General features: G+C 33.4%; 4 protein-coding genes and 1 non-coding gene across 9 annotated transcripts in view; 1 reads left to right on the forward strand and 4 right to left on the reverse strand.

Moving 5' to 3' along the window:
* Positions 1 to 5,164: 5,164 nt before the first annotated feature.
* LOC112534504 lies at positions 5,165 to 5,271 on the reverse strand. The gene has a single exon (XR_003078794.1). It is a non-coding gene; the product is annotated as a small nucleolar RNA R71 (small nucleolar RNA).
* A 9,207-nt stretch (positions 5,272 to 14,478) lies between these two features.
* LOC8261447 (SKP1-like protein 1) lies at positions 14,479 to 15,749 on the forward strand. The gene has a single exon (XM_002516712.2). The coding sequence runs from the start codon at positions 14,967 to 14,969 to the stop codon at positions 15,471 to 15,473; it is 507 nt and encodes a 168-aa protein (XP_002516758.2). The 5' UTR covers positions 14,479 to 14,966; the 3' UTR covers positions 15,474 to 15,749.
* Positions 15,750 to 38,729: 22,980 nt separating this feature from the next.
* Positions 38,730 to 44,443, reverse strand: LOC8261445 (chloroplastic group IIA intron splicing facilitator CRS1, chloroplastic). 5 transcript variants are annotated; one of them, XR_007215969.1, is made up of 11 exons: positions 43,594 to 44,443; positions 42,807 to 43,227; positions 42,306 to 42,436; positions 41,473 to 41,823; positions 41,242 to 41,398; positions 40,323 to 40,612; positions 40,088 to 40,147; positions 39,415 to 39,841; positions 39,219 to 39,305; positions 38,996 to 39,100; positions 38,730 to 38,913 (listed from the first exon to the last, which is right to left on the reverse strand). XR_007215969.1 is itself a non-coding variant. In XM_048374505.1 (8 exons), the coding sequence occupies exons 1-8, from the start codon at positions 44,377 to 44,379 to the stop codon at positions 39,809 to 39,811; spliced, it is 2,229 nt and encodes a 742-aa protein (XP_048230462.1). In that variant the 5' UTR covers positions 44,380 to 44,443; the 3' UTR covers positions 39,213 to 39,808. The 5 variants fall into 5 exon arrangements, 2 of the variants coding, with proteins under 2 accessions (XP_048230462.1, XP_048230463.1); XR_007215968.1 differs by having other exon boundaries at positions 39,219 to 39,309; XR_007215967.1 differs by having other exon boundaries at positions 39,219 to 39,841.
* A 17,510-nt stretch (positions 44,444 to 61,953) lies between these two features.
* LOC8261209 (delta(7)-sterol-C5(6)-desaturase) lies at positions 61,954 to 67,276 on the reverse strand. The gene is made up of 3 exons (XM_002516710.4): positions 66,799 to 67,276; positions 65,088 to 65,393; positions 61,954 to 62,585 (listed from the first exon to the last, which is right to left on the reverse strand). The coding sequence occupies exons 1-3, from the start codon at positions 67,025 to 67,027 to the stop codon at positions 62,290 to 62,292; spliced, it is 831 nt and encodes a 276-aa protein (XP_002516756.1). The 5' UTR covers positions 67,028 to 67,276; the 3' UTR covers positions 61,954 to 62,289.
* A 2,382-nt stretch (positions 67,277 to 69,658) lies between these two features.
* The window catches only part of LOC8261208 (glycosyltransferase BC10), a 3,343-nt gene continuing 912 nt past the window's right edge, over positions 69,659 to 72,089 (reverse strand). Inside the window, exons 1-2 of the mRNA XM_002516709.4 lie at positions 71,481 to 72,089; positions 69,659 to 70,529 (exon numbers count right to left, since the gene is read on the reverse strand). The exon at positions 71,481 to 72,089 is cut by the window's right edge and continues 912 nt beyond it. Of these exons, the coding sequence (XP_002516755.4) occupies positions 69,882 to 70,529; positions 71,481 to 72,074 (1,242 nt within the window). The 5' untranslated portion in view covers positions 72,075 to 72,089 and the 3' untranslated portion in view covers positions 69,659 to 69,881. The remainder of the gene's footprint in view (positions 70,530 to 71,480) is intronic.

A 72,089-nucleotide genomic window follows, 5' to 3' on the forward strand; every position in this document is an offset into this window, starting at 1 on the left:
GGCAAATTTTTTATAATATATATATATTTTTTATGAGATTCTATTTAACGATATTTTATAAAATTACATCATATAAAATCTTTAATAAAAAAATTATATTTAATTCTCATTTGAATTATATAAAAATTTATTATGATATTGATTACTAATAATATTAAAAGTATTACGATATTAAATATTAATAAAATAAAATTAATAAAATGATAGCTATATTATAATAAAAAAGTAATGATTATATAGTATCACTAATTTATTACATATCTATACATTATATATTTTTTATTTTATCTTTTGTAACTATAATTTTAAAATTATTAAAGTAGAATAATAGTATTAAGTTCATATTAAAAAAAAATAATAGTTGAATAGAATTATCTTAATAATATATAACATATATATTTATAATCAAAATAATAATATTTTAAGTCAAAAATTTAAATTGTAAAATTATTAATAAGTGTAGATTAACCTAAGCAAATGCTAGTTAAAAAATAGTCTAAAGATGAGCAAATTTGAGTGGCAACAAAATAGGTCACCAGGAAATTTCTGATTTTAGACTATCTCATATATTATTCTCGTCAGTGATAGCAATTTAATTCGTATATAGTGGCTTACTTAGTAATAGTCAATTGAATTTCACCTGCTCCGCAGAAGTAAATGCATCCCGATTTACTTCAACCCACATCCCTTTTTTTCTTTTTTCCGGAAAAAAGAAAGCCTTCTAGAGCAACATCGGCAGCTTGACATTTCCAGTAGAACCTTCTTTGACAATGACCGCTTCTTGACCCATCCGAGTAGAACCTTCTTTGACCAACTCGGCCGTCCCAAAACTCGGTCGATGCAGCTAATTTATAATTGATTTGAAGCTGAAATACCATACATCCGCTTGTGTTTTCTTTGTCGGGACTCCCATCACGTCAATCTACATTTGCATCTTCTTCTGTTATATATCTAAGCTCTTTTCAAACTCTCCTTCTCTTTCTCTCCTTTATCTGATTTATAAAATATAATTCTTTTTTCTTTTTCAGATTTTGTAAGATTCTTTTGTTATTATTTTAATTTCTTTTACTATTTTATTTCATTTCTTCTATTTAAATGGGGTGTTAATGAATATCTTCAACCATTAAAGTGTTTTCAATTTAGTAATCATTTTAATACAATTATGGGCATATTATTTTATTTCAAGAATTTAATTTATTATATTTTCTTTAAATTATTTTTATCTTTATTTCACCCCAAATTGATCAATAAATATTATTAATAATGCAACTAAGGTCAAAAGTCTAAGTCAAATAAGAATTCAAGATCCTTTCTGCATTTAATGAGGGCAATCACAAAATTAAATGCCAAGACGGTAAAAGAAATCCTTTTTAGGGTCATAAAAATATTTGGATTCAGGAGTTAATTACAAGTCCAAGACGTATTAGTTTAATCTAATATCAATAGGAATGATTAATGGAATTCTTTCATAAATATCCTAAGAAATGATAAAAATATCATTTTTACTGTTAAATATTTTTTTTAAATATTGTAAATTAAGAAATTATTTTAAAAATATAGTGGTATATATTAAGTATATCTTTTTTATAAAATAATATATATTATTAGCAATTTGATATATATTTTCATAATTTTTATAGTATTTAATTTTTGGTATATATTTAAAATATATTTGAAATATTTAGGTATCCATTCAAAAAATATTAATGTAATTGCAAGTCAATCTATTTGAGAGCCAGGTATATAGATAACTAGTATTTAAAACTATTTTTTGGTATTCATTTCAAATATTTTAGTATAATTTTAGTATATATTTAATATATAACTAGTATTTTAAATAACTTTTTAGTATTTATTTTAGATATTTATATTTTGGTATCTATTTAGTATATTTCTGTTGCATAATAACTGATATCTAACATTATATTTTAGGATCTATTTTATATTTCTTATATTTATTTTATATATTTTAATATATATTTAGTATATAACATACATCAATATTTTGTTCATTTTGTGGTTCCTTTCTTTCCATCTCAGTCATATTTTTCATGGCATCTTCATTAGTATGTGGTTCTCCAACTTCTTTCCTAACTTCTTCCTCAACTTCTTTTATTCCTTCAAACTTATCCTTACTAAAAATATACATCATTTTATAATCCTCCACAGACATTGTCATTCCTAAAGCATCACTATCAGTTTCAAGGCTTCTCAATCCATCATTTATACTCTTCTTAGGATGCTTCCACATAATATATTTTTTTTCAAGTGTTATTTCTAGCTCTCTAGCCATTGAATTTATTTCTAGCCTAGACATCTTATCTAAACTGCAAAAAATCAACAGCTCTCACATCCCATAGCTTAGGCTGACCTCTACTATCAACTCTATAATCATTGCCAATACAAACTAAAATACTCGAAATTAGGCACTAGGAAATACAATTACCCTAAATTAATTAAACATACATTAATTACTTTAACAGAAGCAATATTAATAAACATCATCAATATTCAATCGATAAAAAGAATTTCTTCCTAGTAGCAAGTAATGAGAAAACCCTAGCCCCTGCATTATTAACTTCCAAAGTAATGCAGCATGCAATATGCATACAAGGATGCAAATTTAACATCAAAAGAACTTCAGTTCTTTCAATAACCACAGAAGAACTACAAGTGCATGTACTTACAGTATTTTGGCGGATCTTTGCGTTTCTCCCTTACTCGCCAGTCAAGTGATATTGCTCCCTAATCTCGCAATGTGCAGGTACAGTTGTGTGAAGAAACTATAAAGCGGAAGCTCAGATAGTGTTGACAATGGAGGTGGAAGTAAAACATTTTTCATGGATTTCTAAAGTAAAGCGGTTACTTTTAGGTATAATGGAGACAAAATGGTTAGCTCAAGGTATAATGCCATAATTCTACAATGTTTTAGGGTTATTTATTTGCTGACTAGGATAAAATAAAGGAGTCAGCAACACATGTGGCAACATATATGTGGTTTTTGTAAATCCAGCAACCATATCATCAAATAACTGCTGGAATCCTCATGGGTACTGGCGGAAGTAACAAAAATAATACGAGGGGTACCAAAATAAAATAAATTGAAGGTTTGATACCAAATGGATATAAGTGGCTAAGGTTTGGTACCGGTGAAACATTTTACTCATAATTACGATCACATTTGGTTAGAGTGACTGTAGTTTAGCTTTTTAGAATGGATTGAATGTGCATGGGTCCCTTCTTTCTTTTTGGTCTAGGTGCTTGTATCGACTTCATCATATGCACTTTATGGTTACTCAAATTTATCTAGAGAGAAATGGATTAGCAGATCGTTTAGCTTACACCTTAAGCTTAAGCTTTTAATTATGATAATGATATGTGGTGGTTTAATCCTCTTTTATCCTACTTACACCTTTTGGCTCATAATGCTCAAGGTCCCAAGCATTTCATGTTCACTTAACCTTGTTGCTTAATAGGCATCATACTACACATATTTTCATGCCCAATTGTTTATATTTTTGTGCATGATTAATGCTAGAATCACCTGTCTTTTATTTTCTTTCTCGTTTCAGGTCATTTTCGAAGGACACTATCAACAATCGAGAGAAATACGCGTGATTACAGACTAGAATCCATCAAATTGGACGAGGACTAGCACCCCGAGGGTTGAGCACGGCCTGGACTCCGGCCGTGCTGAATTGCCAACTAGTTGTCTTCCAAGAGTGCCTTTTGGCACGATTTCTGTAGCCACCACGGCCTCCACCACGGTCCGTGGTGGCTCAGCACCGGCTTGGGCACGGCTTGGAAGAGGTCAACACAAAGGAACCCTTAGGTTCAGCATGGCCTGGACTCCGCCCGTGCTGACTAGCACAAGCTTGACCACGGCCGTGCTGAGGAGACTATATAGGCAAAAGTTCGATTTGGTAAGTATAGGCTCGATTTTCTCTGACCTAATTTCGATATACACTCAATTCACTTATTTTCTAGACCTCAATTGTCAACCTTGGGAGATCAAATTCATCAATTGAGGGAGGATTACACTTGTTTTCAACATCGAGTTGAAGATCAAAACAGCATTTGGGAGCATTCAAGAGGCAGAATTTAGGAAGTTGGTAAGCTCGAGAGAGGAACCGAGTTTGATTTAGGATTTAGGCACGGGTAAGCAAGATTGGTAATTTATAAAATCAACCTTTAGAATTCCGTCACTTAGGTCCCTTTTGGGTTTGCTTCTTTTGTTGCGGTTGTCTTTCGATTGTTAGTTGTTGTTTATTCCTTTATTTGCATTCATAATCATTAGTTAATTAATTTAGACTTCTCACACTCTATTTCAGACTAGATAACACAGTGAACAGTAGTAACTCTAGGTTCACCCGATCTCCAGGGATACGACCTTGATACTCACTAGTGCTAGGCCGCATCGATAGGTTCACTGCCTTAGGTGTAGGTTGCTTAAGTAGCCCATCAAGTTTTTGGCGCTGTTGCCAAAGAACAGTAACGGTGAACTAGAGTGAATTATTTTTGTGTTAATTTAGTCATTATTTATTTATTTATTTATTTATTCTCTACTCTTTATTTTTATTATTTTAGTTGATTGGTGGTTGTTTGGATTTTCGATTTCAGGTAGTTTATGACCAGGAGCTCTAACCCTGATCCTATAGAACCCTTATCTGACCCGGAGCTCTCCCTCAGATTATTGAGATGACGTTTGCAGGCAGTTGAGGAGGAGGTCGGAGTTACAGTTCAGGTTCATAGAGCTAACGTGATGGAGAGTCACAACCCCCAGGCCGATGACGATTAGAGGACGATGTACGAGTTTGCTCGACCATCTTTGGATGGGACGAAAACTAGTATAGTCAGACCTACTGTAGCGGCCAACAATTTTGAGATAAAAGCTAACGTTATCCAGATGATCCAGCAGAGCGTGCAGTTTGAAGAATTGCCCAGCGAGGATCCTAATGCACATATCTCCAACTTTTTGAAGATTTGTGATATATTCAAGATAAATGGAACAACCGATGACGCTATTTGGTTGAGATTGTTTCCATTTTTTCTGAGGGACAGAGCAAAGAGATGGTTACAATCTCTTCCACAGCAGACGATTACTACCTGTAAGACGTTGGCCGAAAAATTTCTATATAAATATTTTCCTCTCGCTAAAACTGATAAACTTAGAAATAATATATCTTCTTTTGTGCAGTTTGATGATGAAAGCATGTACGATGCATGGGAGAGGTTTAAGGACCTTTTGAGATGCTGCCCACATCATAGATTGCCAGTGTGGATGCAGGTTCAAACCTTCTACAGCGAGTTGAACCTTGCGATGAGGCAGATGGTGGATGCTGCAGCGGGTGGGGCGCTAAATAGTAAGACGCCCGAGCAGGCTTAAAACCTGATAGAGGAAATGGCCATGAACAATTATCAGTGGCAATCCTCTAGGAGCCGACCAGGAAGACAAGGAGTGGTTAACCAAGTGGATTCTGACCTTGGCGAGCTCGGTGGAGCTTCTAACCAAGAAGATTGACCAACTCAGATCTTGGTTCATGCGTGAGCGTTAGTACGAAGTTTTGTGGTGGCACACGGTCTGCATCATGGAGGTATGTTTGCTTCATCCTCTTCTACTTTTCCATCTATTTCTGCTATGTCTTTTAATGTTGAGCAGGTTGATTATATGAGGAATGCCCCAAGGCAGCATACCAACCCTTACAACAACACTTACAACCCTGGGTGGCGCAATCATCCTAACTTCAGTTGGAGGAACAATAATACCCAAGGTCTACCAATTTTTTAAAATCGTTATGTTATACAAGGAAAAAACTTATTTTTTTGTCTCTTAAATTTAAGTTTAAGTGTTTTCAAAGACTTCATCAGCAGCCGCAACAACAGCCAGTTGGGCCTGCACAAGCTCCCCCTCCACTAGAAAATAAGTAAAATTTTGAGGAGCTTATGATGAAGTTTGTGACATCTACGGAGATGAGGTTTCAGTAAACTGATAGTGCACTTAGGAATCAGTAGGCCTCGATTCATAACTTGAAAACTCATATTGGCCAAATCTCTAAGATGTTGTCTGAGAGGCAACAAGGAGCGCTCCCTAGCACCACCGAGTCTAACCCGAGGGAGCACGTGAACGCCATCACTTTGCGTTCAGGTAAGTTAGTTTCAGCTCCTTCTAAGCCTGTTTTTGACGACTCCACTATTGATGTGCAGGTTGAGGCGAGCAGTAAGGTTAAGGAACCTGAGGGACAAAAGGTGAAACCGATCCCAGTCAAGGAATATCAGCCTAAGATTCCTTATCCTGATAGACTCAAACAAGTAGAAGCGCAAGAGCAATTCAGTAAGTTTTTGGATATTTTTAGACAACTGCATATTAACTTGCCTTTTATTGACGCATTAAAGCAGATGCCAAAGTATGTCAAGTTCTTGAAGGACATACTTAGCAGAAAAAGAAAGTTGGAGGAGGTAGCTTTGTTAAGCTAAACGAAGAGTGCTCAGCAGTGTTTCAGAGCAAGTTGCTAGAGAAACGTCACGATCCAGGGAGTTTCATTACTCCTTATACTTTAGGTAACTTATATGTTGATGATGCATTAGCTGATTTGGGGGCTAGCTTAAATGTCATGCCCACTAGTTTATTTAATAAGCTAGGTATGTGGGAGGCAAAACCCACTAGGATGTGCATTCAATTAGCTAACCGTTCTATTAAGCTTCCTAGGGGGATTGTGGAGAATGTGCTAGTCAAGGTAGATAAGTTCATATTTCCTGTGGACTTTGTGGTTATGGATATGGATAATGAGCATGGTGTACCGTTGATTTTGGGGAGACCTTTCCTTGCCACGGCTAGAGCTAAAATAGACGTATTTGAGGGAAAGTTAGAACTTAATGTAGGGGATGACTGTGTTAGTTTACCCCCATTTAATAGTTCTCTCACCGACCATGTCCATGCCATATGCAATATTGATGGAATTGGTCTTGCATGTGATAAGCAACCACTGGATGTACAATTGGATGATGCTATACATGTCTCGTTCCCTGTTGATATGTTTTATCCATCTGAAGAAAACAACTTGTATCAATTTGAGACTTTGTACTATGATACACCCGAGAAGGATAGTTATAAGTTTGTTTATGACAGGTCACCTAGACAGGATTTGGAGTGGATGAATGGGCATCTCGACTCGGTATGGAGAGCATATCCTTGGTCATCTATTGCATACATTGGACATCCTCCTTGCGCTTATATGCCTCAAACCCCAGCCTACATTTAGCCCACCTTCTCAATTTGCCCGAGATGCAGGAATACTACTGCGGAGTCCAGCTACATGACTCGAACAAAAAGAAGTGCCTTTGGGAGGCTTTCCCGAATCTATTTATGCTTTTTGAGTTCTTGGACATCTTTTATTATTTATTTACTTCTCTAGTTTGATATCTCAATTTAATTCTAGTTTGTTTTATTTTGAGATGATTTTAGTTTATTGAACCTTTTACTAGATGTTGCTTGGAATGTGTTTATTCTTGAGTTTTGTAGGAGTTAACCTACTCGACGCTCATACGCAATTTGGAGGACTAACATATCTTAGAGTGTTAAAGCACACATCAAGGTAGGAAGCTCGGCGACCCGAGATGGCAAAGGAAAGCCCGAAAACCTTCCCTTCACCACGGGTTCCGTGGCCATCACGGGCTACAACACCAGGCCGTGCCCATCAGCACGGCCTGAGTCAAGCCCGTGATGAAAGACATATGAAGACTTGGGGATTTTGGCCATTCAGCACGGCTTCCAAAGGCATCACGGGCGGCAACACTAAGCCGTGCTGATGGGCACGACTGTGCCCCCGCCCGTGCCAAATTAGTGAACCATCGATGCATAAGGGCTCAACACAGTCTGAGTCCAGGCCGTGCTGATCAGCACGGCCATGCCCTCACCCGTGCTGACCCCCGTGCCTATAAAACGAGGCCTTCAAAAATTTTTGCTACCCCTTTTCTAAAGCTCCAAGGTGTGGTTTTCTTCTATTTCTCTCATCCTTCCTACTTTTCTCGACAACTCCAAGTAAGTCTCTTCATTTTTTACTTTTGTTTATTCTTAATTTAGTTTTTCTTTTATGCATATACTTTATTTAGGACATGCTAGTATGTTTTGGTAGTTTTTATGTTGTTGCGCTGCTTTAAGATGACCTCAATTAGATTTAATTTATATTAGTTGTTATGTTTGCTGTGAAGTTGATTATGAAATTGATAAGTGTGGGGTTTGCAGAAATAAAGTTTGTTTATGGCATTCTATTATGAATAAGTGTTTGAATAAAGTTGCGTTAGTTGGTGCATGATAAAGTAGTTTGGAATGTATCGGGTAGTTAGTTTGTGCAGGAGATTGAGGCTTTAGTCTTTCGTTAAGTCTAAAGTTTTCTGTTAGTCGAATCATAGCCATTATGCTGTCCAATTTTTGGTAGGATTTTTTATTAACTTAATTTCTTGTACGAGTAACTAATGATTCATTGCATCAGGTAATATGACGGACCGCAATCAATCTCGTAGGAAGCAACCAAAACGAGTTCCTACCAGCAAGTGATCGCGTGGCGAAAGAACATCTTCCTCCACAAAGACTAGAGCCAAGACCGGATAAGCACGACCAAGACCCAAAGACCGCAACAACAACTAGTCCGAGCTCGAAGAGCACCTGTTGTGAACCCACCCGTACCTAGTCATCATCTACTGTGGACATTCCCTAATGCAGAAAATGAGAGTCGGTTCTAAGTCATGAGATGGAAGCAAGTGATGGCGGGTCGTTACATCGACTTCGCATCCCTGGAAAGGGTGGGATTGGTTCAGGATGTGCGCACTCTGTTTGAGACTCTACCGTATGTGCGATTCTTTGACATCATAGAACAAACCTACCGTGAGCTTACAATTGAGTTCCTCAACACCTTCTTCCTGCAGCAACAGATCACAAACTGGCATCAGCTTGATGCAGTTTATTTCAGACTTGGGGGAAGGGAGTTCTCAATGTCAGTCCCACATTTCGGCATGCATTTGGGATTATGGACTGAACAAGAGATCTTGGAGGAGGAGTATTAGTGATGCCTCTACATCAACCCAATATCCTACGACACTATGTGGGACTCATTGGTACTTAGGCTGAAAACATACTACCTAAGCAGGTCTAAGGCGTCTAGCCTTCCGGATCATCTCCGCTATCTCCATACCTTATTAGCCTACACCATTACAGGCAAAGGAGATATTTTTGGAGCGGTAACACAGATCGATGTCTTCATCTTCTGGGCTATGCAACATCAGAAGAAGTTGGACTTGGGATATATGTTGGCTCGTCAAGCCTGATCATTTATAGTAGACGCCTAGAAAAAGATGCATTATTGTTTTGGCCCGTACCTGACTAGGTTAGCCAAGAGACTGGACGTATTGGACGATTGTCCGTCAGAGCTTTCAATTATTGGTGACATGACACCACTAGGGATCAGATAGATGATCAATATGCAGATGATCACGGCTACTAGACACCCACATGGTATAGAGTACAGGCTTGTGAACACCATAGTCAGGGAGGCTAGAGAGGCAGCGGCTAGAGGAGCCTAAGATCCGTCAGCTGGGATCCCGGATGTTAGGATTCCCAACCTAGCTAGAGTGTTTATGCCTCCATCTGGAGCTTCATCCTTTTATTCTGTAGGGACATCGAATGCTTAGATTAGTGCTTTGGCTGACTGACTAGATCGAGTCTGCGATCTACAACAGCAGCACCATACTCAATTTGTGCAGTTTCAAGAGGAGACTAGGGCACAGCTTGGCGGAATGAACATCATGCTTCAACAACTTATGAACGGATTGAAAAGCAGGCCACCCAGACGGACTTCTTAGTGGAGCAGATGAAAAAGTTGATGGACGCTAGAGCACAAAATCAGCGACTTATCGATGAGATGGAGTTCGATCTGGCAGGCTTCTTCACGGACGCTGATCCACCGCAACCCCCTGTTCCTCATCTTCAAGCAGGCCCAAGCAGTGAGGATACACCATCAGCAGACTCCTAGCAGAAAAAAAAATTGTGCAATTTTTCTTTTTATTTTCTTTCCTTTAGTTTATTTTATTTTATTTTATTTTCTTGCTTTTTGTATGCTTAATTTTATGTTATTTCCTTTCATTTTTTTTATGTTATATTAAGTTATTTTAGTAAAACACTATGCTTCCCAATCTGAAAACTAAGCATGATCTTTAATAACTATGATGTGCGAGTCATATACTTACCCAGTTTTAATCGTTCTAACATTATGGACAGTGTTATACTTAAGTGTGGGGTAGGCACCTTAGTTTGTTATTATCTTGAGTTTTGTTTCAATCAAGTAGCTAATGATTTTCTTCTTTTGAATAGATACCCTTATAGCTTTTATCGAATCTTGTTGGAAGAAGGAAATGAACGAATCTCTTAATTTCACTCGAGCCAGGTAAAACTGGTGTTTTTCCCTAATTTTTCCATTTTACTTTATCTCAGAAATAAAATACTATTAATATTGCTGCTTGTTATTATGATTGATTGTTTAAACTTTGGTTTGAGAATTCATGCAATTTTGACCCACTCAAATGGTGAGGTTTTGAGCCAAATTGGGCATCATTATTTTTTATGCTCCTTTTCTTGTTGTTTAGTGAGCATTGCGCAGAATCTTTGTTTCTAGAACTTGCTTTATGATTCCTTTTGAGATTACATGAATTTTTAATAGTCATGAGATGATTTGGGCACTTAGGATTTACACAATTTGGCCAAAAGCCTAACCCAGTCTTTCCCATAGTGAACCAATTTTGAGCCTTAGCCTTTTCTTTCGTTGTAATTCACCTTTGACACTCACTTTATCACTTTTATTCATTTTACCATTCTTTCTACCGTTATTGCTGGAAATTATGTAAGTTTAGCTGCATTTCATTTTGGATCAAATTGTATTCTTTTTATATATAATCACTAAGTTGCTAGATTTTTTGTAGATGCTCCCTTCAATCCAAAATTGGATATTCATTCTTATTGTTTATGTCAATAACCACAGTAGCTCTTATATAAGTCAACATAATATATATATATATATATATATATATATAAATAATTTAGTATTCTTTTAGTTTGTTTCAAGCATCATCTTATTCTTGGAGCAACTTAGTGTTCATTTTTGGTACAACATTTGATCCTTAGCTATTTTCTTGCATTACCTGCATAATTTTTTAGCAACTTTTAGCCTACTTTTCATATTTCTCCATACCCTACCTTAACCCCATTACAACCTGGCTCAAGACCCTTTGATCATGATTATTGATTATTTTATAGTAGTGGAGATTGGATTTATAAGCAAGCTTATGGTAAGCACTTCTTTTCTGTATTTTTATGTTGAGAGCTTGGCGATCCTCTTTCACCTATATACACTTGTGTGTTTCGAGTGACATCTTGTGAGGCATGTTTCTCAATTTCTCAGTTTGAATGGTTTATCATTTTAATTTTAGCAGTTTTATTAGTTTTGTTCTCTCTTTTAAGGATTTAGTGATTTGGGGATTTGTGGAAATTCATTACGGAGTTTTGAGATTTGTTTTGAGCTAACTTCCTACGAAGTATTTGATTGAGTTATTTTGTATTTGTTTGAGGAGTGAGTTGTTGATTGCTTGAGGATAAGCAAAAGCTTAAGTGTAGGGTGATTTGATAGGCATCATACTACACATGTTTTCATGCCCAATTGTTTATATTTTTGTGCATGATTATCTCGTTTTATATTATAATCACCTGTCTTTTATTTACTTTATCGTTTCAGGTCATTTTCGAAGGACACTATCAACAATCGAGGGAAATACGCGTGATTATGGACCAGAATCCATCAAATTGGACGAGGACTAGAACCCCGAGGGTTGAGCACGGCCTGGACTCCGGCCATGCTGAATTGCCAACTAGCTGCTTTCCAAGAGTGCCTTTTGGCACGGTTTCCGTAGCCACCACGACTCGTGGTGGCTCAGCACCAGCTTAGGCACGGCTTGGAAAAGGTCAACACAACGAAACCCTTAGGTTCAGCACGGCCTGGACTCCGCCCGTGCTGACCAGCACAGGCTTGACCACTGCCATGCTGAGGAGACTATATAGGCAAAAGTTCGATTTGGTGAGTATAGGCTTGATTTTCTCTAACCTAATTCCAATATACACTAAATTCACTTATTTTCTAGACCTCAATTGTCGACCTTGGGAGATCAAATTCATCAATTGAGGGAGGATTACACTTGTTTTCAACATCGATTTGAAGATCAAAACAACATTTGGGAGCATTCAAGAGGCAAATTAGGGTTTGATATTTTGGATTGGAAAATTAAGGTTTCTCATCCAACTTGAAAGAGAATGGTGTACATGCCTTCAATTTTCTTTTCCTTATTTCTTCCTTATTTTGCTTTAACTATAAACATGAGTAGCTAGATCTTTTGAACCCATTAGGGTCTTTATTGTGATGGATTGTGCTTAGTTGTTAGATTTGTAATTACCATTCTTGTAATCTTTTTGCTATTCAGTAATAAAGTTTGATTCAGTTAATTTGAGACGTTGAATTAATTGTCTTTTGGGTTGTTTCTTGACATTAAGAAATGCTTGTTACAACTGGAAATTGAATAGTAAGAACTCGTAGTTAACACTTAGAGATAAGGTTAATTCACTCGCTGGATTAAGAATTAACAACTCTTAATAGATCTAAATTATGCTTAATGCTAATTTGTAATAATCTGATAGGAAGAGATTCCATTAGGTTGTGCAGGTTTAGGAAGTTGGTAAGCTCGAGAGAGGAACCGAGTTCGATTTAGGATTTAGGCATGGGTAAGCAAGATTGGTAATTTATAAAATCAACCTTTAGAATTACATCACTTAGGTCCCCTTTGGGTTTGCTTCTTTTGTTGCGGTTGTCTTTCGATTGTCAGTTGTTGTTTATTCTTTGATGAGCTTTTATAATTCCAATACTAAAAGAGTGTCAATCTTGTTAGACTGCTCCGATGCATTTTTGAATCACTCTAAATTTTATTTAAAAGAATATAATTTTTTAAATTATAATTTATAAACCTCATGTATACATGTAACGAATCTATTCAAATTTTAAAAAATATTATATATCCATTGATTACTTTATTAATTTAAATCATAATGATAATGTTTAGGAATAAATTAATAGAGGAAGAAACAAAGTAAAATTAAAATTCTCTTATTTTCTAAAAATATAAAATTATTTTCCCTGTAATGTTGATTAAAATACCTTAATCTAATGGTAGTTTCTTATAAAAATGTTAATATTTTTAAAAATAATGTAAGAGAGAAAGAAAAAATTAAAATTATCTTTATTTTTTAAAAGTAAAATTAAAATTAAAATTATTTTTATTTTTCTTAGAAAATATAATCATATTTTCCTTTATGTTTACTTTTGATTAAGTGGATTTAAATTATTTTAATTTTGATATATACTATTTTTTATGCAAATAATAGTATATTATTAAAAAGTAATTTTGGTGTTCTAATAAAAATAAAATATAGTATTAAGAATATAAATTGAAATAAAAATACAAAATGAATAAATGGAACATAGTAAAAAGAAGTAGGAATAAATATTTAAAACAAAGTATCATAGTTTACTATTTTACAATTTTCAATTGGTAGATTATTTTCCGATAAAAGAGGGATGTGGCTAATAATCATAACAAAAAAAAAGTACTTCATCACTAAAAAGTACCGATTTGCAAAATTGACCCATCTATATTCCGATCAGCTATCATTATTATCATATTGTTCGTATTTGATGATATTGATTTAGAGTTTAATAACTTTTAACTTAATCTGATTATATCGATTTAACGGTTAAACAACAATGTTTTAAGTTATTAATATTTAAACCATATTATTAAATACAAGCAATATAATAATAATTGTTATTTATCACGAGTTTTAACAACATATAAAGAAAATTTAAACTAAGGTGTTTTAAATATTTTTTTTATTTTTATATAAGATAGTTTGAGCGATTGATGCATTGTTAACATTTAAAGGTAAAGAAGAAAAGGAAAAAAAAGAAGAAGAATTACTACGTTTAGTTCACAATGGATCACCTGATTATGGTATAACAATGGATCACCTTGTTCCTGATATAACAATTATAAAATTTCTTTTGAAATACAAGTCTAAAAGAATTAAGAAAATCAATCCACTTATGAATTGGATCTCCATGATATAACAAGGGTTATATATATGTCCAATTTTTTCTTTATACAGCTTAAAATTCAATTTTTATTTATTTATATGGCTCGGTATTGTTTCATTAATATTATTTTTCTTGACAAAGTTATAGCATTATTTTTATTTTATATTCCTATTCATTTTTTATTTTTTAAAAAAATTAATAGCTGTTATAAACAAAAGAAAGTAGTATCCTTCTAATTTGAATTTAATTTTTATATATTTTTAACTGTATTTTTAATATATTATTAATATAAATTTAATATATTTTTTAAAATATATATTTTTATTATTATCAAAACATATTAGCTACTGTAAATATTTATACTATATTTTAATTCAGAATATCAAATATAAAATTATAAAAAATAAAACAATAAATGAATCTCACTTGACTAGTTTGTATTATCTTAAAAATTAAATAATATCATTTCAATATTATTTATGTATATCTTTTCTATAAAAAAAAAAAAAAGACGTATAAAGTTAAACAAAAAGTTTTATCATAAGATTTGTATAAACAAAATTAAAAAAGAAATCGTGAAAGTAAAAATTTTATTTATATAAAAAAAAAAACGGGGTATCAATTCTGAAAAGAATTAGGAACCAAATCTACTTATGAATTGGATTTCCTGATATCTAAATCCAACCTTAAATTTTACTATATATACACGCCCTAAGATAAAACTATCTAACCAACTTTTCATTCATTAAAACAAAACTGCTCTAACATTCTCTTTGTGAAGAAAATATGGAATCCAGCAAAACTATTATCACCCTTAAGACGTCGGACGAGGAGCTTTTCGAGGTGGAAAAATCGGTGGCAATGGAGATGGTGACTGTGAAGAATTTTTTTGACGAGGATGATGACGATTCCTCCTCGATGTCCAAATTGACCATAATACCTGTTCCTGCGGTGTCTTCTGAGTCGCTCTCCATGATCATCACCTACATTGACAAACATCTTCAACTGAAAGCCATAGGTGCTGATGAGGGAGCTAAAAAGGCCTATGATGCTAGATTTATGGAGCAGGCGAGCAAGCATGGGCTACTACTGGAGTTAATTTTGGCTGCTAATTATCTTGACGTCCAGTATTTGCTGGACAAGCTGAATGACGCAGTGGCTAAGCTTATCGAGAACAAGAGTGTGGAGTTTGTACGTGATTTCTTTGGGATTCAGAATGATTTTACTTCCGAAGAAGAGGCAAAAATACGCCAAGACCACATCTGGGCTTTTAAGGATGTCGATAAAGACTAAACTAATTTAAGTCTTACTAATCTTCTTTTTTTTTTTCTTTAAAGTCTTGATTCGTGTTTGTTATGGATTAGGTCAAAAGGAAGTTGACTTTGATGAGAATAAGAGTAGTACTACTACGTACTTTATATCTGATTAAAGTTCTTTCCTATTTATTTCTTTTTCTTTTTACGAGTTACCCGAGCGTACTAAGAGAGGCATCAAAACTAGCATTCAGAGGTTTTTCCTAATTCTTAAATATTATTATTTGATTATAAAACATGTTAATTATTCTGCTAATTCATTTATTAACTGAATTTTGGTGGCAATCCCTTAGCTAATTCTTAACTACTACTGTGGTCTGGGTGTGTGTTTTCCCTGTTTGGGATTTATTGCTTTCAGAAACGGAACAAGAAGTAAGTTGCTCTTTGTTTAATGTATAGTGTTATCTCTTACACTCTTATCAAGAAATAAGAATAAAATAATAACTGAGTAACACAAAATTAATCAGCTTAATCGTATTTGAAGCTAGAATTGGAAAAGAAGAGTGGCTTTTGAGTTAATAGCTGTCAAATATGATTAAGCTGATTAATTTCGTGTTAATCCCCTGAACTATTCAAACTCTCAGTCATTCGAATAGTGGCTTTTGAGTACAATATTTTGTAATTGAGGAGAGGGGCTAAATTTAACCAATTTCCAACTCAGTGGCTAAAATTGTTAAAAAGGAATGAATGAAGTGCATTAAATTTAGTGGTACTTATGGTTTTACAGATGTTTCTTAGTCACAAATCTTGGTAAAAGTACAAATTCAATGTATTTTATATGGTTTTATATGTCTTTGGTAGTTATTTTATGAATGTTATCTTGTTTTCTGTATGACTTTGGTTAGCTGTTTTACTACCGGTAAAGGTTTCTGTTTAGGTTCTCCTATTCGGCGCGGTTAACTCAAGAACATGGGTTCGACAAGGATGAATATGCTGCTTGCCCAAGAATGAGGTAAAGGCCTTTAGATCCTACACATATTCTATGCAGCGAATACATTGTTTATTTTATTTTATTTTATATTCTTAGGAAACTTAATGAGTATGGTTTTGGCAATAGTTGTGCTTGGGTTTGTTTGGTGATTCTCTACACCATTATATGCTACTATGCAAGAAAGTTGCTGCATGCACTAAGTTTTAATATCTCAATTTGCTTTCATAGAGCAGCAATTAGATTTATGAACCCATGGAAAAGATATGTGGATGCCTGGAGTTTTTATTCTGAAATGGAAGAAACCCGATGGTTTTTCCAACTCAAGTATGTTTCTTGAACATGTCTACATATATTAGCACTCAGACATTTTCTCGGGTAACGGTCATCTCATATCTTGAGTTGAACATTTAAGGAGTGAACTTGTCTCTTCACCAGCTTTCAAAAGTAACTAACCATAAGCATGAGGTAGCTAGAATCAATAACCATAAGGCCTGAGATGGCTAGAATCATGAGATTACCACTGGATGTGAAAATTGATTTTCTTCAATTTTCTATCAATTGCATTCTTGTCTTAAATGAAAGAAATAGTACGACTTATATATGCATACTGATCTCTATCCAGGTATCATCTACAGGAGAACAAACTATTCTTCTTATATTTTTGTCCTTTCATCCTAAAAACCGTGTCATTTTGGAAGTTTGTCTCATAGTTTGAATTTTTATTTGGAAATGTCTTTTTCAGGTCTTTCTCTTAAACACTAATTTGGTATCATTGTATTTTCTATATTTTTCTCTTTCTCTTCGGTGTGATCCAGTTCTAATTAATTGGTGGTCTTTTTGGCCTCTAGTATTGATGAGGTGCAAAATCCTATGTTGCTTTCTCTCTTCCGATTGAAAGAGTCTCGTATCTAGATCCGTTTCCCTTAAAAACATCTACTAAAAGAAGCTATAAAAGATAAGCCAAACCTCCAATTGATTTACCTAGAATATAATTATACCAATGGTCACTTACTTTATTTCATTACACTCATTTTATTTTAGTCATATATATCTTTTTATTTCATTACACTCATTTTACTTTAAACTCGGTAACATATTAGTCACTTATCTAAGATCTAGTAGTTTAATTTGTTGGAGTAAAGGCATTTCTAAAGCATCCAATGTTATACTAAGACAAGTTTTAAAAAATTGATAAGTTACTATCCTATTTATTAAACCATTTAACCAAACTATTAACGAGTCGAATTAAACTTTAAACTTCAAAAATCCTCTAGGCTTTCATAATAAATCTTAGCTCTTGCTTTTTCCTTTTTTTTTTTCTCTTCTATTCATTAGTTCTTTTTCCAGCTTAATTAATCCAATTAAATTACTTTAAAAAAAACAATTTACCAAAATATCATTTTTAAAATAATAATAATTATAATAATATAATAATAATAATAAACAAGAAAGAAAGTGAAAAAAAGAGAGTGCCCAACCACCCAATTAGTCATATTTTTGCACTTATTTATATTTAAGTTATTATTTCTTTTCCATTTCTTACGTGTCTACATGTCTATTTAAGGATGTATGATTAGTTTCTATTTGGTGCAAGAATTTTAATATTAAACAACTGTCCAACTACCAAATTAATTAAACATGAATGTTAATTATAAAATAACGAGTATGTAGGTAGATATAAAGAACAATAGCTTTTTGAGAATTAGAATTCAATGCTTCATTTTGAGGCTTCAAAATTATGGATTTTATTTTATAGCATTAGAGATTTTATATTATAGATTTAGGAGATTTAAGGATTTCTTTTTCTTTAAGGGTTTAGGGTTCATTGTTTTAATAATAAGATTGAAAGTATTTCTTCTTTAGGGATATGTAGCAAAAATGACAGCGTTGGACTAGAGTGAGTCAAGGTGGGTTCGGGCTAGGTTTATAATTGGTTAAATAGTTTAATGATTAGAATAATGACTTGTCACTTTTTAAGACATGTGTCAGTCTAATATTGGATGATTTAGGCACATCATTATTGATAGGCATCATATTACATATATTTACATGCCCAATTGTTTACATTCTTGTGCATACTTATCCCGTTTTATGCTAGAATCACCTGTCTTTTGGTTCCTTTCATGTTTCAGGTCATTATCGAAGGACATTGTCAGCAATCGAGGGAAATACGCGCAATTACAGACCAGAATCTATGAAATTGAGCAAGGACTAGCATTCCGAGGGTTGAGCACAGCCTGGACTCCGGCCGTGCTGAATTGTCAAGAAGCTGCCCCCAGAAGTGCCATTTTGGCACTATTTTCGTAGCCACCAAGGCCTCCACCACGGCCCGTGGTGGCTCAGCATCGGTTTGGGCACGGCCTGGAAGAGGTCGACGGCCCTGGACTCGCCGTCGACTAGCAGCTTGACCACGGCCGTGCTGAAGGGACTATATAGGCAAAATCGATTTGGTGAATGAGGGTTCAATTTTCTGACTTGATTTCCAATATACACATGATGTGCGTAAAATACACACATTTAAATGGGATTTTTAAGATTGATTTTATGGACATTTGGATGTGAATTGGTCCCAACACTCACCCTATGCGTCTGTTTGTGTGCATTAGGTTCAAAAGAAGTCAAAGAATGATAAAAGGAAGAATTGGAGCGTAATTGGACGTCAAAGCTGCCGAAACAAGCTAAGTATGCGCATGAGGAAGCTGAACATGGCCGTATTGGTTTCAACACTGGCCGTGTTCCCAACACTGGCATCAACACAGCCGTGTTGGGTGCATCAAACATCAAAGAAAAAAAAGTTTCTAGGGAGCACAGCCACAGAGAGTAACACGGGCATAAACACCAGCCCGTGTTGGGAACACGGGAATCAACACGGTCGTGTTGGCGGTGATAGGAGGAATTAATTAAAAGAAAGAAGAGACGAAAGGTAAAAGAAGAGCGGGGGGACAACGGCCCAAACCCTAACTTTTCTCTCCCTAAGGGTTTTCTGAGCTGAAACCAAGGTAAAAGGAGACTTGGATCAAGGTTTCAATCGGATTCCCTTCAAAGATTGAAGATTGGGCGAGGTTCGTTGATTGGTTTTCAAATCGAGCAAAAGGAACAAGAATCATTTCAATTCGAGCAAGAGGAATTGAGGCTATTTACTCTCATCCAAGGGTGTAATCGGGTTTCTCTACCTTTACTCTTTGTTGTAATTGTATTCTTATGGATTTTAATAATAAACATGATTAGCTAGATTGATTAAATCCATTGGGATTTCTTTACTATGTTGGCTTAGTATTATATTGTTGGATTGTTTGGGTTAGTTTTGTATTCTTTTTGCTTTTAGTATTAATAAGATAATGCATTATTCATGAGACGTTGTGAATTATGTGTTTAGATTGCTTCGTGTGATTGAGAAGTCCATTTGGCAATTGGAATTTTGAATAGCAAGAACTGGTTAATAATCGCTTAGAGATAAGGATAATTACTAGCCGGATTAAGAATTAACAAAGCTTAATAGAGGCGGATTAAAGCTTAATGCTAATTTAAGAATCAATCGTTAGGAAGAGATTCCAACTTTAGGTTATTAGGTTTAGGAATTCGGTTATCTCGAGAGAGAAACTGAATTCAGTTAAAAATTCATCCACGTGTAGCATAATTAGACTCACAAATCCTTTATCTTTTGTTTGATTGCCAACTAGTTTAGGTTCCCTTTGGGTTTGCTTTATTGTCTTGGTTATTTTAGTTATCAATTACTCCTGCATCTCCCTTAGAACTTAGCTTGTAGCTATTAGTTAGTTTAAAAATTATTCATCACTCATTTTAGGTTAATATAACAAAGAACAAAGGAGTAACTCTGGGCTTTCACTTTACCGAGGAATACGATCTTGATACTCGCCATTAGTGCTAGACTGCATCGATAGGTACACTGCCTTAGATTGTAGCTAACACAGATACCACATATCAAGTTTTTGGCGCCGTTGCCGGGGAATGTTTGAAAACTAGAGTGAAATTTGCTATTTGTTAATTTAGCCATTTTTTTATTTATATTTATTTCTATTTTGTTTGTACGTATTTATTTAGTTAACTTTATGATTCAGATAGTGGATGATAAGGAGGTTCAATGCTAAACTCTTTGTATGACACGTTGGAAAATGGGATCAGGAACCAAGAGACTGTTAAAAATTGGGATACCCGTGCATCTTTAGAAGCTCGAGTGGAATCGTTTTGCAGGGCTACCGATCAACTCTCCACTCCTATCCTTTCATCTCAAGTTTTTTGTGAATTTTGTTGTGGTTTACATTTGAGTAATGATTGTCCATTATATAGTGATGTTGCTCATTATTCTTATAACTATGAACATGTGAATTATACGGGAAGTTGGCCAAATAACTCGTATGGAAGCACTTACAATCAAGAGTTGAGCATTCATTCACCCTTTGGATGGAGCTTATATGGCCAACAACCACCAGAATTTCAGCAGCCTAATCTTGCACCATCAACTCAAGGTGAAGAGTTAGTGTCAAAGGAGCTGATTATGAGGTTTATTGCAAGTTTTGAGGATAGATTCCAACAAATAGAGAGGATACTTTAAGATCAACAAGCCTCGATTAAGAACATAGAGCATCAAGTAGGCTTAATCTTCAAGTTACTAGCTGAAGAGCAATTGGGAACTCCATCAAACGCTACTGAATCCGAGGAGCACTTGAGCGCCGTCACTTTGCATTCAAGTGAGAATTTTTCTGGGTTATCTATTATGTTTGACGATGATGCTTCTGTGCAGGACGACTCTTTGAACATGGAGATAGAACTAGAAAAGGAAGAGGCAAACATGATCCCTCTGAAAGACTACCAACAGGAACGTACAGTTGATGATGCTGAGTTGCAGTTAGAGGAATTTTTGGTAGATTTTCCACAATCCCTTCGATGATGGAAGATGAGCACGAGTTATCCAATGAAGAAGTCTTAGAGGAGCTCGAGTTTCTTCTAGCAAGTGAACCAAGCCAAGGACTAGAGAAAACTATTGACGTTCCTGAAGAAATTGCCCAACCGTCGATCCTTCCAATTGGTGAAACTTCAGCTTTCAAATTTGAAGAGCTCCTAGAGCATTATGACTACGTGCAATTATATGAGGAGTGAGTTTTTCCCGTCATACTGGCAGGTTACTTGACAGTCGGGAAGAGAAAATTGACGATTATCCCTCTAAGCAGATACTTGAAGCCATTTGCTTGGAAGAAGGATAGATGGTCATCAATCCCCACCGTTTGCTTTTCACCATAAGTCCAGCTAAGAAGACTCATCACATCAAAAAGAAGCACTTTTGGGAGGCACCCCAAATTTTATTTTTCAATTTTAATACTTTACCCTTTCATTGTGAACTTAGTTTGATTAGATTTTACAGTTTGTTTTTGGTAAGTTTTATTTATGTTGAGTGTATGAGTTGAGGACTTATTGGTTGTGCAGGTGAGAAAGAGTGAGAAAGTACTGAGAATCGCAAGTTTTGCATTTTTTGGAGATCAACATGGGCGTGTTCAAGATCGTGTTCATTAACACGGACCGTGTTCTAATTGAAGAAAATCAAATTAAGATAAACACGTTCACAGTAGGAAACACGGGCATTTATGCCCGACCGTGTCCCCAACACGCTCCCATGTTCCAGAAACACGGGCGTGTTCTCAGAAGTTGGTAAGTCAGCACGTTTAAATTCGCTTAACACGGCCCGATATCCAGACCGTGTTCATGAACACGACCCCTTTTGGTGAACACGGGCGTGTTCCGTGCACTGCCTATATATACCACTTCATTTCGAAATGCACAAAAATTTTGCTCTCCCTTTAGTTTTAGCAATTCTCTCCTCTCTTACTCTCTCACTTCTTATTTCTCATCTTGAAGGCTTTGGATATTGCGTTTGTTAAGTAAGTACCCTTCAACTTCACTTTCCATATTTTTTTTATTTCGATATTAGTTCAAATTTATGTTTTCTTTGTGTTCGAATTTGTGTTTCAATTTTTTTTTTAGTTTATTTCCTTATTTTATTATTTGGTGCATGCATTTACATTCATATTTGTGCTTAATTTTCTTTTGTTTTCTTTAATTTAGTTTATACACCTAACTTGCTCATATTTTCCATTTTTCTTTTCTACCATTATTCATGATTGTGATTAATTCTTTGTTTTCCTCTTTATTATTATTGTTGGCAGCTAAACAATAGGCTCTGTCATATATAGTCGACTATGTTGTATCTGTTTTATATTAGCATGTTGGTTTGCCTTATGATGGTTTATGGCGAAGTTAAACTACATGCGGATGATTTGAAAATTTAATTGGTTAGCATTGGTTGGCAGTGTTGTGGATTGAATTTTCTTTGCAGGACATTGAGCGGTTTAATTTTATCAAGTTAAATCGTTCGGTTTGTCCATTTTATGTCGTTATGCTGTCAAAATTTCGTTGATCCTTAGTACTAAAAATTTCTTTTTCAGGTACCATGTCCACCAGACGAGGATCAGGAGTTTACAAAAGTAGGCGGACTAATGGTTCCTCTTCCTCTCGATCGTCAGGCGCTGCGCTGACTAGTTCAGGCCAAATTAGACCACCGCAGCAGCGCCTTCGATTCCTACTTTTCCAAGGCCAGCCCACCTTTGAGCAGAGATATCAATTAATAAGGCACAAAGATTTGGGAAAGGGGCGTAGGATAGACTGGCCAACACTGAAGACCGTCGGACTTGCAGCTGCAGTCCGCCGATATCTTGAGACACCCTCATTTCAGCATTTCTTTGAGATAGTTGAACCAACATATAGGGAGTTGACTGTGGAGTTTGCCAGCACTTTCTTTCCTGCAGAGCCGTGACTTCCAACAACCGGATGCGATCGATTTCAAACTAGCGAGCGGACTTTCACGATGAGTGTGCAGCAATTTGGGGTACACTTGGGCTTGTGGTCCGACGAGGATGCACGGTGGGGAGGTTTAGTCGTATACACACGCTGGTGTGTCATATCCGCAGATGTGGGCCGAGATTTCCCGATGACACTGAGGGTAGTGCCGGCCCAAGGAGTCTAACTTGCCTGAAGGACTGCGGTACTTGCATGCATTTCTAGCTAGGACCATCACTGGCAGGGGAGATAGCGGTGGTGTAGTTACCCAACCGGACCTGTTTATACTTTACAGCATGCATCAGCACCAGTCCGTCGACATGGGATATTTGTTGGCCAGACAGATCAGTGCCTTCTGCAATAACTCAAAGAAGGTATTTTTCTGTTTCGGGACTTACATTACTCGACTGGCTAGGAGCTTAGGAGTTTTGGAGGAGGCGATACCACATTTGACAGAGCTGGGGGTGATGGAGACGTTAGGACTTCCCCAATTGGTTAGTATGGGCATGGTGACTCGTAGGCAGGGTCCACTAGGACCAGAGTATAGACTGAGGAATGCTCTCTTAGCAGCACTCAGAGAGGAGTGACCTGCCCCACGAGCCCCTGGTACATAAGATGTTCCACCCCCTTCTTCTGATATTCTAGAGTCTTCCTCCAGACCGCCTACTTCAGCTCCTTCTGGGTCTTCTTCAGCTGTTTTAGGAGTCTCTCCAATTGAGTTTAGAGAGCTGTAGCTTACAGTGCAGAGGTTGGTAGAGGAGCAGCAGCAGCATTTCATTCTACAAGAGGCTTTTCAGCAGGACCTTTTACAGCGTCAGGCTGAGTTTCAAAGCCAGATGATGGCTCAGTTTGAGAGGCAGAGGGCTATGCTTCAGGCCCTGATTGAGTAGGGAGGTAGGTTAGAGGCCTCTATGGCCAATGACATGTTTGATGATATTTTTGCTACAGACTTTGCACCTGCCTGTCCACAGAGGCGGGTTCCAGAGCATAGCCATTTTGACATCCCTCTAGCGGATGATCCAGCTGGCCCTCCTTCTCCGACTGAGCACCCTTCAACACAGCAGCCTGACGAGCCTCCTATTGACGCTCGCCTCCCTGGCCGATCCACCACCGCATGTGACACTACTTCCGATCCTCAGAGAGCAGCCACTCCTCCACCACAGACCAGCCAGCACCTTGACATACTTGTTGATGCACCTCTTTTCACTCCGGAGCTATAGTTAGGGCAGTATTAGTTCTTTTTTCTTTTTCATTTCTTATATTTTATACACTGAGGACAGTGTGTCCTTCAAGTGTGGGGTGGTGATATTTATATACACTTGTTTTCTTGTTTTTATTGTTTTGTATATGAAATTCAGATCCTTTTCTAATGTATATATCGCATTTCATTTATCCCATCTCAGTTATTTGTTTATTCTTTATGCAATTTTTTATAAAATTTTGAAAATTTTTCACTTTGTTTTGATGCTCTTACTGTTGACTTGCTTTTGAAATCCTGTTTATGTCCATGTGATCAGGTAAAACCGATAGTGTTGTCTTGCGGAAGAATGTAAGATAATTAGTTGAGTTTTGCACTAAGTTGCTTTGATTTATTTAATTCTGTTTTGATGATTTTTGTTTGGAACCTACTCAAAAGCACACTTATGAGAAATTGAGCCTAAATTGTAAACATACACTTTATATGCTTGTATTTATTTCTTGTTGAGAGTGCCAATTACTGTCTTTACTTTTAGAACTTGCTCGGTAATACTTATGAGGACCACAAGGAGAGTTTAACACTTTGGTATGATAGAGGCACTTAGGTTTTTCATTCTAGCCAAATAGCCTTCATTCGTTTATTGATTCTGTAAATAACCCCTTCTTTCACCATTTTTTTTATCATATTCCATTACCACTTAGTTTTATTCTACTTTGGGTTATGATTTTGCACATGAGTTATTTTTATTGAGAATTTTTATCTTAGGAATAGTGTGGAATCTTATAGCAGCTTTCTTCAATCCAAAAGAAATTCACTTTATTATGTGAATGTTCTTCCCTTATGAAAAAAAAAGAAAAAAAATAAGAAGAAGAATAAGAGGGAAGGGTGATGAAAAGAAAGAAAGTAAGTGAGCTAAACATTTTGACTTAATTTCTATTTCCCACCTTGGACTACTGTCCATTGCTTACCCCTTGTGATCATTGTGGCTTGTGTGCAGGTCATGTATTTCATTGCACAACACCATAGGTTCAACTCTGACTAAATTTACCTACCCCTACCTAATCCCCATTACAACCCTTATAAAGACCTCTTGACATGGTTGTTGACTCTCCATAAGTGGTAGGAGTAGGATTTAAGAGCGAGCATATAGTAAGTAAGGCAGTAGTTGATACATTGAGCGATTAAACACTACTCTTTAAACACTTTGAGTGATTTAGAGTGAATCTGGTGAGGAGTTGGTTCTGAATAATTTTATTAAAACAGTATTTTACGAATAATTGGCATCTTGGTTGTGATACTTGAATTGATTGCTTTGTTTCTTTTTGTTTAACTTACGCTTGTTAAGGATATGTACAGGAGCTCTCTAGCTTGTCTGTCAGTTTAAGTATTGCTTTTTAGTAGGTTATTTTCCTTATTTTACTTTTCATTGCTTGAGGACAAGCAATGAGCTAAGTGTGGGGTTATTTGATATGCGTAAAATGCACACATTTAAATGAGATTATTAAGATTGATTTTATGGACATTTGGATGTGAATTGGTCCCAACACTCACCCTATGCGTCTGTTTGTATGCATTAGGTTCAAAAAAAGTCAAAGAATGATAAAGGGAAGAATTGGAGCATAATTGGACGTCAAAGCTGCTGAAATAAGCTAAGTATGTGCATAAGGAAGCTGAACATGGCCGTGTTGGTTTCAACACTGGCCGTGTTCCCAACACTGGCACCAATACGGCCGTGTTGGGTGCATCAAACATCAAAGAAAAAGAAGTTTTTAGGGAGCACAACCACAAAGAGTAACACGGGCATAAACACCAGCCCGTGTTATGAACACGGGAATCAACATGGCCGTGTTGGCGGCGACAGGGGGAATTAATTAAAAGAAAGAAGAGAGGAAAGGTAAAAGCAGAGCGGGGGGAGAACGTCCCAAACCCTAACTTTTCTCTCCTTAAGGATTTTCTGAGCTGAAACCAAGGTAAAAGGAGACTTGGATCAAGGTTTCAATCGGATTCCCTTCAGAGATTGAAGATTGGGCGAGGTTCGTTAATTGGTTTTCAAATCGAGCAAGAGGAATTGGGGCTGTTTACTCTCATCCAAGGGTGTAATCGGGTTTCTCTACCTTTACTCTTTATTGTAATTGTATTCTTGTGGATTTTGATAATGAACATGATTAGCTAGATTGATTAAATCCATTGGGATTTCTTTACTATGTTGGCTTAGTATTATATTGTTGGATTGTTTGGGTTAGTTTTGTATTCTTTTTGCTTTCAGTATTAATAAGATAATGCCATTATTCATGAGACGTTGTGAATTGTGTGTTTAGATTGCTTTGTGTGATTGAGAAGTCCATTTGGCAATTGGAATTTTGAATAGCAAGAACTGGTTAATAATCGCTTAGAGATAAGGATAATTAACTAGCCGGATTAAGAATTAACAAAGCTTAATAGAGGCGGATTAAAGCTTAATGCTAATTTAAGAATCAATCGTTAGGAAGAGATTCCAACTTTAGGTTATTAGGTTTAGGAATTCGGTTATCTCGAGAGAGAAGCCGAATTCGGTTAAGAATTCATCCATGGGTAGCATAATTAGACTCATCAATCCTTTATCTTTTGTTTGATTGCCAACTAGTTTAGGTTCCCTTTGGGTTTGCTTTATTGTCTTGGTTATTTTAGTTATCAATTACTCCTGCATCTCCCTTAGAACTTAGCTTGTAGCTATTAGTTAGTTTAGAAATCATTCATCACTCATTTTAGGTTAATATAACAAAGAACAAAGGAGTAACTCTGGGCTTTCACTTTCCCGAGGAATATGACCTTGATACTCGCCATTAGTGCTAGACTGCATCGATAGGTACACTACCTTAGATTGTAGCTAACACAGATAGTACACATCAACACACTCAATTCATTTGTTTCTAGACCTCAATTTTTGACTTTGGGAGATCAATTTCATTAATTATGGAAGGGTTACACTTGTTTTAACATTGATTTGAAGATCAAGACAAGATTTGGGAGCATTCAAGAGGAAAATTAGGGTTTGATATTTTGAATTGGAAAATTAGGGTTTCTCATCCTACTTGAAAGAGAAGGGTGTACATGCCTTTAATTTACTTTTATGATTTTAATTCTTATTTTGTGATGCTTATTAGTATGAGTAGCTAAATTGTTGAACCCAATTGGAGTTCCTATGTTTGTGGATTGAACTCAATGTTATGAGATTTTGATTGTCAATTCTTGATTCTTCTTGCTTTTATTATTAATGAGAAGTCACTTTATTCATGAGACGTTGTGAATGGTAGAATTTAGATTGCTTTATGTAATTGAGAGATTCGTTTAGTAATCGGAAAACTGTATAGCAAGAACTGGTTAATAATCACTTAGAGATAAGAGTAATTGACTAGCCGGATTAAGAATTAACAAAGCTTAATAGAGGTGGGTTAGACCTTAATGCTAATCAAATAATCGATCGTTAGGAAGAGATTCCAACTTTAGGTTATTAATTTTAGGAATTCGGTTATCTCGAGAGGGAGACCGAATTCAGTTAAGACTTTGTCCACGGGCAATTGCAATTGATAATCAATTTAATCTCTCTTTATAAAAATCCAATTAACTTTAGTCCCCTAGGGTTTGCTTTTCCTTCGAGAATTTTCCTAAATCCTTTCAAATAATTTGACATTTAATTATTTATTTTTCCATAATTAATCATAGAACAACACTTCATTGATTTCTTTAGGTTAAATAACATAAGATGCTACAGTAGGTCTAGGTTCACCCTTTACTGAGAATACGACCTTGATACTCACCATTTATGCTAGTCTACATTGATAGGTTCACTGCCTTAGATTGTAGCTACGTAAATAGCTTATCAATAAGTTATTATAGAACAACACTTCATTGATTTCTTTAGGTTAAGTAACATAAGACGCTATAGTAGGTCTAGGTTCACCCTTTCCCAAGAATATGACCTTGATACTCACCATTTGTGCTAGTCTGCATCGATAGGTTCAGTGCCTTAGATTGTAGCTACATAAATAGCTTATTAAGTTTTTGGCGCTGTTGCCGGAGAATTTACTTTTTGTATGAATTAGAATGAACTTGTATTTTTGTTAATTTAGCCATATTTACTTTTCTGTCTTTATTTTGCTTTATTTTATACTTTCATTGTTTTAACTATTGTTGTTTTTCGATCGCTACATCCCACTTGCAGGTAGTTTATGACCAGGAGCTCAAACTCTATTCTTATAGAGCCTCTGCCTGATCCAGAACGATCCCTCAGACTTTTAAGGAAGCGTTTGCAATTAGAAGAGGAAGAGATTGAGGTTGAGGTACCTGTAGATAGACCAAAAGGGATGGAGAATCACAACGACAATGCCGCAGCGGATGCCAACAGAACGATGTACGAGTTTGCTAGACCATCATTGGATAGGACACAAACGAGTATACTCAGACCGGCGGTGGCAACTAACAATTTCGAGATAAAGCCAAATGTTATCCAGATGGTACAGCAGAGTGTACAGTTTGGGGGGTTGCCAATCGAGGATCCCAATGCCCATATAGCCAACTTTTTGGAGATATGCGACACTTTCAAGATAAATGGAACTACCGATGATGCCATCTGGCTGAGATTATTTTCATTTTCTTTAAGGGATAGAGCAAAGAGATGGCTGCAGTCCTTTCCACCGCACACTATTACAATTTTTATTATTTTAATTATGTAATTTAGTTTATATATTAATTATATATAATTTCTATTTTTGTATTTTTTGTAAAGTTAAAAAATGAAACATTAAAAAATTATATTTAATTCTTGTTTAATTTAATTTAAATTTAAAATTTAAATATTAGGTTAAAAATTATTAGGTAACAACGAGTAGGTAAAAAAATTATATTATATTGTAAAATATTAGGTGAAAAAAATTAAGTATTGAAAATTTAGGTAAAATTTAATAATAAAAAATTATGTTATATTGAATTTAATTAAATTTTGTTAAGTTAAATTTTTAAAATTAGGTTAAAAAATTAAGTATCGAAAATTAGGTAAAGTTTAATAATTAAATTTTATGTCATACTGAACTGAATGAAATTTTGGTAAGTTAAATTTTAAGAAATTAACTAAGAAAATTAGGTTAAGTTTATTAAATAAAATTTTTATTCTATTTGCTTTAACTAAATTATAATTGATTAAGTTACATTTTTTAAATTTAGGTTAAAAATTAACTAGGATACAAAAGTAGGTTAAGAAATTAAGAACACTATAACATTTATGTTATACTTTATTAAAATTTTAAAAAAATTATGTTATTATATTTTTATATTGTGTAATTCAATTTATATTTAAAAAGATATAATATTTCGATTGTTTTAGATGTTCTTAGTAACTATGTTTATGAATGTATATTTGAGATTTTTTTGCTTAGGAACTGGATCCGTTTTATAAAGGGTATGTCCATAATATAGCGGAGACTCTACCAAAACTTCAGTAGAATTTAAGGGGTAAAAGAATATCTTGAAAATTCATTATTTTAATTTTTAAAATTTAATTCAATAGAACTACAAATTAACAATGTTAAATATATTAATCAAAATTAGAATAAAGAAAAAAGATCGAATCAGTAAAAATAGAAAGTTAAACTAATATTTTAATTTATATCTAAAGAAATAGAAAGTAATACTTAATAGTCTTTTATTTTATAAAATAATGTTTTCTTGTAAATAGTTTCATATGTATAAAATAATTCAAATGGCAGACAGACGTCCTCATAAGGACCTACTCCACCACCCTTACCCCCTATCTTGGAAACACCCTAGACACATTCTTCTACACCTACCTCTACACCCTTATCGAGACCACTGTTGCCTTTACCACCCTCCAATACACTTACTTCTACACCTTCTACTACTATTTCACCATCCGCCACCAATTCATCACCAACTATTGCTCCACCTCCCACTACAACCGTTCCCACACCTGAAGGGACCTCACTTGTCGAATCATCATCAAGGAGTTCAAAGCCCTAAATATGGATCGAGAATGGTAAGTAATAAAATTTATTATTTTTTTATATTGATAATTGCTCAAGAAGTACTAATGGGTCAGGCCTTTATTAACAAGCCAAGGTCTAGAGCCCAAACCTACACTCACATTATTAGCATATAGAAATAATAAAGAAAAGTGCAAAAGAATACTAATAAAGAAGAAAGATGTACATGGATGGCGTGCTAGAATCTGCAAAGCTTCTTGCTCCCTCGGATCGTAATGTCTAGCTCCTGCTACAAATAGGCCAAGGTAGCAGAACCTAAATCCAAGTCTCTTAGAGGTACTAGATAATGCAAGTTCAACGAGTTCCTAGAGTTGCAGAACAAGGTGGTCCCAAACAAGTAAACCAAGAAGGCCCAGGCAAATTTGATCAACCTCCTTGGCAGATCGAGTGAATCCCTTGTAATGGAGTAAGATGCATTGGTAGGCTAAATAACGGGTGTTGATCGTGAATTGCGAGTATGAGATTGCTCCCGAGTATCAAACTGTTGATCGTGAATCGCGTCATCAAAGGGTATAGGGGTACCTGAGCAGTTGATACCCATAATGGCAGCAAATGTAAGAAGAGACAGAGTCAGCTCTCCAACTAGTGTGCGGAAGGTGTGGGTGGTTTTCATCCACTTCTCAATCAGCACATAGACAGAGGTGCGATCAGCCCTCTCGATAATCGAAGGAAGAGTAGCACATCACTCAAAAGCTTGTCAAACCATTAATTGGGAGTATGGTAACTAGTCATAGAGACTAGTGCATGAATATAGTGCCTTTAATCCGAGCCTGCACAGCCCTCGAAAGCTCTTCAAACCACTCATGAGCCCTATAAAACTCCCAACGAATCGAATTGAGACCATATCCATTTGAGAATGTATAAAAATATATGTACACATGTCAAAGTCATCAAACACGCATGCACGTGATTTTTTCAGTTTTGGAGCAAATCAATGTGCGTAGTGCTGATCTAGCCTGTACAGAGCCGATCATCACTACTCAGTCGACCGGTTGTTTATCCTAGGGCATGCTGATTTCGGCTCAAATCCACACAATTCTTTTGATATTTTATGCATAAGTTAGTTAATGTGTGCTAAGTCAAGCAAGACTATGACCTAAGGCAGTGTACCTATCAGTGGAGTATAGCTAACTGCGAGTACCAAGTGTCGTATTCCCCAAAGAACGTGTGAACCTAAATCTACTCAATCTTCTATGTTATCTAATCACAGAAAATAAATGGTGTTGGTGAATAATTTCTAAATTAACTAATAGCTACTCTAATTGTTGTCGAACTACGTATACTAGGAAATGATTAATTCAAGTAAAAGAATAACCCTTTGGGAATTCTTGTCTCCAAGGAATGGAAACTAAGGGTGGAATTGATTGATTGAATTCAATTTCCGTGGGAAAATCTCTACACAATTAATGCCTTTCTCAAGGACACTAACATCTTAACTTAGATTAATTAGGTTGAAATCTCTTCCTAACTCTAATTACCCAAATTAGCATTATGTACCATCTAACACTATTGAGAGTTGTTAATTCTCAATCCGGTAGAACGAACACCCTATCTCTAGGCGAATTCAATTCTAGGTTGCAAAGGACAATCCAAACCTAAACATCTTTCTCAAGATCATTCAAATTTCAAAAATCATTCAACAAGATATGAAGAAAAAATCAATAAATACTTCCATTGCAAACCAATATTGACAATCAATACATTTAATTCAAAATTGAAGTACAAAAATCCCTAGATAAAGAACCCCAATGGGTTAATAAGTTTAGATAATCATGTTCATAATCACAACCAATAAGAATTCAATTACAAAAAATGAGTAAAGGTAGAGGAACCCGAATACACCCTTGGATGAGAGTGAATAGCTCCAATTCCTCGTGCCCAATTTTGGATCGATTATTGTTCCTCTTGCTCAGATTGAAACCAATCGACAATCCTCGCCAATCTTTGATCTTCGAAGAGAATCCAAGTGAAACATTGATCCAAGTCTCCTTTTCTCTTAGTTTCAACTCAGAAAACCCTTAGACAGAGAAAAAGATGAGTTTTGGACGTTCTAACCCTAGTTGCCCCCCTTTTTCTCTTTTCTTTCTTTTTAAATGAATTTGACCAGCTGCCATGAACATGGCCGTGTTGATGCCCGTGTTCCCAACACATTCTGGTGTTGATGCCCGTGTTACTCTCTGTGGCCGTACTCCCTAAAAACCTTTTTTTTCCTTTGAAGTTTGTTGCATCCAACACGGCCGTGTTGGTGGCCGTGTTGCTAACACAGCCAGTGTTGAATCCAACACGGCCGTGTTAAACTTCCTCATGGGCATACTTAGCTTGTTTCGGCAGCTTTGACATCCAATTATGCTCCAATTCTTCCCTTTATCATACTTTGACTTCTTTTGGATCTAATGCACACAAACAGACACATAGGGTGAGTGTTGGGACCAATTCACATCCAAATATACATAAAATCAATTTTAAAAACCCCATTTAGATGTATGTATTTTACGCACATCATTAGTGTAAAACTAGTAGGTAAACAGGAATAGCGAAAGAAAATAACTCATCAACGGCAAAAGAAGCTCGGTGTATGCTCAATCTAGCTAGAAAAGGAATTTCTTCCCTTTTCACCAAACCCAAGTCATTTTGGCATGAGATCAGTAATGAAAACTCTTAGCTCGAGGCAAATGAAGTGGGCCCGATAATCTAGAAGAAGAACTAGACATTTTGAGACAAGTTTAAGCAAATTTGGTCAAGGTACGAGAGAGAAAGCAAAGAAAGAAAATATAAGGAAGCTAGAGAAAATATTAGAATGCAAAAAGAAAGGAAAACAGAAGATATATGTCCTAAAAATTAGAAAATTACCATTTTGGTCCCTGACCGTCAAAATTATGGTTTGACTCCTGACCAACAAAATTACCAGTTTAGTCCCTAGCATGAAAAATCACTATTCTTTATCCCGAAGTGGGAACTATCCAAGAAAATTATCAGTTTGACACCCCGAAGTGGCAAATTTACCAAATCATGACCTGTAAAGGAAATCATGACTCTTTGCTTCCTAAAGCGAAATGCAACCAAGAAAACCCTAGTCAATCAATGGCAGAAGTGCCCATCATCCATAATTTTGAGAAAATGCGAGAAGTTCCTAAGTCAAAGCTAGATAGAAAATCTGCAAAACCCACACAATTAGAGGGAAGTCTTTGCATATATTTGTCTTGGAGGGAGGTCTTCAAGATGTGATGGGCGAATTCCTTAAATCAAAGTCAGAGGAAAGTCTCTCTACATATACTTATCTTAGAAGGAGGTCTTTAAGATATGATAGGCAAAGTCCATAAATTAAGCTAAATAAAAAATTTGCACCAAATTAGTTTTAGAAGAAAAAACTACAAAGCTGGTGGTATTCTTCGCACACAGTTTACTCAGAGGGAGGTCTTCAAGATGTTATGGGCCTATAGAGTGAAGTTTCTACAGCTCTTATATCCTTTTTTTGAATCCTTGATGTTTATGATTTGTCTTGATTTATTTGACCATAAACATGTTTATATATCTCGACAAACTAAGGGCAAATTGTAAGCACCCGTATTTTGGATCTAGAGATTGAGAAAATTACTGAAATCCGATGATGAAAGTTATTGTTCCTTCAGAGTATAAGAGTTTAAGAAAGTCAAGGTCCCTGTTATGGTTACAAGTAATTAAGCAGAATTTTGTTTTTCAAAATCAAATAGTAAAAAATGGATAAATTTACTAGAGTAGTCAGTTTTAGGATCAAAATCAGTCAAATGGCCAAGTTCGGGGCTAAATTACAAATCTTTATAAGTCTGCCAACCTTCATAGCCAATTGGCTCTGTGTATAGCTGATTGACTGTACCTAGAGCTTATCGACTTTGCATAATATTGGTTGACTCAAAACTCAGTTTTATGTCATTCTCACTGTATTTTTCCAGTTTTAAACACCCATAATTATCAAATCAACTTCTAGAAGTATTTTATTGATAATTATCTAATTTTTTATTACCTTTCTAATTAAATGGATATTTATTAATAGTTATCCCAAAAAGAGTCTATATTTGTCGATTGAAAAAGGATTTTGATACATTCTTAAATTATCTTTAATTCTTAGGAATTATTGATAATTAGAGAGATAATTATCTTGGTCTTTAGGATTTTCCCGATCTTCTCAATAAATAAGAAAGGAAATCCTAAATCAATGGAGGATTTTTTTGGCAAACAGAACAATTAGTAAGTTTTTTGGTAAATGTATTGAAATTTCAAAAAGCAATTACCTACTCATTTAACATTCTGGATCCTTACTATCAAATGAATATTCCCATCTCTATTTAAGGTCTAGTATGCCTAAGGCTTATTAAATTCCCTTTTTTTTTTTTCTGAATATCAATAATCTTGGCATTCATAAATTAATGGATTTCAAATCTATACTTGCTTTTATTTAGATTACAGTAATTTTTCCGAGAAATATTTACTTTATCATATTTGGACCTGAACATCTTATTTTACCATTTGATTGCCTATTTAATCAATTGTAATTCGTTTCTAATTAATTATTTCTTTTTTTACATGTGAATCAATGTTTAGGTGTTTTAGAGCTTATTTATTGTTGAAAACCTACAAACGTGCACAAAAAATAGCGATATGTTGCCTGAAAGAGCTACAGAGCCAATCGGCTATGTATACAACCGATTAGTTGTGCATAGTGTTGATCGGCTAAATCCTACAGCCGATCGGCTGTTCATCCCCTGTCCACCCGTTTTCGTAGTCTTTCACTAGATTTCATCAGATTTTTCACCTGTTTTAGCTAATTCCATTTATCTTAAGTCATGTAGTTACAGAGGGATGTAACTTATTATTTTCTTGCTCGTTTTGCTTTTGGTTTTGTGTTTTTGTAACCTATAAATTAGTGGATCAATATGTGCTTAATAACGATTGTAAATTAAAAATAACTCACATAGACTTAGGCTTGAAATTGGACCTTGGCATGTAGTCTATAGTCTATTAGGTTAAAAAGATGATAAGTTGAGCTTAATTATAAAACCTAATTAGATCTTGGCGGCTTTTCCATGTCTAATATATAAAACCGACCTATTTAGACTTAGAAGATTAAAACTGGCTTTAACATGCAAAAGGTAGGTAATATGCTAAAGTGTGACAGAATTGGACTTGATTAATAAAATTAGGCTAGAATTAGGTGACCTTTGCCATGTTGTATAGTTCGGGTGTAGAATTTATTTGTTGCATTTATAAGGATTATGCTACTAATTGTGGCAATGCTTCCTTAAGGAATCTAGTTATGCCACAAGTAGACCTGTTCATGGGCCGGGCCTGACTTGATTTTGGACAAGCCCGAGCCCGTCCAGGCCCGAGAATTTTTTGATATCTCTGAGCCCGAGCCCGAAATTTTTTGAAAAGCCCGGCCCGACTCGATCAATTATTAAATATGTCCCAAATTGTAGTTACATTTAGATTTAGGGTTTTGTTTTGATTAATATATTATTAATAACAATAAAAACTATAAATAGAAATAATAGGTAGCTAAGTGGTATTGGTACTTAATTATAAGTTGAGTGTTAGGTGTGACATTTCTTTTTTTTACTAACTAAACTAGATCTGGGCCGGGCCAGGCTTGGGTTTTTATATAAATTCCAAGCCCCACCCGAGAATTACGGACTTTTTATGGGTTCAGGCCGGGCCGGGCTTGTACTCAAAAATTGTTGTCCAAGCCCGGCCCGAAGAGTGCGGGCCTGGGCGGGTACCCAGGCCCATGAACAGGTCTAGCCACAAGTTAGAAAAAATCTCCTAGTGATAATTCAAGTGGCGACTCCCTTCTCCGCGCTAGTCTCTATGACTAGTTAGTGTGTTCCCAATTAGGTTGAAAAGCTTTGCAGTATCGTTGCTGCTAAAGATACTTGGATACGCGCCCAAAACTGTCGCTCACAATAACTCTTTATTATAAAGAATTTGATAAATAAAAAGAATTTAATACTCTTTTCATTTCAAAATTTATCTTTTTGCTTTTCCTTCTTGTCGGCTAAATGTATATTCTGACACCTGAATTTTAGTCATTTGGACTTTAATATCTTATATTTTGACAGACCGTAACTTATAGTTTTTGTGATATTTAAGTAATTTTTGACATTTAACTTTATTCAACATAACAATGTTTATTGGATATTAGGTGTTTTAGTATATCAAAAAATAAAACTTAGGTATTTATTAGGTTAAATTGAAAATTAATGTGTTAAATAAAAATTAAGATGTTAAAACAAATTAAATAATTTGTAAGTGAATAAGTATTAATTTCAAATTATAACTTATTTCTTAATCATTACTTTAATAACTAGTGAAGAAATACCTTTCACGTATTAAAATAAATCCTATTTAAATTTCAACTCTTCTTCTTCTCCTTCTTGCACCTGTGCTCGACTGATCATTGGCCATAAATTCTGATCATTGGACACAAATTCGGGTGGAATTTTTCCCTCTAATGGGACAGAGACACTTTTTTTCCCTATAATAAGGTAAAGACACTTTTCCAATCCCTATAAAAAATAAATTTTTCCACTGAGTCAAAGGTTGGTAATTTTATTGCCGGGTGTGAGGAACTAATAATTCGAGAGAAATTCTTTAAAAAAAAGGGAGAATTTTCGCAAGATACAAAAGAAAGCTTCTAGGGGGTAATCAACTAAGTCCTTGTGAAAAAAAAAAAAAAAATCACACTTATTTTCTGCTTTTCAATTTATAAAAATCTTTGATTCATCCTTCATTTCAAATCACAAGATAGCCGCTTAAGGGCCCTAAATTTACTCTTAATTCCGTGTTCTTTTGCATCATTTTCTCATTTTCATCACACGTCACAATTTAATTTCTATCTGTTTTCTATTATTTTTCTCTCTGAGCCCCGAGAGGACTAACCTCGCGCGTGTTCACCCTATGACATAAAACCTCAAAACATTCTTTTAGATTAAGACTTATGCCCTAAAATCTTTGATTGGAAAACATTATATGACATTGCAGTTAGCACTGCTAGAGGCTTAGAGTACTTGCATGGTGGTTGCAATACGAGAATTGTGCATTTTGACATAAAACCTCAAAACATTCTTTTAGATTAAGACTTATGCCTTAAAATCTCTGATGTTGGTCTTGCAAAGTTATGCAAAGGAAAAGAAAGTATCATATCAATGTTGGGTGCGAGAGAGACTGCTGGATACATAGCTCCAAAAGTGTTCATGAGACACTTTGGAGGGGTTTCTTACAAGTCATGATGCTTGAAATGTTTGGCGGAAGAAGTAATATTGATATTGGAGTATCTCACACCAGTCAAATGTATTCTCCAGATTCGATTCATAAGTATCTTGAATCTTCAAAGATTTATGTACTTCACGCGAATATTACAGATGAGGAAGAAGAGACAGTTCGAAAAGTGATTATTATAGGTTTGTGGTGCATTCAAACCAATATATCAGACAGACCATCAATGACAAGGGTTGTTGAGATACTGGAAGGTAGTTTTCAATCCTTGCAAATTCCACCAAAGCCTTTCTGCAAGACCAGAGTACTCCTCTACATTATCATCAACACCATATTTATGTTTACAGAAGGATGAAGAAAAGGTTTTGTCTTTAGCTGAAGTTGAATTAGCACGAAATTAAAATTATAACTGGTTATTTAAGACTTCTCAATTTATTTAACTCTGAAGGTTTGCTATATCTAGCAGATGATTATTACAATACTAATGAGGCAATATTGAGCTAAGCTCCCTTCCTAGAAGGCCAGTCTAGGAGTTTTCATCTGGCTTGACCTAGCATTTGTGATTGGTGGTGCCTCCTTAATAACCATCACTAACGAGGCAATATTGAGCTAAGCTCTCTCCCCAGAAGGCTAGTCTAGGGGTTTTCATCTGGCTAGACCTAGCATTTGTGATTGGTGGTGCCTCATTTAGTAAATTTAACTAGTTCCTAGACGCTTTCTTTTCGTGAGCACCAACATATAAACTTAGAATTGTTACTAAAGTTATACGCTTGTCCCATTTACAGTCTTTTATCATAAAAAATTTATGGTAAATTATGTTCAATTCAGAAAATTTAAACACACTAATGTTTTTAGTAATAAACTGTTCAATATTACTTTGGTGTACCAATGCAATGTGAAGCAGGCAGCATGTGACCTGGAACAGATGATCTATTCTATATCTGGTAGATTTAAAGAATAAAGACAATGGATAGGTTGATCTTAGAACAACTACTAAATCATAGAGCAGTGGCTTCCTTTCTGAATGGGACAAATTTACTAGCATCAGTTTACAAAAAATACCAGTTGAGTGTAAAATACATTGGGTGTCAAATGATTTAGAAATAGACACATGATTCTGGCTTGGAACTAAATTGTTTAGCAGTTCTCATCTTTTTTCCTGCACAGACACAAAATTTTATTATTCAACCTCACTATCTTAGGGAGATGAAAGTTGATACGCAATGAGAATTATTAATTACCTTGTTCTCTTTTCCTTCAAAGAAAAACCATTTTCTCATGTAACGTAGTTTCATTTGGTCGCATTCCCATCTCCACTGTCTTGTAGAAATGAGTTGTAGCACTTGCTAAAAGTTAGAAGCGAAATCCAGTAAGTAAAGACATGTATTAAAATCTGCATAAGAAAGACACTTCCATTTCACAGACAGCATTTTCAAGTTAAAGGTTGAGTTTTTGCTGTTTCACCTTTTGAAATATTGGATGTCTTCTGTTAGCAAATAGAAAACTTGCTGAATTCTTGAAATCAACAGCATATTATAGTTCTTGGAATCACTACCTTGATGGAACCGAGTTATTGAATCAACATCAGATTACAGACTCTGACAACTGTAAAAGCAGGTTTGTGCAATATTGGCTTCCCAGCAAGCTTTGTCAATAATACCTTGATTTCATTTTAGGATGCTTCAGATAGTGAAAGCCTCTCAGTATACTATGATCTCCCCTCACTACTGGAGCTTTCCAGCAGTCAGTTCAGTTGTGCTACAAATGGCACCAGTAGCACTGGTGACTATGCAATGAGTGATTTTGCTGCAGTTGCAGTGGGTGCTTGCTTGAGAATGCGCAGTAACAGTATCAATGTTCATGTGTGTCAACCTAAGGTGTACAGAATGAGTCAGTCGATTTGGTTACGGCTCTAGACTCTGGTTTGTGTTACAATGAACTGTAGACAAAGTTTATGTTAGATATCATGAATCATTTGGACATTGAGGAAAGAATGGATTCACTTGCTGCTGCTCTTATCAGTCATTTGTATCCAGATGTAGTTTATAGCTTTTTCATGTTCTTTCCTCAGATTCCTGAAGCTGTGCCTGCAGAAGCATCAGTTAAATAACAGTAATTAATGATTGATGGAGCAGAATATGGACCAAATTCTGTATCTCAGAAGCAAAGATTTGGCATCTTCAGATTATCAAATAAGAAAGAAAATAAGCTGCTTCATTGGACTCTTCCCTTTTATTTTCTAGAGATCTTGCTTCACTAGAAATTAGAAAAATATCATGTAAGAGAATTTATTATTGTAAACATAATATTGGGGAAGACTCTTTGGAGCATACCAATTGGAATTTCAATTCTCTGATTGAATGCTGCCTCTGATATGCAAAGAACCTCAACGACTGATAGCCATATTCCATTCATCATCCAGGATCCCAAAAACGTAAAAAATAAGTAAGCAAATGAAAGTGGAAAAAAGAGTTTAGGGTTAAAACAATTTGCTATCTTATGATACAAATTGATCTCACAAGACCAAGCTAAGTAACAAATTAGGAAAAAGGCAAGAGCTCCACTTACTCCAATCCTCTGCATTTCAAGAGATCTACATAATGCCTTTCTTTTAGTCAAAAGATTATTGAGAAGCCTTTGGGGACGTCTATAATTTTTTCCACGGTAAATTATTATTGCATGACCTTCTTTCAGCTTGTCTATTGATACCAAAATTCCACCAGTTTCTGCTTCAAGAAATTTCGCAGTACGAATGACCTGTGCAAACATTCTCTGCAGAGATATCACCTTGACCACTTCTCTGTGTTTCCAGTGCTGATGTAAACCTTCTATAACACCATCAAAAACCCCACGCCTACCTGAAGCAAACAGTAAATAGAAAATCTTTGACTACACATAATGCAAGCATTTTATGATTGCTTGTCATACGTGAGCCAGTTCTGCGCACAAGCTCTATAGTTCACTCACTCAATGATGAAAGTAACATTCTCTTTTGGCTGATCTGTAAGATCATGCACCAAAGAGAATCCACAACAAATACAAAGATGCAAGAATAAGGAACCAAGCATCATAGATGCAAAATGTCATATATATATATATATATAGCACCACTCTTTTTCCTTGTGTCTGTGCACAAAGAATAGAAGAAGCACCATGTATAAACATATTATACAATGGTGCAATGCAAATTAAAAAGAAAATAATCTTATCTTCAAAAAGTATTAGAAAGACACTAATGAGTACTGCTGTGGCATCTCAAATTTTATATCCTTCTTTCTTTTGACTAAAATGCACTAGATACCAAGTTTCCTACATTGCCCTTTTCTCTTCAACGCTTGTAACAAAAAGAAACCAAAATTACAACTACGTCTATATAACAGAAAAGTGATCTACAGAGGATCTATAAAGGAAGAAGAAATTTATCTGGAGACTTCAGAATCAAACAAAAGACTAATCAATTGAAGATTTTAAAATAAGCCATTCTTACCAAGCAGTAAGCTACTACGCATCTTCAGTCCTATCTTTCTTAGGCATTCTCTCTCTTCTTCTGTCATCATTTCCAGGTCGGCATCCTGGTCAGCTGGCGCCCAGGCAGAATTCAACTTTGACAACTCCCTAGCTGACTTCTCTATCTTGCTTTTAAGCTGCAAAATTCGTGATAAGTATTTCCACAAATGGTTTAAGTCATGATTAAATGAGATGGAAGAATAAATCTTACAATAAGAAGCTTGTGCTCTTGGATTCTCAGTTCTCTCTCTAATTTTTCCTTTTCAGCTTCTAACTGAAGTTTAGAGTCCCTATATCCTTTTGCAAGCTCCTTAAATCTGACTTGTATATCCTGGAATTCATTTAAAGTTCCAATTTTGGTAGCTTTTACCACTAGTTCATCGTCCGTAAAAGATGTTTCAATTGCCTTCAACCTTGCACCTTCTTCATTCAGCTGGCATATTTTAAGCTCATTTTCCCTCTTCACTACCAAATCTGCAACTTGGCAAGGAAGAAAATCTTTGCCTCTAAAAAGTATTATAAAGAACTTATTACGGAGCAATAAAACTCCTCCTGTAAGATGCTGCATTTATCACATTAATGTTAATTATACATCTAAGAAACAATTTAAAAGAACAGACAAGCATGAGAGCGGCAAGTAGCAATATAGCATTAATATTTCACAAAAGATACTTAGGCAGGCATACCAGCCACGAGTTGAGCCACGGAAGCAAACATTGACACTTCAGACACAGAAATTACGTATCAAAGGCTCTGGTATGGATGTTATCAGTACAGCAATGACTCACAGAAGCAACAAATAGCAGAACATGTGATGCTTAAAACAAGGAAGATTTTCATGTGAAGATAGAAAAAGTGGACCTCCTTAGCTCAAGTTACAGGCAACAAAAGGTTTTCTATACCATTCAACGACAATATGCATAGGCCTTGGCTTTGCCTACAGAACAAATAGGATTGTTATGTTCATTCACATATAAAAAATTCTTCACGCAACCATGGATGTACAATATTTGTAGGTTAATATGCACTTTAAGTTGAACTTGCCTTCAGCTCATTTGCCATTTGCTCATTGTCAGTATTTGGAATTCCCCACTTTACAGCAATCTTAGCTATAAGACTCCTTTCCCACAATTTTAAGATAGCAGCAGCTAACCCTTGAAGTCTTCTGTTCCTCCCTTCATTAAATAAGGAAAAGGGAATTATTAATAAATCCTCGAATATGAGAAATTAAGTGCCAAAGCCTCGGTGCATAGCCTAGAATATCCAGTGCCACTGCAATAATTCAATCAAGTAATAGTTGCTCTGATATTATGAACCAGTCTTCTAAAAACATTTCCAAACTATAACTTTAAGCATATTTTTGCTGCAATAGAAAATTTGTGTTCATTATCTTATTACATCAGTTATCTTATTCACACATATGCATCATTTATTTATCTATGCTTTATCGGCTGCTTGCTCACAGTTATATATTTCAAGGACAAAATAAGTATGCATTTCTCTTATTGAAACAGCAACATATAAGTTTATTGCTGATAAGAGTACCAAGGACAAAATGAGTAGGTAGAGCATAAGCAAGCTTCCTCAAGTACGTCAACTCGTCGTCTTTCAGCTTTGCCCTAGCATAATGAAACCTTGATGGAGGCATAAAACCAGCAACCACTTCTGGAAGCAAATCTGCATCTACTGGCAGAGGCTTTCGCATCCACCAGTCAACAAAACGAGGTCCCAGGCCATCCAGTAACCTATCAGTTTCTCTCTCAAACAAAGATCCATTAATTGTTGGAGTATTAGCATCGTCTCCTATAAAGATGCTGGTTGGTATATATTCCTCTTCCCCGTCCTTGCTGCCAATTTTTTCATCCATGGTACTGACATGAGAACTTTTTGTCAAATGATAATTGCATCCTCTATATATAACAAGGGAATCTTTCCTAGTCCAAACAACCAAGCCTCCAGTCTTCAGCTGATAATGAAAATAAAATAGTTAGAAAGTGAAATATGAAATTCCACATGGGCAGAGAAAACTAAGAAGTAATACTCCAGAGAAACTAGTAGCCATAATAAAGAAAAATAAATCCATGATAGTACTCTAGAGAAACTAGTAGCCATGATATAATTCGGACAGAGAACTCAGAGATCACTTAACACACTTAAAAATCCAATAGAAAATATAGTAGCAAGTCTAAAGTTAGATACAAAATCTGATTCTGTGCATAGTCGTTAGAAAGAAGTACCGATTAGTGCTCTCCAAAAATTTAATCTCATATAATAAGGTTCACGGCCAACTAACAAACCAAAACCAAATAGTGGTAGCATAAGGAACTCAAACCTCCACAATTTCTCTTGCTCTGTCCATATTCCGACACAAAGGAAGATCAAATTTAACCATTGCAAGCTCATTGTTTCTCCAAGCATATCTTATCTGATCAACTACACTCTGTGTCACCCCAGCTTTCATCACCTTCACCCATTTCCTCATTTTTGAAGCCTCAGTTCTTAATCTCTCAAGCAACTCCTTTTCAAGAATCAACTCAGCCTTAGTTACAGCCTTCTCCTTCTTTATTCTCCAATACACAAACTTCTCTTCTCTCTCCCAAGGTTTCAACTTTTTATTAACACCAAAATCCCCATGTTCTCTAATCAGACCCAACTTTTCTCCTATCTCAAAAGCCTCAGAATCGAGTTGGGTTTTCTCATAAGCCTGAGAATCACATTGGGTTTTCTCTAGAGCTTGATTCTCTTGCAGTTGTTCAATGCTCTTAACAATCTTTTCCATTGCTTTTTTCCCTCTTACTCCACTTTCTTTACCTGTCAATACCTTGTCAGATTTTTCAATATTTGCATTATTTGAAGAGTTTTTGTTTCTGGGTTTTGAAAGATTAATTAATTCATGAAGTTGGAGAAGGAGTGGACCCTTCATCCATGGAGCTGTTGGCACTTTAATGGGGGCATTGGATTGGGAATTTGGGACTGATAAGAGTGTGAATTCTGTGTTTTTGTTGGTGGCAAATTTAGGATTTTGGGCATTGTTTAAGCTACTTTTGTTGGTTGCTGGATTTAAAGAGGAAGCAATGGGATTGTAAGAGAAAAATTGGAGGAAAAGAGCAGAAGGCATGAGTGGTGAGCTATGGTAGTATGGTAGATATTTTTGCACAACTAATTTGAGTTTGTTTTTGTGTTAGTTTAGTTTCTTCGCTTTTTTTATATATTTTCTTTTGGTAAAAGGTCAAAAAAAAAAATCCTTTTAATTTATTAAAAATGTCCAATTAAGTTCTTGTCTTTTTCTTTTACTCAATTAAATCTATTTAACTTTTATAAAAAGTCCAATTAAGTTTCTCTCTTTTTTGACTAATTAAATTCATTAACTTTTATAAAATGTTCAATTAACTTCTAATACTAACAGCGTCCAAAATACCGTTAAGTGTAAAAGTCTTATTATTTTGAGAATGCAAATAATAACCACACTGAATATTTTAAAGTCACATTTATATCATGTGAAGAGAAAAAGTCACTTCTTCTTTATTTAACTTACATTATAACTCTTACAACTATACAACCTCATTCTAGGATTAATCTCTCTCTATGAAGTGTGCATCTTTATAGTTTTATTATAAAAACATATTGGAGGTGGTAGGATGTAATCTAACTCAATAACTTGCACTCACTCTCACAAATGAGCATGATGAAAAAGACAAAAATGTTACTGTTATTTAAGGTGAGGAAAGAAATCACTACTTTTCTTTATAAATTAGGACTTATAGATACTAATTGTGTAAAAATAAAGAAGAAGAAATAGTTTTCTCTCCCTCATGTGATATAGACGTAACTTTAAGATATTCAGAGCGGTTATTATTTGCGCTTTCAAAATAATAGGACTCTTATACATAACGGCATTTTGGATGCTTTTACCATTATAGACTAATCGGATCTTTTATAAAAGTTAATGGGTTTAATTGAGCTAAAAGAATGATAAGAACTTAATTGAACTTTTCTAATAAATTTAAAGAATTTTTTATACCTTCTACTCTTTACTTTCTAGTAATTTTTTTTGAAAATTTTTCTGATATTATATGAATTTTATTTATTATCATCTTGATTCATTATGGACAAAACTTTAATAAATAAATGAGAAGAATAATCTCTTTTTATTAGAAGAATGTCAATTAGCTCATGATTGAAACCGTACATCAATTTTATGCCAATGATAATATACGGCTAAAAATGTCAATTTACCACTTAAACTCGAAATTTATTAATTTATTCAACAATTTAACAAAAATAGTCCATTCAACCTAATTAAAAGATTTATTTAATATAAAAAAATTAATTTAATTTCTAAACTTCATGCTAGTTGTAGAATTATATAAAATCAAATTATTTTAATTTTAATATCTTTTACTAATATTATTTAGTTAAAAATAATTAGATAACATTATTAATTGAAAGTTATGAATTAAATAATATTTACTTTAGCTAACAATTACATTCTTTAAATTTTTCTAGAAGTTAAAATATATTACAATTATTATTTTATATTTTTTATATAAATCATGCATTTTATATATTGTGTGATTATTTTTTATTTCATATATTTAAAAAATTTTGATAAATAACTATCAATTAAAAATGGATTTGATTGTATCTCTTGAATAGGTTAAATTAACTATTTTTATTAAGTTGTTGAATAAATTGGCTAAAAAATTAAAATATGAGCTAATTGCCTTATTATTCCAAGCTCATGGGATAAATTGGCACTTTAACCAATAATATAATCACATCGATAGTGTATTTAAGAAAAATGCATCTTTAGGTCCTTAGATTTTACAAATTTGTTTTAATTGGTCCTTGTACATTTATTATGTTTTAAAGAATAAAACATTTATTTTTGCAATCACGAGGTCCTTTTTTAACAAACTTCTCTATCAATTGCTTTACATGTTAGTAAAGTTAAATTCAAAAAATCTAGGTCAGCTTCACACCTGGGATATATTATAAATCTCACTTCTTTTTAAATAAACCATAACTTAGTGTCATTCTCTTAAAAAAAACACTACCATAAATACTTTCAATGTTAGAAATTAATATTAAAATATAAGTAAAGGGGTAGCAAAAATAAAACAAAAAAATTTTAAATCCCGCTAAAGATCTCATTAATGTAAAGTAATCATAATATATAAAATAAGTAAAAGATAGAGAAGGCTTACAAAGAGAACTTTCAGCCAATCCAAGGAGTGCTTCTTACTTTGTTGATTCTTGATTCTTCGAGAATGATTGATGTACTTAAAGCTACTCAAATGACCAGTTTCTTTTGGTGATCTATACAAGCTTTTAAGCAAAGATCTCTTAGACAACTTTTAAAAGATTGAGAAGAGATGTAGGAGATTGAAGGTGTAACACCCGGAATTTTTACATATTTAATAATGAGTTTTTATTTAAGTTAATTTTAGCTTTATTTTTATTCGGTTTAATTGGAATGATTTAAATACAAATTTTGAATATTCATGTTAGATAAATAAATGAGTTATTTTCCATATCCAATTAGTTTGATTTTTAAGGAGTTAATTAAGTAAACTATTTGAGAAATGATTATATTTTGGTTATTCAAATTTTCCCAAATGCATATTTATATAAGTAAAATTATATATTGGAAATTTATTTTGGAATAAGGATTGAAAGTATAATTTTATTTTTAGGAGGGTTTAATGGAAATTTGTGAGTTAGGTATTTTCGTAAATAAATATGTCGGTCAGGGGTATTTTTGTAATTGTGTATTTTCAATAATTCGGTTTTGGCCCAAATTAAATAGTTAGGGGCTTAATTGAAAGGCTAAAAAGAAGTTTGGGGGTTAAATTGGAATTCTGCAGGATGAGATTGTAAGTAATTAAGGAAGTTGAGGGACCAAATTGTAATAAGGAAAAGTTCGGGGGCCTAATGTCGATATTGAAAGGAATGGGATCGGGGAGAGAGAAAGTAGATCGGGAGAGAGAGAGAGAGGGTGATGGCCGAAGAAGAAGAAGAGGAAGGCGGCGGCGTGCATCGTCGGTGGCGGCTTGTGGTGGCCGTCGGAGCGTCTGGCAATGGAATCGCTGGGAGCGGCCCGAGGGCCGCATTTCCCGGTGTTGGTGGCCGAGTCGAGTGGCGATCGGCCTCCCTCTGCAAGGGCTCTCTTTTGGCGGCAGCGCTATGGTGGTCGGAGACGGAAGATCCGGTGGAGAGAGAAAGTAGGGGACAGCATTTTCGACTTTTCCCGAAGTTCGGCCGGAGGATGGACGATCGGAGGACGTATCCCGACTCTATCACCAAGCTTCGCATTGGCACCGGTTTCGTGGCTATCGGGCTTCGTTTGCAAATCGACGGCCGAGATCGTTCCTAAATCTCTTCGGATGATCAGGTGTCGGATCAGAAAATCGGTAGCGGCGATCGTCATCAGCGCGTCGTTGTGAGTCCGATGGTGTGTTCAGATCGTCGATCGGACTCGAGTTGACCGAGCCGCCCCTGTAATTTTCTCTGGCTCGTTAATTTTAGAAATTCTTTGATTTTTTTTTGTGTCTATTGATTGTATTGAGTATTTGATGATATTTGTGAGTCAAAAATGATTGTCGGTCAGTTGCCTGCCTCGTATTTTGTGTTGTGTGGCGGAGTCGGGAAAATAGTGAAGTTTGGGGACCCGATTCCTGTTGTTTTGAATTGTTGGATATTTGAAGTGTTTTCTGGCAAGTCCTGGACCCGTTTCTACGCGGGGTAATGTCCGTGTTGTAGGGGAGGTTCTGCCGAATTTTCGGTAGAATTCTCCCGAGTCGAGATTCTTAGACAGTCAGTCCTAGGAGTCTAGACCTAGGATTAATGACCGATTGTTTCAGCGTTTTAATAAATTGTTTTCCGTGACTAGATTGTCCGTTTGTTCAGCTCGCTCCAACCGAGGCACCGGAGCAGAGCTAGGAGGTCGCTCAATCCTGTGAGTTAAAGTCATTTAATCATTGCACTATTGCTAAGTCTGATTTAATATACTATTTCGAAAGTTTATGCATAATATGGTTATTAGTATCGCAACGTAAATAATTTCACTGGACTATTAATTATTGAAAATAATATAAATATTATTATTAGTAACGTTATAATAATACATATATTATTATTTTATCGACATGAATTGCACGTTGCCTTATCCTAAATTTTTAATCTTTATTTCGATATGTGTTGAATGATTTCATTAAACAATGATATTTATTAAATGTGATGATTGCGTTTTGGGAAATGTGGCTTTCGTAGAACATGCCACCTGGTGGGTTGCATCAGGACCGCGTGCGCACCAGTAATGATCATGGACATAAGGTTATTATGGATTTGTTTGCCCTGATCGAGCATTGCTCTCACGACTTGATTGATTCTTGGGAGTTAAGGTCCCTGATCGAGCGATACTCTCTGGGCGCCGACTTATTTGGTATTCAAGTGTTCAGGCTGGAGGTAAGGACCCTGATCGAGCTTGCTCTCTGGGCGCCAGACCTGTTGGATTAAGAGAGCCGAAAGGCTATTAGAATTTGGGGTTAGGATTCTACTGAGCCACTCGTCCCGTAAAAGTAAATATATATTTTTATTTATTTATTTATTATGGTATGATTATAATGTGGATTGTATTTACGTGCATGGTTTGAAATACTGATTTGAATTATCTATGTTTTCTGAGAAGAAGCAATAGTCTCTAGATTATTTGATTTTAACTCACTCTCGAGACCCATGCCTCATTTTTATTTTTCAAATTCGTGATCGTTAGTCCTCTCGCGACTCTTATTCAAAGAATCCGACTCCTTCATCATCGGGTGATGTATTTGATTTGGTATGTAAATTGGTAAATCTTAGATTCTCCGTGAGTAATTAGTAGATGTATCAGTTGTAAATTTTATGAGTTTCGGGTCTCGCCTAATTTTTCTGGCAGACCGAAATATTTATGTAGAATGTAGCTATTAAGATAATTTGTGGTTTTAATAATATAAATTTGATATGAGATTTGTTTAAGTCAGTGAGTGTCAGGCTTACTACGGGTTTCGGTGGCCTTACGCCTACCCATTCCCTAATGCCGGTCACGGGCCCACGGGTGGGGTCGTGACAGAAGGCTAGTTTAAGCAAGGGGATGAATCAATTAATCTTATTGATTGACTCATCTAAGAATTCTTCTTAAGAAAATATTTTTCTCATCAAGGATATCCACATACACCGCCTTATGTATATCTTTCTATATATATGTCATTTTAATCAAAGCTCTTAAAGGTTTAGCATTTCTATAAAACTCTAATTTATTTTACGTTGGGCTTTGTTTTCATAAATGGACTTTAATTAATATAAGAACTAATTCATGAATAATAAGCCTATTATATAACGCCCATTAGCTCTTAATTAATCAACCTTTAATTAAGTACAATATATATATATATATATATATATATATATATATATATGAGCTTAAGCCCAGTGCTTAAAGCCTCATTTTAATCATCACTTAAAGTATATTTGTGTGTGGCCTAAAAGGTCCCTAAAATATTGGTGATGAATATGGATTATGAATTAAACTCATTTAATTTAATGTTAATTATCTAATTAACTTAATCCATATTCATAGATCAAGATTAGCATTTAGCAATGCATCGTGACCACCCAAATGTATATGAATGATTAAAGTCCTTTAATCAACATTTGCAGTGAACAATCTTATAATGTAATTCAGTCCTTCCATTGTACTTTTACCCAATTGATTCATAGAGTATGGATGCAAGTGTCACCTCTATAATTGAACCAATCATATTTATTCTTGATAATTGCATATAACATTTTAAATAAGATCTATGAAACACTTTTCATAATCTTCATTCATATAATCTTGGCTAAGAATTTTCATGTTAAAGTATATCAAGAATCATTAGGAAAAAGTTCTATGATATATTATCTTGGGTAATGAATTCTTGATTGATAACTTATTATCTTCATATGACTCTTACTATATCCAATGACTATATCTTGAGCACCCCATGGTTAGGATATAAGATAGTATCAAAGTATAGTAATCCTCATATAAGATAATATATTGTTATTTCAAGTCTAAGGATCACGTCTTACGTGATTTTCACAAGAGTATTGTCCATAGACGCTTAGGGTAAATTCTATATAGACTACTCAGTGGGTTCATGTCCAATGAACTTGTTCTTGTAACGAGCACCTATATGTGTATCTCAGAATCCCTATTCATCAACCTTATGAGACAAATTGCTTACTTCACAAGTAAGTGATAACACATGATGGTAGTCTCGAGTGTTTGATCAGTATCTAATTCTTGATCACACATCAACTATGAACAAAATTTAAGAACATATAGAATGAGAATTTCATCATTATAAACTCACTTTGTAATTTCTCTTACATCTGTGTTTACATTCCATCGTGTTCATCTCTAGCGGTTTGGATTATTCCTTGATAATACCAGAACTACTTCTACAATTAAGAGTTGAACTAGTATAATTGTATGCCATCAATTATGATATATAAATTAACACATATCAATTGAAAACTCCTTATTTTTAGGGCATATTCTAATATTCAAATCCTAATTCATTTTTTACCTAAAATTATTAATTAATGATTGAAAAGAACCAAAATATAATGAATATAGAAGAAGCTGAAATATATGGGTGGAATGGTTAAGTGGTAGAGCCTCGACGTGAGTGTTTCTATAGAATGCCATGAAGAGTTTGGGTTTCTTTGATAGATCGTAACCTTAGGAAAAGTTTTCTACGTTATGGAGTACGTGAGTCTCAGTACCAATGTCATTTCTTTTAGTTGGCATGATGAGAGATATGTTGATCATATCAACCAAATATTATTTACATTGAGGATGAGATCTAAGGAGCTAGGTAGAGAAGTCTTCTGCTTGAATTATCAATGGGAGAGAGTATTAGACTATGATTATCTTAAAATGTAAAAAGAGATAAAAAGAGCTTACAAAGAAACTTGTTGCAACTTAGAAGGAATTGAAGGCAGCTAAGAAAATGAAGGACTTTATTATGGTTGTTAAGGCTGTTCCAATTGTTGTTGTATTCTTTATAATAATGAAGAACTTTTATTAGGTGAGCTAGTTGGTTAAGTAATGTATTTCATGTAGTAATGGGACCTTAAAATACTTGTAATGTTGTGTTTTTTTTCTAAATTAATGAAGTTGCAAAATATAATTTTAAGATTAATAACTTATTTTATTGTTTTTAATATTACAAAAAAGTAATTATTTGAAGCCTCAATACCAAGCACACATCATATATATAATATCTGGATCATAGTAATATTAGTAGCTATCTGGATTATAGTATATTAGTAGCATTATTTTATATGTATGGTAGTATCAAAGAATAATATATATAAGGTTGAAATTCTATAGCAAACGGAGGGGGGGGGGGTGAATTGGTTGAAATAAAAAAAAAAAAACATAAACTAAGCCAAAATAGGAAATCAAGCATAACTCACAACATCAAGAATTTATAGTGGTTCGGTTAACACTTACCTATATGCACTCCTCATGAATTCTATTGAGATTTCCACTATCAAATAAAATTATAAACCTAACTCTATCTGTATTCTTTTACAAGGCTGAAAATAAAACCAAATGTTTTTTCAAGGGCTCACACTCTAACCTAAGTGTTTTCCTAGGCTCCCACTCTAAGATTTTCAATTTTAGTTACAAGAGCTGTTAATCCTTACCCAAACACTCAATCTACCCTTTTGAGCTTTGAATACGAGAATTAGATACTCAACTACCCAAAAAGTCAAACCTACACTTGAATCTTTAATAAAAGATGAAAGAGATGGAGATTTAAGGTTGTTAAGAGTAAATACACAATGAAGGCTCTAAATAAATGCTCTTTTTTAACCTAGAAAAATTAGAAATGAAGTTTAAATATTTTTAGATGAAATATAGACTTTGTGATGTGATTCTTATAAGGATCTGCATGCGAAATTATTGCCAAGAACATCTAAAGTTAGATTCACGAATAAAGACCTAGATCTACTTCCTTCGGTTCCTCTTCCGTGATACCTTTATCTTTGCTTTGAGACATTATGTAAATCTGTAAAAGAAATAAAGAGTTTGTTGTTCCTTACACTTTCCCTTATGTGTTTGCAATCAAGAAGGTCACACTCTCATGTTTTGACATAATTTGGCATTTATCCTCTTTTAGGCTCACACGCTCTTGTCTTTTTCCACTCTAATTCTTTTTTATAGTTCTTATAAGAACTAAGAATTCTCTATAAGAGATTTGGAATTGACAAAGCAAAAGCCTAATGAATCTTTTTCTGACTTCTTGACTAGATAGAGAAACAAAATAGTTTTAATAAAGAACAAGCCTTCTAAAAAGGACCAAGTTCGGATGATAGTCTGAAATGTTCCTCCATCTTAGGTGAAAAAGCAGTAAATGATGAATTCTAAGACCTTCACAGGCTTGTATGATGATGGCTTACAAGTAGAAAAAATTAAAAATGCTAAAGCTGATTGGAGCATGGAAAACTTTGAAGTTACAGAGATTAAAAAGCTACCATCTAAAGATTATGAAGCTTCACAAGATTTAGCTCTTTATTTGTTTTAGTATAAAAACATGATTATGCTTTTAGAATCAATGATATAACTCTGGTTTTGCTTACTTTATAATATTTATCCTGATGGTATTTTGCATGACAATGATTATTACATGAGTACATTTAATATTAATTCTATTTGAATTGGTTTATTTAATTTGGGCATAAATGACAATCCTAGGTATATTTCTGCTACGCATAATATAATTCTTGAAGAGAGAAAAAGTGAGAGAACAAAAGAAAGAAAAAAGAAAGAGATATTATTTGATACGCACGATTGAATTCAAGGTGGCACAATAGAGGCAAAGCAAGAAGGCCAAGTTCAGCCATCATTACATTAATTACAACCTTGAAGCAAGGACCTCTGAATTAAAGATTGATGTTCTAATCCTGAAACATGTAAGTCTTATTACATTGACTCGAAAAAGAAATTTAGATCTAGCTGAAAAACTTCCATATCAAAAAAGAAAAGATTAAGCTCGAAAATGTTAAAAGGAGTTCAAATCTCGAAGGCAATAAGTTCACAAGTTAATCTGTACTGTTTCAGGTACTATCTTTCGGAAAAAAAAATAGAAAAATAAATCCTGCTGACTAGAGGATCTATATAAGTTAGTCAAGCAAAAATTAAGAAAATATAAGATTAGAGAAAAATATTTGACACTAGAAAATTCGAATGAACTAGCTGATAACAAGAGTAGTATTATATAAATAAAAAATGTACCCGTTTGTGACCTTATTAAATGAGCAAAATTTGATAAGAATTTTTGTCAAACTTGCACATTAGTTCTCATTGCTTATGCACTACTAGAAGGAGAAATAGAATAAGAAGCAGAATCCATGATATCTGAATAAAAGCAAGATTACTTTCTTTAACTCTCTTGCAGGAAAAAAACTCAAAAATTTGTAGTGCTCAAGTCTTCATCAATTGTGGCATCATGCTAAATGAATCAGCAGAGCTAAAGTCTTTCAACTTCAATTCAAGAAATCTTTTCTTGGGAAAAATCTTGAGAATCAGTAGAATCATCTGCAAGTTTGACAAAAAGACTGCTAGTACTATAGTAACCAAATCTACAAAAAGAGAAAATAAAAGAGAAAATAAAGAAAAGTATAAACAAAGAAAACACTGAGTTTACTTTTCAAAGCGGAGATTATCAAGTTTACCTTTTGAAGTTGAAGATCATTAATTCACATCCCGAAGTGAAAGTTATCCAAGAGAGTAAAATACATACCAAATCACAACCCGAAGCAAAAATTACATCATAATTGCATCCCGAAGTGAAAAGTGTTCAAGAAGCTAGAAGAAAGTCTCTATAAGTATAAGTCATCGGGTGTGGTCCTCAAATCAGATGGGCATGGTTCCCAAAATCAATAGGCATGGTTCCTAAAATGAACGGGCGTGGTCCCTAAATCAGACGGTTGTAGTCCCTAAATCAAAACTAGATAGAAAGTTTATACCAAGACGAGCATACAAAGCGTGGTTTCTATAGCTCACTCAACTATAATTATCTTGAGGGAAGGTCTTCAAGATGTAATGGGCGTAGTCTTCTATAGCTCACACAGCTACAATTATCCTGAGGAGAGGTCTTCAAGATGTAATGAGCTTGGTCCCTAAATCAAAGTTAGAAATTTTGCACCACCTTGGGCTTACGAAGCGTAGCTCCTACAACTTACATTCATATCCTTTTAACAATATCCTTGATATTTATGCTTTGTCTTGATTTATTTAAAATTTACTTGCATAAATCTTAATAAACCAGGGGCAGCTGTCAACATCCATTTTTCGGATCTAGATATCGAGAGAATTATGAAAAATCTTATGATGAAAGTTATTGCCTTTCTCGAGTCTCGAGATATTAAGGACGGGCGAATCTAAGTTAGGGTTGAGAATAATTAAAACTTTTTCTAAAATCAATTTGTAAATTGGCAGAAAAAATTAAGTTTAAGGGGTCAAATGGTAGTTTTTGCAAGTTCAAGGACTAAATCGCCAAAATTTACTAAACTTTTTGCTCACAAACCCAATCAGCTCTGCGTACAGCCGAATTCGCTCTACACAGAGCCGACCGACTTAGCATAGAGCCGAATCGGCTCTATATAGAGTCGATGGCTATATTTTTAGATTTGACACTGTTTTTCATACTTTTGTTACTTAAAATGTTGAGATTGATGAAAAAAAGTTTTTATAAGTGATTTGTGATAATCATTGGATATTTTAAATATTAAAGATTTTATTTTATTTTATTAGATATTAATCTCATAAAAGAAAAAATAATCAATGATTTTTAATTTAAATAATTAACAATTATCAATACATTTAGAGTTTCCTAAATCCTACCTTTATAAATATGTTATTAAGTCCTAAGTCCAAAGGGAGCAACATCGATTATAGGCTACTATTACTAAGAATATTAAAAACCTACGTTCGATTAAGCAGAGAGTTTTTTTGGTAATTAGAGAGACAAGTCACTAAGAAAGAAATCGGGATTAGGAAAGTTTTCTTCTTAAATGATAAAAGTTTTTCTCAAGCCCAAAACAATACTAGATTCTCATCCAATCTTTAATTCAACCACCTCATCATCTCTAGAGACTTATATATCAACAAATTATGATGACAACTTGAGGGTTCCAAAATCCAACATCATCAACATCTTTTTTTTTATGATTTTAGAAACATGTTAGGATTGATTCAAATATTTTATATGACTTATGTGATCAAATCTAGGATTTTTAATAGTTTTAAATATTTATGTAATGTTTATGCATGTTGGATTTTGAATATGATAATATGAACATACTTGATTTTGAATCTAATAATATGTTTTCTATTGGATTTTCAACCTAATGATTGGAATAGTTACGGTGATATGTTAGATTTATTCTTTTGATTATGATTATATTAAATTTCTAGGGTTGCATGATTGAAGTCTAGGATTTTCCATGTGAAGTTTTATTTCTCTTCTATCATTTCTTTTGTTTTCTAGGATTTGTATTATTTTTATGATTTCTAGCTTAATTAATTTGCTTTGTTATGATTTTTAATTTATATTTTTAAGTTTTAATTATGTTTTTATCTCTTGTGCATATTAAAACGGCTTCTAGGGAAGGAAAGATCGAAAAAATTACAAAACCGACCATAATCAAGCCTTAGAGTTGATCGGCTCTATGATGTCACCAATCGATTGTGCGCTAAGCTGAATCAGTTATCTGATGTCATCAATCGGCTATTCGTCCCAAATTTCCTAATTCACGGATTTTCGAGCCATTTTATTGATTTTTGCCAATTTTAACTATTGTTAATTATTTTTAAGTTTACTACTTGTAGGAAGGGTTGTAATAATTAGATTTATTACCTTCTTTATTTTATTTTATTTTTATTTGTATTTTTATTTTATTTTGATAATGACAAATAACCTTTATATGACTATTAACTAAAATCGGATATCTAGACTTAGGTCCTAAAATTTGGACTTTGGCATGCAATTTATAGTCCATTAAGTTAACATATTGGTAAAGCTTTATCATGTTTAGTTAATTAATCAATTCACTTAGAATATGATCACTAAATTAAGTCTTGGCATGTAAAATGTAGCCCATTTAGGTTAAAAACTTAGTAATTAAAGCATAATTTGTAATTAGGCTAGACTAGGAGGGTATCTTTGTATATAATTGAATAATTAATTTAGGCTAATAATATAATTGGGAATTGGGCTAAACCTAATATGGGTTGGACTTAAGTGGACATCACATGTTGTAGTGCTTGATGTGTAATAATATAATTGTTGCATTTATAAGGCATAGTCCGTTAAATAATAAATTAAAAATAAAGATACACAAATAAGGAAGTTGGCTTCTAGATCCATCTCTAAATTTGTGATGTAAACTTTCTTATAACGTCTCTCATTAGTAAAAGTGTCTTAGTGAATTACCCGAGTGGCGACTCCCATCTCCGTGCTAGTCTTTGTGACTATTTAGCTTGTTCCTAATTAGGTTGAAACGCTTTGCAAGGGCGTAGTCGGTAAAGACGAAATCGCCACCTACAAGTACCAATAATAGGATAATTTTAAGGCCTAGGAACTAATTATCAAACCTTGTATCTGTCAAATTGATTAAGCTTTTTTTATATAGAAAGTACTCAGTTATTATCATTTAAATTCTCATCAATAGATTTGGCTCAATTTGAGAGAGAAAGGATTAATTAATAAAGGTTTTAATAGAAGATCTAGTAGTTATCCCTTTTGATGGTTCGCCAATGGTTTGATCTTTAAAGTAATTCTTCTTGAATTCTAATCTCTATCAAGGCCAGTGTGAATTTGAAGAGGTTGACTAGGGGAAAAATCTTCTACTTTCACCTTTCGTGACTTCATGCATGTTTCTCATCTTGATCCTTATTGGATATGAAGATTTGTTATTGAGTTAAGGGAGAGTCAAAGATACCTATACCATCATCAATAACAACTACCTTTCGCGAATCAAATAAATTAGACTCATCAGACATACATGCATGGCCTCTTCAACAACTTGAGTTTTCTTATTATAAACTCTATAGGGTTTGCTAATTATGGCATACCATAAGAATATTCCTTCATCATTTTTAAAGTCAAATTTTTCAAGATTATCCTTGGTATAGCATTTGCAACCAGATACTCTTAGGTATGAGATCTTAGATTTTCTACCATTCCAAAGCTCGTAAAAAGTTTTATTCAAAATAGGTCTAAAATAAATACGATTTACAATAACAAGGGGTATTGACGGCTTCCGCATAAAAGTACTTGGGGAGATTGTACTCATTAAGCATGGTTTGAACCATCTCTACCAATATTCTATTATTCCTTTCAACAACCCCGTTTTGTTGAAGTGTTCTAGAGGAAGAAAAGTTATGAGAAATAACTGCTTGTTCACACAAAGTTTTTTAACTTTCATTTTCAAACTCTTTTCTGTTATCACTTCTAATATAAGTAATTTTAAAACCCTTTTCATTTTGAATTCTCTTTGAAATTCTTAAAAATACTTCATAACTTTCAACCTTATAAGTAAGAAAGGCTACCCAAGTGTATTTAGAGTAATCGTCCATAATCACAAATACATTGAATGCCAAATAAACCAGTAATCCTACATAGTCTAAATAATTCCATAAAGAACTCTTATATTGCTTCCCCATTTAACATGCATTATACATCTTGTCTTTATTGTATTTGCATTTTGGAAGGCCAAGAACATGTTTGTCTTTGCATAAGTCTCCAATGAGCTCCATGCTAGCATGCTCAAGTCTTCTATGCCACATCCAAGAGTCATCATTTAAAATAACAAGGCACTCAATCTTTTGATTAGTCAATTTAGCAAGGTCAATCATATATACATAGTTAATCTTTTCACCATTAAACACAACTTTGTTCTCATCCTTTTGAGTGATAAAGCAAGTTTAATGATTAAAAGTTACATTGTATCCTTTATCATATAGTTGACTAATACTCAAAAGATTGTATTTTAGACCATCAATACAAAGCATATTGTAAATTAGGAATGAGTCTTCCTTACTAATTTTTCTAATGTCGATGATCTTACTTTTGGCATTGTTACCGAAGGTTACTTTACCTTTATTTTTCATCTCAAGGTGTGAGAAGAGATGTGGATTGCTCGTCATGTGTCTAAAGCATCCACTATCAAGGTACCACTTATTCTCACTTGTGGTACTCTTCAAGTACACCTATAAAATAAAGAGTTCACTTCTTCTTAGATACCTAAATGTATTTGGACTGTTTGTTGATGTATTACTAAATGGATACCCCAAATGACTCATTCTTATTGGATACTTATAATTTGTGTGTCCATCTATACAACAATAAAAGTAACTGACATTTTTAAGATGATGATGATGATTGAGATGCACATGCCCATTGCTCGAAGGTCTAGCATATGAATGCTTATGACCATGTTTCCTTCTTTGATGTGAGGTCTCAGAGTTTTAAACTATTTGCCTTTGTCTTCTTTCACCGTTAGTCCTTTTGAGTTGGGTCTTAGGAGGTGGAGCTTGAGCTCCTCTAGGTTTAAAGCTAAAAGCTCATTTACTAGAATTGGAGAATAATGCAAACAAATTATATGGTTTCACAATAATTGTTTTGTTCCTACTAGAAAAACCATGTTTAAATCTCAAACCATATTTTATTAAAAGTGACATTTAAGCATTTATTAAATCATCAGTTTTTTCTTTCCTTCTGAAAACTTGGCAGTTTGAGAGCCAACTCCCAAAGTTTATAGAAAGCTAACTCCTAAATTATCTAGATTCAGTCCCTAATTTTACTATTTTTTTTCTTTAGTTATTTTCTACATCAACATAACAATTTAAGATTAAACATAATTTATAGGAAAACTAATTTTTAATATTTTTGTTCTTTTTTAATAGGTAAATAACAATTTTAGAACAAGAAATTAAAGATAATTTCTTATAAATATAAAAATCAACTATATCCAACTTAAAATCATCCAAACATCAACGAAATCATTCAATTACATAAAAGGCCTAAAATAAATAACAAAATAGAAATCAATAAAAAAATTAAAATAAACAACAAAATAAATCTTAAAAAGGCATTTTCACAAAAACTGAAATCCAGCAAAATTTAGAAAGGTTTTAAAAGAACAAAGTTTTTCTTTTACTTAGAAAGGAAGGAAGAAAAAAAAACAGAAATTCATATAAAGAAGAAAAAAGACTTTAAAGCATAAGTACATATAATAAAAAAAAAACAGTAAATTTCGGAAAAATACCTTATAGTTTGGCGCTTTTTCACTTGAGAAACAAAGATATATTTTTTATATTAAAAAAGTACCCACGTATTATTTTAGTATTTTTTAGATATACATTTATATTTTTATTATTTTTATATAGTCTTACATGTATTTAATTTGAATCCTGACTAAATTTTGACTTTATAAGCAATGTCGCATTTAATAATGCATCATAAAATTTATAAATATATTAAAATTTATTTAAAAAATTATTTCTTAAATTTGATTAAAATTAAAAAATATATATTAATTTATTATGATCACAAAATATCTAATCGGATGCCAAATTAGTTAAACATACTTATTTTATCAAAATATTCATATTTTTATTAATATTTATAATTTAAAAAATGAAAAAAAATATTGAATGTACTTAAAAATATTAAAAAAATAAAATACGTGTTGCTCCTACTCTATCCCTCAAATGTAAAAGTATTAAATATTTTTATTATTTTTATATAGTTTTTACATGTATTTAACTCGAATTATCACTAAATTATGAATTTATAAACAATATGGCATATAATAATATATCATAGAATTTATAAATATATTAAATTTTATTTAAAAAATTATCTTGTAAATTTGATTAAAATTAAAAACTATATGATTTGTTATGATCATAAAATATCTAGTCGGATACTAAATTACTTAAAATTAATTATTTTATTAAAAAATTATATTTCTATTAATATATATAATCTAAAAAATGAGAAAAACGTTGAATGTATCTAAAAAATGCTACAAAAATAAAATACATATTACTTCTTTGATATAAAAAAAATATATTTATCTCTCAAATAAAAAAGCGTTAAATCATAAAATAATTTCTTGAATTTTATCTTAAAAAAATCTAAAACATTAATAATTTCCACTTGTAGGAAAAGAGAATATTAATAACTGGTTTAAGAAAAGTCACCATATTTAAAAGAAAAACATTTTGTTAAATGATATTATAGTATATATCATTATAAATATACATTTTAGTCTAATCATACACTGAATTTGTAGTATTTAGGTGATAAAAAAACAATAATTAGTACCAAACAAACTAAATGTCTCTTCATGCTCCTATAATCCACGTGGCAACTGTTATAATTTCATGCTTTTCACGGTGGACAAAAAAGTAGAAGTGAAAAAGGTAATTTTATAGCGTGGGTCGATGGGCTACAGAAAAAAGTAGGGTATGAGGCGATGCTTATTAAGAAAAACCAAAGACCAAATCACGAGGAGACGTAGACTTATGATTTCCATTTTCTAATAAAGCGGGAAAAAGACATGGAGCAAAAAGAAAAGAAGAAAACGTAAAAAAAAAAAAAAAAAAAAAAGGTAAGAGAGAATGGTAAACAAGAAAGGCTTAAATACACAGGCTAAAAAAATGATCTTTTTACTACAAAGTAGGTACAGAGTGTAATTTCCTCATGAATGAAATTATATAGTAATTTCTCTATACTTATTTTTTATTTATTTTTAATATTCTTTTAATGTTAAATTATGATACAATATGCGGTGCTTTTTGTAGTCCTATAAATCTTATAAATCAAAGTGATAAATTCTTACCAATATTAATAAAATATTTAAATTCAAAATATTTCAAATTTTTATAAATAAAATAACTAGTTAGATCAATTTTTCATTCCTCAATCTACGATACAGGAAGCAGTAAATAATAGTTAAGATGTTTTGAATAAGAAGCAATATGATAATATATCATTCATATTTTATATGTTGTTGACAGAATGTTTTTGAAATTATTTTAACTGATTAAAGTTCTTAAAACAGTTAATTACATTTTTATGTCTTCAAAAATTAATAACAGATTTTCTGCCATTATCTAGATTGTAGATGTTAGATGCCTTATAGCTTTTTAATGGATAAAGTCCAGTTTAATTTGTATTTTCATTGCGATAAACGTATTTAATATCATCTAATATTTTATTTTAACAACTTTTAAATACAAAAACTGTTAAATAGATCACTATCTTAATAAACAATGAATGGTATTTGAGCAGAATTAGATCATTTTCAGATTTTTCTTAATTATATAAATCAATTTGTCTTAATAAACTGTTAAATAGATCATTTTCAGATTTTTCTCTTTTAATCAGGCGAGTTATAACAGAGAATGCTTGTCTGCATGGTTTTCCTTAAAATTCGAAGGCAAAAACAAAAACGAAGTTTCTTAAGAAAATAGGAAGTGATCGAACAAAAAAAAAAAGAAAGTTATTTTTAGAAGTTATCTTCATCTTCTGATTCTTTAAAACTACAAACATGTGGCTTCCGGGATCCATTGATGTTCTAATAAGATGAACACAACATTCATTAACTGAAAAGTACATTCCACACACAAAAATAATTGCCTCACAACTTGTACAACAGAAATTTATTAGGTTTTAGTACATGGGACATGGGGCTTCAGACTAACTGCGAGTTTTATAAGCAGACAGCTTCCCTAGCACCCAGGTAGAATATTATCTCTAAAACGAAACTTTTTCAACCAATAGCACTAAAAATCTAAAAAGACGACATTTACATGCAAAAGGACACAATATCAGAAGCAATCCAACCAAAATGGAAGCCTGTCAAACAAAGAACTGACCGTGTATGAGCAGTTATGTCAAGGCATGCAAGAGCGTTATCACTTCACCTTCTCGAATGCATCTTCCTCAGGGTCACGAAGGGTTCCTAGCATCCAATCCATCCATATGGTATAATGACCATAATTGTGGCGGTATGTAGTATGGTGGATGGTGTGATAGCCAGCACCCATCACCGGCCATAGCTTACCATGTATGCAATCATGAATGTTTGCGGTCCATATGGCCTCTAGGAATAAGAGACCTATGTGTGTCCTGAAATGTGTAGGTACAATGAAGAGAGCAATAACATGTGGGACTGCTTGGAGTATTCCGTCAAGCGGATGAAATGCCAAACCTAAAATAAACCAATAATTTTCAATAAGTGATCTAAATAAAATACTGCAAAACTTACATGGAAAGTGAAAATATTTCCAAATAAAAGTGATACTTGAGATGTTTACTAAAAACTAGCTAACACTTGGTTGTTTTTAGGATAGATATTTTGCATTTATCAACAGGCTAATAACATCACCTAAACAACTGAAGTACCAGATCAGTCATATATTTCAAATGCCATCTTACAGCCAAAAATGTTGAACTTGTTACCATTACACAATGGCAAACACAGAATCTCTGGTACAGCATGAACTTATTTCGCTCTTCCCACACTACAATTCTGACCACATACTAATGTTTACTAACAGATGCCTACAAGTTATAGCCAAGTTCCTTTTTTCCGCATCAGTTTTATCCCCTTGCTAATATCATTCAGACTTCACGTAATATAAATCATTTATTTAATTGAACCTGGACGACTTTCGATTTTCCTCTTAATCAAGTTAGAGGGTTCAGAACTCTGCTATGCAAGGCAAATAGTCTATCATTTCCCTTTATTGCATAGAAAAATGAGCCAATGGTTTTGAAATATGTATATGAAGCACACCACCTTATCAAAAATGAAACAATTTTCCTTTTTATATCTCCTACAAAGTTTATGCAAAGCTGTTGCAAACCAACAAGCAAAAACAGAAACTTAAAAACAATAGTTATACAGTGTAAGAAGTTGGCAAAACCAAAATTTTACACCCTCTGCTTTTACTCAAATGTTGGGAACTTGTTAAGTTGGAACAAACACATGAATATATTACCAAATTTTATTTCATGTCAATCTGGGCCTCATACTCTCAGTAGTGTAACAAGTGTAAACAATTGGTGCTATAATATAAGAAGACCCTATACATACCAAAGGCATGATAAGTTGAGTGGGGAAAAATTACAGCTGAATGAGCAGTGGAAATTGAAGACTATATTGCTTGAAAAGTGAACAAAGTAAGAAAGGCGTGAACAATTTATATCAAATGGAAAGCCAATAAATTTTATTTTTTTTAAGGGAAGGAAAGCCAATAAATTTGAAACTAATATGAAAATGCCTACCCAATTCAAAACAGGGTAAGAGGGTTAGCACTTGCTTCAGAAATATCTTAGTAGGGCAATATTGTCTCTTTCCTATACCTAAAAACAAGGAACAAATTCCCCTCTATTTTCTAATTTCTCATCCCCATTCCTTTTATCCTGAACAGCAGACTTTAAGGCAGAAGAAACATACCTGACCATTCCAATTAAACTTAACGATCAGATCCAATTCTTAGTGCCTTTTTCTAGCAAATGAAAAGAAAAATAATAAAGCTGAGAGAAGAAACATAAGTGTGCAAGTTCACTTAAAATCCCAAATAAAGTCTTTTGTTTTGAGTAATAAATATGCTCTTTCTATTTCGTTAAAGAAAAGGTGCTCTTTAATTAGAGAAGAGGATCATCATTAAATAACCTCAACTTGCACATCTAGTAGACAGCATGTATACACAAGACCTGAATCCTACCTCAAGAAGGACTCCAAGAAGTAATAAAATCAGGGAAAGAATGTGGGAGGAAGACAAAGAAAAGACTATATTCCATCAGGCTCTCTCTAATCAATATCCTAAGATATAAGAACTTAAGCCAAAGGATAATGGAGCTGGTTGTTTAGTCCATATCCCTTGTGCACGGCAATGCAATGTTGAGATCAAAAAAGGCTAGAGATTAGCATTCTGCTCGATCGAAATCCATTATAGAATTCATTTCATTCACAAATAAATTTCTATATTTCATGCGTTAAATAATTATGGAATAAATTTCATAATGAATAAATATTGAGTTGGAAATAAATTATAATAAGAAAAAAAATTTATAAAGAGAGCAGACATGAGAGAGAAAGTAAAATAAAATGATAAAGTTGATAGGAGGATTTTGGTGTTACGACATACACTGACTTATTATTGTGAAATTCATTTGGAAATTCTACCTATTTTATTAAAATTTAGTTTAATTATAATCAGTTTTACAAATTTAATCATGTAAATTCTAAATGAACTTTTATTTCAATCAAACACATTAAATTTACAAATAAATTCCATAAAATTTTACGGAATTCAATCAAACACAATGCAAAGAGAAGTTTCAGCTTTCCCCCTACCTAGAGAAACACGCAATATAAGTGCTCTAAGAGCATTCAACCAGGGAGATCCGTTGTAAAACATTTGAACTTGGAACAAATTATGGTGTAAACCCATTCGGTCCTACCATTTCACAGCCAGCAATAGTAGTGTTATCTCTTTTCAGTAATAAACAACTTTCCCACCTTAAGTGTCCAATCTAAGTGGAAAACAAAGTCTTCATAACTATACTTCCATGTTACCAGTGAGCTTCATAATGATAAACAGGGACAACTCTCTATTTTTATTTACCTGAATGCGCCCATAAATGCAGAACTTCACCTACCACAATATGAGTCGGAATTGAATTGAATAGATTTGGAACTTACCGGCAAAAGGAGAAAGAGTATTCTGCTTGTTATAGATGTGATGGGTTGCATGAAGATACTTGTATAAAGGTTTTATATCATGCAATTCTCTGTGCATCCAGTAAATCCCAAACTCCACCATAACAAGATACGCAATTAAATATATGATGTAGCCAAAACAGCCAACATCAGATATGTATGAGAAACACTTAGTCCAGCCATTTTCAACCATGTACTCAGAAAGAGATGGAAGAGCACAGTACCATGGCATAGCCTTCATAGCAACATATATTTGCAAGAGCATGGCTTTTGTTGTAGGGATAGCATCTGCAAAATGGAATATTCAAGAGATTAGATGAAGGTGTTATCTCATTCCCAACATAAGATAATTAAAAGTCTATCGATCGCAAACCCAATTCAAATTTCAAAAGGATTTCCATATAAGCAAAATGCCACCTTAGTTGCTCCTGATATGACTTTCTTCCAGTCCTAATTATGAATACGAGTGACCAATTGTTAACATGCACTTACCAATTTAATATTAAAAAGCATGAAAACTAAATATAAATTGGAGAATATCTATCATTCCTGCTACATGTTATTCTTTATTTTCTATAAAATTTCTTTCATTATCAAAACATTAAAAAATTAAAAAAGACAGAGAAAGTAAATGATGTCCATCTCAAGTAAAAAGTAAAAAAAGCCCACCAACCAACAAAGAAGACAGAGTTATTTAGAGCTATTAGATAAAAGAGAAAAGCAATAGCACAACCAGAAAGCATTTTGATGAAGATTATAACATCTTAGCCCTGTTATATTTAAGTAATAGTTGAGCGGAGGTTCAAAAGAAGATGTCTACATCAAAATGAAGAATGTTATTTTACATGAGATTCCCATCATCTCTAACGAATTAACCTTCTGAAACTTCAGTAATAATCATTGCAATTTGAAGAGCTCATTAGTCAACAAAAGAAAAAGTAACTATTAGTATTACACCGCTGTCTCAAATTGCCCAAATTAGTTAAAAATTCCATTGTATAGCAGAAATGAAGCTAGCCAAAAATTAATCACAATGCAGGGAAATATTCAAGTCATATCTACAAACAGAAAATAGCCAAAACTAAGGCTTTTGAAAATAGTATGTACTCATTGGGAAACATAGTTTATCAAATGAAATGCTAAGTGAAACCACGTATAAACTTGACATAAAAGCATAAGAAAAAAAAGTATAATTTGAGTTGCCAGTTGGCTAAAACCTGAATGCAGATTTAAATCTGACAACCAAGCAACCACTTTTAATATGAGATATCTGACAGCAAGTAATTGACTGACTGCATAAGAAAAAAGTACCAAACTTTGACAACTAACCAAACAATATCTTTGAACATGCAAATCCAGTTCATGTGATACTTGACTTGAAAAATCCAAGAAAACGTATTTAGACAAACAAAGAAAAGAAGTACGATAATAGTAACACTTGTTAACAAAAGAAAGAAAGAAAAACGATCTAGATTCAAATCAAGAACTACAACTTCATTCAAAATTAAACTCCAAATTTAATTAAATTAAAAGTCCCAATATCTGAACATGAGAACTCTCAAGTAACACATTCATTCAAAAGAAACATAAAACCCAAATAGCAAACAAACAGACAAATAAAACCCAGATTCAGAATTTAACAAGTGGGTTAAACTAAACTAGTAAAGTTATTAAGTGAATAGAAAAGAGAGACCTTTAGGAAGATAAACGTTGCGTTTCAAGTAGTAAATGTAGAAACACCACAGGAAGCCAGAGATGAAGTAAAGGAGAGTTCCAGCAATGTAGTTACGAAGCCACGTCTGCAAGAACCTGGGAAGCGTGGCCCACCATCCAGAAGGCAATAGATGTCCTAAGACAATGTTGTTATACATCGCTGTCTCTTCCAAGAAATACTGCAACTGCTTGTTCTCCACCACCTCCATCGTTAACCTATTCTCGGAATCTCCGGCGAAATCGCTCGGCAATGGAAGAGAGATAGAGAATGTGTTGTTGCTGTTCTAGTTGTTTGATTTGAGGTAGAATATTGTGGGCGAGAGTTGGAGTGGAGATTTATATTGCAATAATTAAGTTATAAAAGATCAACTATATATATTATTAATATATTATATTTATAAACGCCCCATTGTCGTGCATAGACCGATTGGACTGTCTGCAACACACATTTACCTCATTCCATCACCTACTTTCCTCGGGCCTCGTTAGGATAGGAATTCTGTATTCTATATTTTTAAAATCCACAAATTTTAAAAGATTTCATCCTTTAAATTAAATATAAAAATAATACATAGTACTTTTAAAATTATATATTTACTTAATCAATTATTAATATTACTTATTAATAAATTTAAATAAATAATCATTATTATTACGATTAATTAATTAACCAACCAGTCAAGATATTTCAATAAATTAGCTTGTCATCTTTCTTTATATATATATATATGAAGTCTTCTCATTTTTGGATTATTTACAGTTTTATTATGAGTTTTTTATATCAATTTATATTTTTGTCTGTTTTAGATCTTTAAATAATTGAGTGATTTTATTAATATTTAGCTGCTATTTGGTTGTTGATTGGTTGATATTTAGTTAATTTTTAAATATATGAAGAAGTGTTTCTAATTTTATTTTTAAGATATTAAAATATTATTTACTATTTAAAATATTAAAAATTATTCTTTTATTGAAAAGAATATATTTTACTTCCTTAAACTGTTATTTACATGTTGAAAATTATAAAAAAATATAGTCAATTTTATAATTAATTGAATAAAAGGTTGTCAAGAAGAAAAGTAATAAAAGAATATATTGATATATTAATTTTATATTTTTTATTTTAGAATAATTTTTTTACTTCAAGATTTCTTATATTTTATTTTAAAAAAATATGAAAATCTCACAACAATTTTGCTAAATGTAATTCTTATTTAATTTAATTTATGAAAATAAATGAGTAAAAGATAATTTATAAACTAAAATATAATAAATAATTAAATTTATAAAGAAAAAAATAATTAGTTATTACAAAAGCTATTACATTTTTCAGCAACTTGAAAATATATGTCACCATTGTTTCAAATGTAATATTTTAATTTGGAAAATTATTTATTTAAAATTTTAATTAATTAAATAAGTAAGTTATAAAAAGTATTTCAAGATAAATAGTATCACTATGGCAGCTTTAAAATATCAAGGGTATCTATTAGTTAATTAAAAATATACACTAATTAAAAAATATATATAATTACATTGATAATATAGATGACAATTTTTAAAATTAAAAAAAGAAGAGTAAAGGAAAAAGAGTAAAAAAAATGCAAAAAGAATTATTTTGTATAAAACAGTGCATGTGGCACTAACAAAAGCACCTTATGGAAATGTTAACATTAAAAACACATGAAAGGTAAAAAAAAAAAAAAAACTAAAAGCGTTTCCTTTTTTTGCAAAAAAATCTCTAACTTAAAAGGAAGTTTTATTTTTTTATTTTTTTATTTTTAGTTTTAGAAGTAAAAGTATTATTGACTTGGGTAAAAAGAGGAATTTGTATAAACAAATTTCTTCTGCCGCTTCTGAATAGAGAGGACAAACTCTCGAAGCTATTCTACCTGTGAAGACTATTAACTCTTTCTCTTGTCTAAATCCCTTCTATGTCCAACTCGCACCACACAGCCATCCATAGAGCTTAATAAAAAAGGAAATAGAGGCGATAAAATGTCAAAAGGGAAAACTAAAATCATCATAATGCCATAAAGAGATTAAAAAACAAACAAAGCCTACTTGGAGGCTCTACATAAACGAAAGACAAAAGGAAAAGACAAAAAAGAGGGAGATGAAGGCTCATCATGAACCAAGACCTTTAACTAGACCTTATTTTGAAAACCTTAGCAAGAGAAGATAGTGAACAAATATTTAATAGGATCAGTATTCGGTTGGTTCGGTTTAAAAATAAATTAAACTAAAAATATATCAAATTGAATTAAATTTTAAAATAAATAAAATTAATTGAGCTGAATTAATTGACTTGTATATAAATATAAATCGAACCGAACTTAATAAGAGGATAAATCATAATAACTGATTCAAGTCTAAAATTATTTTAAAGTTAAAATTTATAATAAAAATAAAAATAAATTTTTGATGATAAAACCATAACGAATTGATATAATTTCAATTTTAAAAAAATCTAAACCAAATAAACTGAGTTTTAAAAAATAATTAACTGAAGATTTTCAAATTTTTCTGTATTTTGCCTTTTCCTACTTAGTACTATTCTATAGAACGGACAAAAATTGGAGCACATGATGAAGCTACATTGTAGTACCAGCAATTATTCATTTATTGGATGTCATCTAAGCCCAGAATGCATCTTTGAACTTCTTTTATAATAGAATATTAATGTAACATAAACCTTCATTAACAAACCAATTTTAAAAAGTGAAGTAGCACTAATTAATTATAAAGATATCTTAAAAATATTTTAATTCTTAATTCTTAATAAAATAAAATAAAATACTTATTAATTTTATTTAGTATAAATGCTAAATGAAAAATTTAATAACAATTTTATTATTAGAACTCTTTATTTTCATAATATTATATCATAAAAATATATATTTTTTTAAAAGCTACTGATAGTAATTGGTAGGATATCAAATTTAAAAGAAAAAAATAATACAAATCTATGTCAAAATAAAAATCACGGACCCTTAACTATATAAATGTATTTTGAGGGGATACTTTTCCTATACACTTCACCTAACATTTAAAAGAATACTCTTAAGGATCAAAACCAAGCAACAAGGGAGCAATCCGCAGCAGAGGATCCAAAGCATTTGGTGCAAATTTTCTAGCAAAGAGATAGCACACCGAGGTAGTATTACCATTATAAACACATTTTGATCCGTATCGAATCTGATTCAAGAACTCATCTGTAATGTCGCCCCATCCGAATTTGGCCGGATGAGCACCTCCTCTTGACCAATCAACCCAAGTAACTGTGCGGTTCGATGAAATTTCTGGGTAGTGCATGTTCAATAATGTTGGAATGTAATGTTCGTCCGAGTAACACGCATGTGGGTGACAATAATCTCGGAAAAGTTGGTAATACTTATCGTCGGACACAATGTGAATAGCAAGGTCCCGGTGCACTTCAAACCACTGTGACCCTTTTCTCCAGTGTGTTATGTTTATTGCAGGCCACATGTTGGGGCTATACCTGCCACGGCCTGCTTTTCTTGGATCATCATATGATTCTACGAAGCTTAAATTGGAGTTAATGAGATAGTTGTACGTTGTTTTGAAATTGAGTAGTGGAATGCAAGACTCGGATAGTAGAACAAATCTTTGATTAGAGATGTCGAGAAGGGCGTTTGCTAATAGGCGTCTCTCTGCATCTAACAATGATGCAGTTCCCCAGTAGACTGGCTGCAAAACAAATTAAAGAAAATAAAGGAAGATATAACATTTCTGTTTAGTTAAGTACTACTAATCTTGATTAATAATAAACATTTTGAGGAATCCAAACAAAAAGGAGAAAGACAACCTATGTTTCAGTTGGACTTATTATTATTATCATTATTATTAACCCGTTCATTACCCCTTTCAGTTCTGTTTATGAATGTTGAAGACAAGCTGTTATTTAAAGTATATTTGATAAAAATAATTTATTAAAAGAAATTAATTTTACTAATTAAACTAAAAAAAATTATGCTTTTTTAACACCTATTAACAATTTCACTAGGCCTTTATGTTACTATTACTCTGTGCTAAGCTACCGAATTCATCAATTCTATCTAAATTTCTTTAATTATATTTTATAAGTGAATTGATTTATTTATAACCTGATTTTTCATCTAATTACAAGCCTTGTCAGCATGTCGAATTCGGAAAATAGTTTTATCAGAATACATTTATTTTCAATTCCAGATTGAGTCAAAACTCGTTGGCTTTACCAATAATAATGTTAATTAGTACTCTTATGCATCCAAAGTGCAAAATCAACCAAATACAAAATCGTTTGCTCTTAAGTTACAAAGTAGTAAGTAGGCAATCATTGTTTCTTCCTTTCACTTGCCTTACCCTTCATATGAAAAGTTACCCCTCTCTAACCACTTTTTTATACATTCACAACTATAAGACTCAACTCAGATTGTATTACTCGAAATTTAAAACTCAACTCGCATACAATGGAATTTTAGTTTCAAAATTGAAGCTCGATTTAGTTTCAAATTCGAAGCTCGATTTTGTGAAATATTTGACTCGATTTAATTCAATTATTTTAACATTAAGTAGTGGAATTATTTATATGTGTATATGCCCAATTACAGAATATGTATTGTGTTTAATGTGACTGCGTAGAAAATGAAAGAAGCTTACCTGGCTAGGGATTCTTCTACCATAAAAGACAGAAGTTTCAGGCCATGAGTCATTGTAGGAGGGATGTGGGTGCACGTATATGGAGTAAAGGCCTTCATGCCCTTGAAAATACTTCTCCCACAAAGGAGCAAACGGAAGTGGTCCGTATGTCAAGAACATAAATGCCACTTTTGGAACTATTTTTGCTTCAACTGGAATCGGAACCGTGGATGCTCTCAGTAACAACTCTTCGTCACTGATATTATGCATGAGGGATTGTCGTTTACTTGAAACGATGGTAGTTCTGTCAGATGTCATATTTGTCTCAATAAACTCTGACGGTACATGTTGCAGTGATGATGGTGGTGGCTGCGGCAGCGGAAAAGGAGGAGGAGGAGAAGAAGAAGAAGAAGAAGAAGAAGAGAGAGAATATACAGTAGGCAGTGAAGTGAATATCGGGAATAATATGCTCTTAGAATATAAACAACCTATCATCCCAAAGGAAAAACCAATAATAAATAAAAGAAAATGGAAGACACGGTTTAGTTGTAAAGTATAGGTCTTGACAGGCTTTGAAGTCGATTGAAATGGCTTACTCTCATAATCATGAACCATTTTTATTGTGAGAGA

This window comes from Ricinus communis, chromosome 5, assembly GCF_019578655.1.
Source record: "Ricinus communis isolate WT05 ecotype wild-type chromosome 5, ASM1957865v1, whole genome shotgun sequence".
NCBI lineage: Eukaryota > Viridiplantae > Streptophyta > Magnoliopsida > Malpighiales > Euphorbiaceae > Ricinus > Ricinus communis.

Excerpts from the sequence above, each read along its gene's own strand:
- LOC8261447 (XM_002516712.2), top strand. The coding sequence starts at position 14,967 with ATGGAATCCAGCAAAACTATTATCACCCTTAAGACGTCGGACGAGGAG.
- LOC8261445 (XM_048374505.1), bottom strand. The coding sequence starts at position 44,379 with ATGCCTTCTGCTCTTTTCCTCCAATTTTTCTCTTACAATCCCATTGCT. Across the intron at positions 43,228-43,593 it reads GAGCAAGAGAAATTGTGGAG|CTGAAGACTGGAGGCTTGGT; the intron begins GTTTGAGTTCCT and ends TTTCATTATCAG. Across the intron at positions 41,399-41,472 it reads AAGAGCACAAGCTTCTTATT|CTTAAAAGCAAGATAGAGAA; the intron begins GTAAGATTTATT and ends CGAATTTTGCAG.
- LOC8261209 (XM_002516710.4), bottom strand. The coding sequence starts at position 67,027 with ATGGAGGTGGTGGAGAACAAGCAGTTGCAGTATTTCTTGGAAGAGACA. Across the intron at positions 65,394-66,798 it reads CAACGTTTATCTTCCTAAAG|ATGCTATCCCTACAACAAAA; the intron begins GTCTCTCTTTTC and ends TCCATTTTGCAG. Across the intron at positions 62,586-65,087 it reads TACTCTTTCTCCTTTTGCCG|GTTTGGCATTTCATCCGCTT; the intron begins GTAAGTTCCAAA and ends GGTTTATTTTAG.